The 72089-nt window shown below is 37.2% G+C and overlaps 2 protein-coding genes across 4 annotated transcripts; one reads left to right on the forward strand and one right to left on the reverse strand.

Moving 5' to 3' along the window:
- The first annotated feature begins 25812 nt into the window (after window positions 1–25812).
- On the forward strand, window positions 25813–52710 carry LOC130934319 (probable polyribonucleotide nucleotidyltransferase 1, chloroplastic). The gene is made up of 25 exons (XM_057863901.1): window positions 25813–26269; window positions 27442–27510; window positions 28101–28207; window positions 28297–28339; window positions 28637–28720; window positions 29364–29428; window positions 29792–29948; window positions 31226–31282; window positions 32346–32459; window positions 33583–33849; window positions 34539–34610; window positions 35646–35759; window positions 40412–40504; window positions 41634–41812; window positions 47361–47544; window positions 47760–47807; window positions 48052–48124; window positions 49021–49094; window positions 49217–49324; window positions 49420–49514; window positions 49989–50052; window positions 50562–50615; window positions 50720–50761; window positions 51421–51949; window positions 52300–52710. The coding sequence occupies exons 1-24, from the start codon at window positions 25973–25975 to the stop codon at window positions 51826–51828; spliced, it is 2868 nt and encodes a 955-aa protein (XP_057719884.1). The 5' UTR covers window positions 25813–25972; the 3' UTR covers window positions 51829–51949; window positions 52300–52710.
- Window positions 52711–53465: 755 nt separating this feature from the next.
- LOC130936655 (protein NETWORKED 3A-like) lies at window positions 53466–55423 on the reverse strand. 3 transcript variants are annotated; one of them, XM_057866767.1, is made up of 3 exons: window positions 55118–55423; window positions 54191–54370; window positions 53466–54055 (listed from the first exon to the last, which is right to left on the reverse strand). In XM_057866767.1, exons 1-3 carry the CDS (start codon window positions 55191–55193, stop codon window positions 53604–53606), a joined length of 708 nt encoding a protein of 235 aa, XP_057722750.1. In that variant the 5' UTR covers window positions 55194–55423; the 3' UTR covers window positions 53466–53603. The 3 variants fall into 3 exon arrangements, with proteins under 3 accessions (XP_057722750.1, XP_057722747.1, XP_057722748.1); XM_057866764.1 differs by having other exon boundaries at window positions 53466–54370; XM_057866765.1 differs by lacking the exon at window positions 55118–55423 and adding an exon at window positions 54463–54872 and having other exon boundaries at window positions 53466–54370.
- Window positions 55424–72089: the final 16666 nt, after the last annotated feature.

The following is a 72089-nucleotide window of genomic DNA, read 5'->3' on the forward strand; positions in this document are numbered from 1 at the left end:
TAGGCTAAAAAATTTTTTCGTCCCCATCCTTTTTTTATATATAAAATGGTCCTTAAGGTTTAACTTGGTTTAAAAATCGTCCTAAAGGTTTAACTTGGTTTTAAATTTTTGGTTGTGGAAGTGATAAGCCCCATTTTTAGGGTTTATCTTGTGATGAATTTAGAGAGTTTTGTCAACTTTTCTCCCAGTTATTCACTAAAATAGTATGATTTTGTAAATTCTCCTTTAATTGTGCTTAAGAGTGAAAAACATGCTTTTTAGGTCTTAAAATAGTTAAATTTAATTCACCTTGATTCCATTAGATGCCTTGATATGTTTGTTAAGTGATTTCAGGTTCAGGAGGCAAAGATTGAAATTGAGGGGATGAAAAAGAAAGCATGTAGAATTGGAGAACTCATGAAGAAATGAAGGAATCGCAAAGCTATCAATCCTGACCTCTTCGCACTTAATCGATCATAACTTGAGCTACATAGGTCTAAATGAGGCAGTTTCAGTTGCGTTGGAAAGCTAACATCCGGGGCTTCAAAATGATATAAAATTTTTCATAGTTGCCTAGCGTTTAGGGATGCGTACATGTGATGTATGCATAGGTGTGGAAAGCTGCACGTGACTCACTAAAGGCAACTCGTGGTCAGCGATTTCTGAAGCATTTTCTTCCCAATTCAACTCATTTCTGATGCTATTTAACCCAAGGATTGAAGAGGGATGAATCAATTAGTTAGTTAATTAGTTTTAGTTTAGTTTTCATGAGGCTTTAGTTAGTTTCTAAAGAGAGAAGTTCTCTCTTCTCTCTAGAATTAGGATTAGGTTTAGATCTAGATCTACTTCTTCTTCTCTTGCTTAATTTCCTTTTTCATCTTTAATTGTTTCCTTGTAGTTGTAGCATTCTACTTCTCTTGTAATTTCTTTGTATTGTTAGTTGTAGTTTATGAATTCTTTTGTAGATCTACATTTCTTCTTCAATGAAATTGGTAAGTTCTTTGTTATTTCATAATTGTTTCGCCTTTCTATTGTAAATCTCTTGTTTTTGTAGATGTAGATTCCTTTAATTCTTGCAATTAGTAATGTTTGCCTTTATTGCCATCTATGTGTTTGTTAAAATATTTCTTCTAGTTATGAGGTAGATTTTGTTCCTCTTGGCTTTGGTTGAGTAATTGGTGACTCTTGAGTTATCAAATTTCTTTGTTGATTGATAATTGAAAGTTGCTAATTGACTAGAACGTCACTAAAGCTAGTCTTTCATCTAGATTTGGCTAGGACTTGTGATATCAAGTTAATTCCTCCACTTGACTTTCCTTCATAGTTAGAGGTTAACTAAGTGGGAGCAATATACAATTCTCATCTCAATTGATGATGATAATGAGGATAGGACTTTCACTTCTCATTCCTTACCAAGTGCTCTCTTAGTTGTTAGTTTATTTCTTTTGCCATTTACATTTCTTGTCTCTTATCTCAAAACCCCCAAAGATACTTCATAGCCAATAACAAGAACACTTTATTGCAATTCCTAGGGAGAACGACTTGAGGTTTGAATACTTTGGTTATTTTTATTGGGGTTTGTTACTTGTGACAACCAAATTTTTGTATGAAAGGATTCTTTGTTGATTTAGAAACTATACTTGCAACGAGATTTCATTTGTGAAATTCTAAACCATCAATTTTTCCTTCATCAGGAAATGAAGACAGAAGTGGATTATGGACAGCTTCTTCTTCTTCTTTCCTTCTCCCTTCTTCTTCTTCTTCCCTTTTCCCTTGCAGAAGCAGAAACACTCTCCTTCTCTTATTTTTCTTTTTTTATTTTATAATTATTTTTTTGTTAAGGATAATTTGATCCAAAATTTTAAGATTTAAGTAAAAATGACGATTTTAAAACTTGGTTTTAAACCTTAGGGACGATTTTATATACAAAAAAGGTTCGAAATAAAAAAATTTTCGATTTATACCTTAAGGACCAAAATCGTACTTAACCCTAAAATTAATCCAACACTGAACTTGCCTGTGTTTTCTCTTTTACATTCTTAGTATGCTTTTTCATATCTTATTCAACATTTTTTTCTACAATAGATTGAAGCATTTTCTTACGCCTTTGGCTTTTTTGTGATACTTGTTAGGCTGGATCTCCAAATAATTTGTATTTTTATTTACCTCATTTAAATGTTGATTATATACATTATCTATTTTAGAGGCCTTTGGTTCCAACAACTAAATCCAAACCGAGTCAAGTACACGACGCACGGTTTCAATGAGCTCCTCGGATGTAGCAACTACTTCAGCAATGTTGTAAAATTGCTTGCACATCTCATCATATCATTTCTTTATGGGCTCTAAACCACTTGGATCATGGATAGACTTTATGCTACTATGTTTGCGCTTTAAAATTTTCTTCCACCCATTAAGGATGCACTTGTCTTACAATTTTTTCACTTTTTCAAGACCAAGGACAAAAAAACTATGGCGGCATAACATTCTCTTTGACTAAAAAAGATGGCATTGATAACAAATATCTGAAGTTGAAGAATCAAACAACACTTCATACATAGAATCAAACATCTTATCATCATACTCAATCTCTTCTATAACCTTGTAAGTGACAATATATTCTTTCTCGTACTTTTTTATTGTAATGCAATTAGCCTTTGTCCTAAACTCCTTTTGAAGCCCACTAAACATTCCATGAATATATTCCTTTTCAAATTGTTTCTCAATAGGATAAATAGTAGCACAAGAAATAATGATATTGAAGGTAATAACATCCAATTCATATTTTTTTTTTGGGTTTTATTTGCAAAACAAGTGTCATATTGCATTATAAATTGTTACAAATTGCACTTTCAGGTTGGGTAGTTCCTCATAAATGCATGCATGCTTTTACTTTTTTGAATGCTACTCATGCTTACTCAAAAATTATGGTCGGACCTACTTGTTACGTTCTTCATACAAACCTGAAAATATAAAATGCGCATAATCAAACTTGTAAGACATATTGATTAATAAAAGATAAATAATCAAACAACAGATATATGATAATCAAACTTATAAAATACCCGCTAATCAATTATTATCATGCAAATTGAATCTATTGAAAAAATCAATCCAAGAACTCTCAAATATCTCAATAGACCTAGACTCCCACACAATATGTCTTCTCTCAACACTAATATCTTTAGATTGGTTGTATGCTCCTAATTTTTTTGGAACTTTCTTCAAGATATGCCAAATACACCATCGATACTGTGTCATCAACAAAGATTTTTCAATCGCATTTCGGATAGTTTTGCATTGATATGTCAATATACCAATAAGCGGCTTGCCACCCATACATTACATCCAACAATCAAATAATTAAATAAAAAAGCTCTCTTCTTCGCATGAAAGAAGAGCACAATCAAGTAGTATTGATTGACCATGGTGGTTAATCCCAAAGAATGAGGCAAAAGGCATATTATACCTATAATCAAAATTGAGAATCCAATTATAGTAGTAGCAAATGCATTCTATTCTACCTAACCCTATACATCAAACACCTACACAAATAAGAGTGCATATAATTAACTTGAAATATATAATTGTAATGTTGTACCTATTTGGTTGGTACGTCGTATCAAATCTCACAACATCACCAAAGTGCCCATAAGCAACAGGACTTCTAGTTTCGGCCCAAAAAATATGCTCTATGCTATGTTGCTCATCCAATTTAACTTCATAAAAGAAGTTGTAATTGTACTGCTGCATCTTATGAAAATACTGCGTTAATGATTGCACATTTTCCATCCTCTTGTATGACTCTGACACTTTTTGCTATATGATTTTGAAGACCTTTTTTTAGTAAAAGTCAATTTGTCATGGTCACCAGTAGCAGTTGCTAAACTCTGATAGCTATTTCTCATTGTAACACCAGCTTCATCATTGATCTCAGCTATCCATTTGGAATACAAGCTTAGTTTTCTATTCTTTTTCAAAGTCTTTGCCATGATAGGACTAACAACATGGTTATGCTGCATATTCACAGAGGTTAACACATATTCTAACTTCTTATCCCTTTTCTCAATTATCCTAACTTTATAATTTTGCTCGAAAGTTGGATTTGCCTTCTTTAGTGGATCAATTCCTGATCTTCGATAACCAGCTCTAGAACATACCAAAATTTAGTATGTAATCTGTCTATTTTGATCCCACTTAGTAGTTCTTTAATTCTATGAAAAGCCAACCCTCTTTGCATAATTAGTATAAAAAGCTTCATAATCTTCCATAGAGGAGAATAACGTTCCTATGCTTGAAACAACCTAAAACATGGATAATCAAACACTTAAAAACAAGTTGAAAGGTGTTTGATTACTGATAACAGTTTTAGGATGAAAAATCAAAATCCTCATAATTAACAAATCAGAAAAGTAACAAATAAAAAACACTTAAAATCAAATCAAGAATAAGAACTTAACAATGTATGAATTAAACACAGGACAAATCTCATCATTCGAGCTTGTGAATTTCATTGAATTCTGACTTTACTTCAATAAACAGCAACTTTCCTAATCTGGCCAATAAAAATAGAATTAAAATTCTAAGATAAGAAAAATTAAAATAAATCCATGTAATGCATTCAAAATAACTCACTGAGAAGAGAAAAGTCAGTAGCGCTGAGAAGAGTAAAGTAAAGCACTGCGTGAAAAAGAGAAGAAAGTGAGGAATAAGGAGCAATGTGGCAATCGAAGAACAAAGTGAAGCACTTTGTGGAAAGGAGAAGAAAATGAGAAATGAGGTGTAGTGGTGCGATCGAAAAGGAGGAGAGTGAACCGCTGCACCGAGAAGAGAAGAAATCACGCGATCGAAGAAGAGGAGAGAAGTGGTGTGATGAAAAAACTGAGTGAGTTCTATTTTTTAGGCGAGTCACGTTATTCACCGTATTCATATCCGTATGCACTATTTTATTATATTTTCACATGGTAGTTGGAATTGGTAGTTAAAATTAGTGTACAAATAATATTTTTTATCTCACATAGTCACGGTATAAGGCTGATTTGATGGTTTTTTTGTTTTTGGTCAAGGTCGTAGTTATGTTTTGGGGTAATGAATAGGAATTGAGTTGGATAATCACTCTAACGTTTTTTTTGTCATGACCATGGGCCAGAAAACTGACCCGGCCAGACAACCAGAACAAGAAAAACCCCATGACCCAACCCGATAGTGCCCGACCCGACGCCGCTAATACCCGACTCTGAGGAGAGAACTCATCTTGTTCAAACGCTCTCTGATTGAGGTTGCCATTGTCGCCGGAATCTCCATTACGGGTTGAACAACTTGATGCATGGATCTAAAGCCTGTAGCGTTCCTTCATTGTTGTTGTTCTCAACCTGAATCTGCCCGGAATCATCATGGGTTCTCCGTTACTGCTACCCGTTGCCGACCCCAGATGCTGACGCCCCTGGTGATGGATCCGCCGCGAAGAGCTTCATTCATCATTCGCGTTCACCGTGCCGCTAATCCTCTGCCTCGAAATCGATTGCCCAGCTATGGTTTCGTCAGCGTTCCCTCTACAGACTACTCTCCATGAATCAAGTTTGTGGTTGCTGTTTTCTGAGGTTGGCTGATGCACCACGGTGGCTCTCAACTGCATCCCCTCTTCAGCTTGTTGCTTGTCCTGAATCTCCGTTTCCACCCTCTCAGGTAACCCATTCTCTAATTGGTGCCCTTGATGGTTGGTAGGACCTGGGACCCCTTTGACTTGTTTATGCATCCGTTGATTGTGCTGAAGAATTGCGAATCCAGCTTCTGTTCTGATTGTGTTCCTGATTTGATTAGGAGGATCAAATATCAAGTGCCTCCGGAGTTCATTCCCAGCTGCCATTGTTGCCAGTTGGTGAGCTACTTTATTGCCTTCCCTTGGAGCCTAAGTAGCTCCCACATCCAGAGCCTCGTCCAGCAGTTGGAGAATGTCTCTGATGATTTCATCCGCTTCTGCTATGGGCATTCTAGCCTTGATGGCTTAAACCAAAGGTAAACAATCAGTTTCAATTATGCAATTGACAATTTATAAATTCTTAATTAGAATGAGTGCCTCTCTGTATGCTTGAGCCTCTGCTACTATTGCTAATGTTGTGGTGAACCTTGATGCTGTTCCCGTAATGATCTTTTCCTGCCAGTCTCTGACGACTACTGCTGCGGCTGCGGTGCCAGATTCCTTATGGAAAGCCCCGTCAGTATTTATCTTCAACCTGTTTTGTGGCGGGGCCGCCAGGTAATCCTCTTCCTCTTGCCACTCCTGTCTGCTCTTGGTATGTTGTCTGTGCTACGACCCCTTGTTGTATTGTGGTATTCTGTTGCTAGCTGCTCTGCGTTGATAATTACCTGTTTTGGATTGATTTTTGTTTGCTGGTAAATGTGCTGATTCCTTGCCTTCCATATGCACCAACAAACACTTCCCAGATTACACAAAATTTTGTCATATTCCTTCCCTGTCCCACTTTTTATCTTCCGAATTGTATCCATCATCCATTTTTCGAAAGATGACTCATTATTGGTCGTAGGCGCAATTTAAAGGCTAGAATCGAACCAAACTGCTCTAACCCACGGACACAATAGTAATGCATGTTCAACTGTTTCGTTCTCAACCCGACATATGCTACATGATGGTTTAACTGCGCATCTATGCTGATACAAATTGACGTTCACTGGCAAGATTCTATGCACTGCTTTCCATAAGAATATTTTGACATTTTGTGGCATTGGTAATCTGCAAATAGTTTCCCACGCCTCCCTAAAATTCTGACTTGTTGAGGCTTTACTTAGTTTTATCTCATCCTTTGTATATTTCTCCACCTTCGCAGAGTGGTATCTAGATTTCACTGAATATTGTCCATCCAATCTGTCTGGTCATACAAAATGATCCTTCTTGTTAATCAGACTGATGGGTGTTCTGTTAATCAATTCAGCTATGTTCTCCGGAAACAACTCCTGAATTCTGTTCGCGTCCCATCCCTCGCCCTCTTTTATCAACTCGCTAACCCTTCTGGTTTGCCCTTCACCATGTCTCTCCAGCTTGTCTATTCCTACTACCCAATTGGCTTTTCAAATGTCAATCTCTGTTCCACTCCCTACACTCCATCTACCTCTCCTTCTAAGGAAGTCTCTTCCCTCCAACAAGCTCTTCCATATCCATGACGCATTCTTTCCTTCTCCAGCCTTCCAAAGGCTGCAATTTGGATAATAAATGGCCTTTAGTGTCCTAGCCCAGATTGCATCCTCCTCCTTTAGTAATCTCCATGCTTGTTTTGCCAAGTGCGCAATGTTTTGGCATTCTACATCCTTAAACCCCAATCCTCCATTTAATTTACACTTTGTCAATTTTGTCCACCTTTTCCAATGAATGCTCCTTTCCTTTCCATTATTTGTCCACTAGAATCTCGCAATTGCTGCTTCGATGCTTTTGCAAAAAGACTTAGGGAATTTGATGACATTCATAACATAGGTAGGAATCGGTTGTAATAACGCTTTTATCAAAACCTCCTTTCTTGCTTGATTTAATAGTTTCTCTTTCCATCTTTGCATCTTATCTAGTATCTTCTCCTTTATCCATTCCAAAGTCCTATTTTTGGACCTGCCCCAATCTCGCTGGTTACCCTAGGTATCTTCCAGGATCCTCTCATGTTGCCATTCCAGTGATATCCTCTATATTAACCCTCATTTGAATAGATACTTGACTACCAAAAATGAGCCCGTACTTCTCAGTGTTGATTCTTTGACCTGATGTTTCGGTGTATTTATTTAGAATATGAATGAGTTGATAAATCTCTTCTTCCTGCGCACCTGCAAAAATTATACAATCATCAGCGAATAACAAATGAGTAATAACCAGTGTAGATGGAGCTAGCTTAATTCCAGAAATAAGGTTATCCCTCATCGCCTTTTCCATGAGAACATTGAAGCTTTCGGCTACCAAGATAAATAAGTAGGGTGATAGAGGATCTCCCTGCCTGAGACCTCTTTGTTGGAAGATCTTGGTTGACAGGTTTCCATTTATTTTAAATCTGTAAGTAGCACTTTTCATGCAGCTCATCACCAACCTCACCCAATCATTACTAAAACCGAACTCTTCCATGACCCTTTGCAAGAAGCTCCATTTCAATCTATCGTAGGCCTTATTCATGTCCAATTTTATGGCTAGATCTTGACTTCCCAAGCTTCCTTTTCTGTTTAGCTTATGGAAAGCTTCCTGCTGACAAATGAATTTTTGTCGGTATAGAATTTATCAAGTGATCAATCGTAGTATAGTCTAAACCAACAAAAAATCCATCATCAAACAAATCTAAAATCTATAACCGAGAGTATTAATCTCCCGAGTCGTTCTCCCTTGGAATTGCCAAAGTATGCATCTTATTGATTTGGTAAGCTTTGTTGAGTTCTTGAAGGTCTTAGCAAGTAATGGGAAACAAACAATCAATTATCAAAAGGACTTGACTTAGGGTTGGCATTAGAAATCTTTATCATTATAGTTCACTCAATGTTAACAATAATTGGAACTTGCTTCATTTAGTCATCCCCTAAGTATAGAAGAAAGTCAAATGAAACAATTAACTTGAGTCACAAGTTCTAGCTTCACCTCATGGGAATCTAGTTTTAGTGTACTCCAAGGCAATTGGCAAGCTCTAATTCCCGAATCAACCCTTGATAACTATTCAATTCATTCCAATGACCAAACCCTATGCCAAGTATAAAAGATCTACTCCATAGCTAGCATTGACATTTTATCAAACATGTGAGAGCAAAAAGGAAAGTCATAGTGAAATGAGAAAAAAAAGTAGAATTAAAAAATTGCAACACAAGGAATTAGCAACAAGTATCAAGGAGCAACAATGATGATTAAAACCTCAAACATCAATGAAATCCAAAATTCATAGAGTTGAATCCTAGATCCAAGGAATGTCAACAATTACAACTACAACTTGAAATTGGAAGAGAAAACCTATTACATGAACAAAGTGAAATAAAAGTTGCAATGGATCTCACCAAGAAATGAGGAAAAATCCAGAATTTTGATGAGGAAAAACCCTAGTGAAAGCTTGAGAGAAGTTGATGATCCTAGAGAGAAGTTGGAGTTTCTCTCTCTAACTAAGTAACTAACCCCCAAAAATATCTCAAAAACTAGAAAATGAACTAGGTGTCCCCAACCCTTGCCCCCTTGGTCCTCTTAAGTCTTTTCCCGCCAAAGCACTCCTCAAAAGTTGGGATCTTTAACCAACTCCACGCCTAAGTCACGTGACTTTTTAAAAAATCTTTTTCGAACATCGGCGCGCACGCGCAAGGTACGCGTGCGCGCCCTGGATGCGGCTCTGGAGTGCGCGGAAGCGGAGTGTACGCGTATGCGTCCATGAGGATCTTGGCTTAGCCGCTACTCTAATCGGCTCGTGGCTTGGCTTCGTATTGCTCTCATCCGCGCGGACGCGTCAGGTGCGCGCACGCGCCCATGCGGAAATTCCCAAAGCTTAATTTTCATGCTTTCTTCCTTTGCACCCCTTCTTCCTTGTCTTTTCCTGTCCATTCCCAGTCTATGTCCTGAAACCACTTAGCACACGAGTCACGGCATCGAATGGCATCAAGGAGAGATTAGAAATGTGTCTATTTTAGTGCAAAATAAGCATGTTTTCCTTTATGAGGCAAAACTAGGAAAAGAATGCAAATCCTTATACTTCATGCAGAAAATGTGTGAAATCATTGATAAACCCTTTGAAATTAGCACAAGACAAACCCTCAAAATGGGGTTTGTCAACCTCCCCACACTTAGATTCTAGCATGTCCTCGTGCTTAGGGGAATGCAAAGAAACATAGGAGACTGAGGGTCACAAACGCATAGGATTTATGAAATGCAACCTACTTATATGCATGCAACTACAACTAATGCCGTTATCTACTTGGTCGGGAACAAATCAGCTTCCTTATGACATGTGCAAGCTCATGGGGTACAATGGTGGCCAATGCATGGATCTTGTCAAATTCTAGGCATCAAATGCAATTTATGCAACCTTGCATGAGGAATGCTCGCAAGAGCCGGGAATCAAAGGATTGAGCGTCGAACCCTCACCGGAAGTATTTGTACTCTGGTCGCTCAAGTGTTTAGGGTTAACTCTCTCAATTCTCCCCTAATCATGCTTTCTAAGGTTTGTTCTTCTTCTAACAATCAACATGTATTTCATGCATGCATACATCTATCATGAGGTCTTCTCCTTAGGTTGTAATGGGGTTAGGGTCAAGGTAGGATCATATATGGCCAGTGGGCTTAAAACTTGGATCTTTGATGAACTCAAACCTTCCCACCTAACCTACATAATGACCTATGCAATTAAGTGCTAATCTAACTACCCATTCCTCACTTTTTCACATACTCATGTCTTTCCCATTCATTTACCAACATTTATGCATTAACCTTCTTTATTGCTTCGCTTTGGGGCATTTTCTTTTTTTTTTTTCCTTTTATTGCATTTCTTTTCCTTACTTTTTCTTTTTTCTTTTTTTTTTTCATCTTCTCTCTTTTTTTTTTCATATTATTTTGTCATATTTTTTTCCGTTTCTTCCTTTTTCTTATGCACAAGAACATCAATGCATGGGGTCTATACATTTAATCAAGACATGAGCATGTGCCCAATTCATTAATATTTTCAGTAACAAAGCAAAACTACCCTTTTATCCACCCACTGTCCTAAAGTTCCCACACTTGAATGATACTCACATATACTAGCCTAAGCCGATCAAAGATCCAAATTAAGGACTTTCATTGTTTTCCGCTTTAGGGCTTGTAATGTGCTAAATTAAAGAACAAGTGGGTTAGTCGTAGGCTCAAAATTGGTTAACAATGGAAGACAAAAGGTAGGCTATTTGGGTAAGTGGCTAATGAAACGATGGCCTCAATCACATAAATGCATGATTACACAAAATAATGGACATAAAGAATGAAACAAAACAAAGATTACAATCATGGGGGAGAATAGTGCACACAAGAAGGAAACTAAGTGGTTATAAGATGTAACCACACCTTTAAGCTCAAAACTCACTTGCTTGTGTTCTTTAGCTCAAACCATGTTCCAAAATACAATTCTTCATGCAATTTTGGCATTAAAGCATCTAAAAATTCTGCAGTGCCCCATAATTGTCCCCAGAGTGTTGGTTTCTTTAAGAAAGGATTCATTGTTCCAACCAAGTAAATTTATCATGCAGATGGTGTCAACTAAAACCTACTCATGCAACCTATCCTAATGTGTTCAAACTTATTCAGATGTTACCTATGGAGATCGGTCGGCCGACCTCCCCACACTTAAAACTTAGCACGGTCCTCCGTGCTATCGGTTAGGCGTAGTGGTTGGTCGAACTCCGAGTGGTCCCCATCTCCGCTCTCAAAGCTCTCGCCGCTTGAAGTTGCGGTGGATGTGGAGATATTGGGTTCCTCCATAGGTGGGATGACTACGCTTAGGAGTTTCTTCACATGATCATAGCGGCGTTGGTTACGCCGCTCATAACGGTCCAATTTCTTGTGAAGGTCCTCAAGGCGTTGGGCGGTCGATTTCTGAGAAGTAGATGAGGAGGTAGTGTTGCGAGTCGGTGGGAGTGGTTGAAAGTCCTTGGTAGCTTCCGGAGGCTTGAGGCATCTCTTGGTCGGGATGGTATCGCCGTCGACCGGAATTGAGGTTCTTCTATCCTTAACCTCTCGGTTGACGCCCGCTTTTGCAACCAAATCGGTCACCAAAGCGGGGAATGGGAGATTGCCTTTGGCATGAATGCGCCCCATGGATTGGCGGATGACATGCGAAATGTTGACCGGCTTCTCGGTTAGGATGCACCATATCAATAAGGCCAACTCGGCGGTGATGGATGACCCATGTGTACTTGGGAGCACATAATGAGCTAGAATTTGTGCCCATGCCGTGGCTTCTTGAGTGAGGTGGCGGACATCTAAACCCTTGGGTCTTTGCTTGATGGTCCCCCGAATCCAATATGCGTCGGGTAGAGCAATGACGCCGAGGATTGCGGTCCAATCAAATGTGCGGTCGTCGCATGTAACCAAAGCTTCTTCGTAGGCGTCATAGTCATCCATTAATGGTTCAAGTCCAAGGACTTCTTGGATGGTTTCCTCCGTGACCGACACTTGCTTTCGGCGCACAAAAATTGATTTGAGAAGGGGGGAGTGGTAGTTGGAGTAGAATTCCACCACCCATGAGAGGTTTGCCTCCTTTGGTTGCCGCAAGAGGAACTTCCATTGTCTCCGGTCAATGCGTGGCATCACAATCGGACGAAGGTGAGCCGGTAGGACTAGAAGGGGTTCCGGATGATAGTTCCTTTCGATCATTCTTGCGTAAACCAATTCGCAGTAGCGGTTGGGAAACTTGTTCGGATCCTTAGGAGGATTGTCCTTCTCAAGAGTATCAATGGGACCCTTAGTCTTGCGTAAGAGTGGCTTGGCCCCTAGGTTGTGGTGCGCTTTATCGGAAGTTGGCTTCTTGGGAGCTTTTCCTTTGTTCTTCTTGATGACCATCCTATGAAAACAGAGAACGGGAAAAATATTAGCCCCAAATAAGCGAAATTAGGCGATTATGTAAGGGAGATTGATGCCATAGAATGTGGGTATCATTGTCACATGACAGCTGCAACATGTAACTAAGATAATCATGAGAAGAGCAAGGCAAATCATATTCATATGGTCTAAGGATGATTTAAGCATGCAAGTAGGGAGCATGAGAAGCATATACCCTTAGGAACCACAAATAGAAAGCAAGTGAGGAAAATGGGGATGTGCCTAAAAGTGATAAATTGAGAGGCAAATTAGGCAAAGTGGGCTCAAAAGTCAAGTATGCCTTTCATCGAACACTTGGTGTGCATCCTGTTGTAGTGTGTGATTACAAGATGTTGAAAGCAATGTAGTAGCTCATAATCCACTATGAATGATTACAGTGCACAGTAATAGTAGAAAGAAAACAAGCAACACAACTCATCTACCAATGCAAGTGAAGTAGAGACCTAAATGCCCATGAACAATGAAGTTGAGGGATAGAGAGAAGAGGAAAAGAGGGGAAAATGAAAACAAAAAAATCTCCTAAAGAAGTAACTAAATATAAGAAGAAAGAGCTAACTAAAAGAGGTTGAAACTAAATGAGTGAGAGCCACAAGATAATATGGCTTAGTGTAGTACCTTGTGAGATGATGAGGAAAATGGGAGATGAGTTTGTGGTGTGGGTTGATGGGGGGTGGTGAAGAAGGTAGAGGGTGGTAGTATGAAGTGTAGAAGAGGGAATGGAGAGATTAGGGTGAGAAATGGGTGTTCCTCTTCTTTAAGTTGGATGTGTAGTAGAGGGTATGAGAAAGGGAGGGAGATGTGAAGTGAAAGTGGAAGGAGTGAGTGTGCCCCTTTTTGTTTTCATTTGCGCCGAACATCTGCGCGTGCGCGCACAGTGCGCGCTCGCGCAGTGCGACCAGGTGAAGAGGGACGCGCGCGCGTGCTTTGCGCGAGCGCGCCCATGTGTCTGGGCTGGGGGCATAAAGGAGGCACAGGGTTGGCACAACTCTCTGGTATATGTACCAGAAGTTGCTGTAGGTCCTTCGGCGCGCGCGCGCACAGGGCGCGCACGCGTCAGCGTGGTTGTGCCCCAGGCATGGTAGGGGCCTGGAGGGGGCTCAACTCTCTGTGAAATGGCCCAGAGAGGAGTGCAGGATGAAAGGGCGCGTACGCGGCTACGGGGCGCGCGCGCACTCTGTGCTTGCAGTGTAAGGACGCGTACGCGCCAAGTGCGCGTGCGCGGCGGATGTCTTGGGCCTGTGGCGTGGTGTAGGCCTGAGAGAGGCCTAACTCTCGGGAGCATGTACCAAGAGTGCAGCCGGTCAATCGGCGCGGACGCGCATAGCATGCTTGCGCGTCAAGTGGCAGACTTTGCTCAGGGGCGCGGACGCGCCATATGCGCGTGCGCGCGAGATTCTTGTGCTTCAGGCATGGTCGTAGCATGGTGTGGGCATAACTCTCGGGTAAATGTATGGGGGCTATGTTTTGCGATCCACGCGTCCGCGCACGGTGCGCGTCTGCGTGGGTGACCTTTGGGTGCCTTAGGGGCGCGCACGCGCCAGGCGCGCGCACGCGCAGAGGGGGTTGTTTTTCTTAATTATGCATATGTCTATACCACTTTTGACATTACAACCTCCCCTTTCCACACAGCTGCCTAAGCACTATATCAGGGCATTTGACTTGGCACATCAGCAATGAATTGTACAAATGATGGAGAATTGACAATAAAATCTATCTAACAAACATAAAGTCAAATGTCTATGTACAAAGCTCAAAGGAAGATCTTACCATGGTGGGGTGTCTCCCACCTAGCACTTTTGTTTAACGTCCTTAAGTTGGACTTTCGGTATCTCATTGTACTTGTTCAAGAGTTGCGTCCCTCAAGAGGAACACTTCAATCTCCTTGGAGTTCCTTCTTTGCTCACCATGATACAATTTGAGACGGTGTCCGTTTACCTTGAAGATGTCCGGGCTTGTTGGGTGGCGCAAGTGGTAGACCCCATAAGGTTCTACCTTCTCCACTTGGTATGGTCCGTCCCACCTTGATCTTAGCTTTCCGGGTAGTAGTCTCAACCTTGAATTGTAGAGAAGCACTAAGTCACCGGATTGGAACTCCTTTCTTCTAATGTTTTTGTCATGGATGGCTTTTAACTTTTCCTTGTAGAGCCTAGCATTGTCGTAGGCTTCTTGTCTCAAACACTCCAATTCCGCCAATTGAAGCTTTCTTTCTATGCCGGCCCCACCCAAGTTCATATTACACTCCTTTACCGCCCAATACGCTTTGTGCTCAATCTCCACCGGTAAGTGGCATGCTTTACCATATACAAGCCGGAAGGGGCTCATGCCGATCGGTGTCTTGTAGGCCGTCCGATACGCCCAAAGTGCATCGGAGAGTTTAGTGCTCCAATCTTTCCTATTTGGCTTCACAACCCTTTCCAAAACATGCTTAATTTCCCGGTTTGAGACTTCGGCTTGGCCGTTTGTTTGAGGGTGGTAGGCCGTGGCCACTTTGTGGATGATGCCATATTTCCTCATGAGGCCGTCTATTTTCTTGTTGCAAAAGTGTGATCCTTGGTCACTTATGATTGCTCTTGGGGCTCCAAAACGGCAAATGATATTATTCCTCACAAAAGAATGCACCACATTAGCGTCATCGGTTCGGGTGGGGATTGCCTCCACCCACTTTGACACATAATCGACGGCTAACAAGATGTAAAGAAAGCCATTGGAGTTTGGAAATGGTCCCATGAAGTCGATTCCCCATACATCAAAGATTTCACAAAAAAGCATATTTTGTTGGGGGATTTCGTCCTTCTTGGAAATGTCTCCAAACCTCATGCATTGAGGGCAAGATTTGCAATAGAGAGAAGCATCCTTAAGAAGAGTTGGCCACCAAAATCCGCAATCAAGGACTTTTCTTGCCGTTCTTTGGGGTCCATAGTGGCCACCCCCTTCGGAAGCATGGCAAGCGTCCAAGATTGCTTGGAATTCGGTTTGGGGTATGCATCGTCGCACTATTTGGTCCGCTCCACATCTCCACAAATAGGGATCATCCCAAATATAGTATTTGGATTCGCTTTTTAGCTTATCCTTTTTGTGTTTGTCAAGATTAGGGGGGAAGGTGCGTGAAACCAAATAGTTTGCGATTGGGGCATACCAAGGAACCACTTCCGAGATTGTGTGCAAGGTATCTAAAGGAAAGGAATCATTGATAGGAGTGGTGTCGCCTTTTGTGTGTTCAAGGCGGCTTAAATGGTCCGCTACTAGGTTTTGGGAACCACTCCTATCTTTGATCTCCAAATCAAATTCTTGTAGCAAAAGTACCCAACGAATTAATCTCGGTTTTGATTCCTTCTTGGCCAACAAGTACTTTAGTGCCGCATGATCCGAGTACACTACTACCTTGGAACCAAGAAGATAAGCTCGAAACTTGTCCAAAGCGAAAACAATAGCTAGTAGTTCCTTTTCGGTAGTAGTGTAGTTAGATTGGGCTCCATCTAATGTTTTGGAAGCATAAGCTATGACATAGGGGATCTTACCCTCGCGTTGTGCTAATGCGGCTCCAATCGCATAGTTTGAAGCGTCACACATGATTTCAAAAGGTTGAGTCCAATCGGGGCCTCGCACTATAGGAGCTTGTGTCAATGCTACTTTGAGTTTGTCATATGCTTCCATGCATTCCTTGCTTAGCTCAAATTCGACATCTTTTTGTAGTAATCGAGAGAGAGGTAGGGCTACCTTGCTAAAGTCCTTGATGAATCTCCGGTAAAATCCTGCATGTCCAAGAAAAGAACGGACTTCCCTCTCGGAGGAGGGGTAAGGTAAACTAGATATGACATTTATTTTAGCCGGATCTACGGAAATGCCTTCCTTTGATACTATGTGTCCCAAAACAATTCCTTGTTTGACCATGAAATGACATTTTTCAAAATTTAAAACAAGGTTTGTTTTGGTGCATCTCTCCAAGACTTTTTCAAGGTTACCTAGACAATGCTCAAATGAATCACCATACACACTAAAATCATCCATGAAAACTTCCATTGATTGCTCTAGAAAATCCGCAAATAGGCTCATCATGCATCTTTGGAACGTTGCCGGTGCATTGCATAGGCCAAATAGCATACGCTTGTAAGCATACGTTCCGAAGGGGCAAGTGAATGTGGTTTTTTCTTGGTCTTCTAGAGCAATATGGATTTGGAAGTATCCGGAGTAGCCATCAAGAAAACAATAATATGATTTACCGGCTAATCGATCAAGCATTTGATCAATAAATGGTAGTGGAAAATGATCTTTCCTTGTGGCCGCATTCAATCTCCGGTAATCTATGCATACTCTCCAAGAATTTTGTACTCTTGTTGCTATGAGTTCACCACTTTCATTTTTGATTGTTGTCACTCCGGACTTTTTGGGCACTACTTGGACCGGGCTTACCCATTCGCTATCCGAGATAGGGTAGATGATGTCCGCTTCAAGTAGCTTAGTGACTTCTTTCTTTACTACCTCAAGGATGGTTGGATTAAGTCTCCTTTGAGGTTGCCGGACCGGTCTTGCTCCTTCTTCAAGGAATATGCGGTGTTCGCATACTTTGGGGCTTATTCCTACTAGGTCCGCCAAACTCCATCCGATTGCCTTTTTGTTTTTCCTCAATACATTTAGCAATTTCTCTTCTTGTTGAGGGGTTAGCTCTTGGGCAATTATCACGGGTAGCTCTTGGGCTTCATCAAGGTATGAGTACCTTAAGTGAGGTGGTAGTGGCTTCAATTCCATCTTCTTTTCACTCCTTGAGGCTTGAGTTTGTGTGGTGTTTAGTTCGCTTGGCTTTTCATTTACTTCTTCAACCATACACTTCTCATCTAGCTTTGCTAGATGTACTTCGGCCACTATGTTATCAATCGGGTCACACCGAAACAAAGAATGGTTCTCCGGTGGATGCCTCATTGCTTCCTCTAGGCTAAAGCTTACAATTCTCCCATCTATTTCAAATGAGTAGTTCCCCGAGTAAGCATCAAGTTTAAATCTAGAAGTTCTCAAGAATGGTCTTCCTAGTAGGATAGATGACGCTCTCTCGGTTTCGCTTGATGGCATTTCAAGAACATAGAAGTCAATGGGGAATATCAACCCTTTTATATCCACCAATACATCTTCCGCAACGCCCGCTACGGTTATTATACTCTTATTCGCTAAGACAAATCTTGCCGTCGACCTTTTTAGTTGTGGCAAGTTCAATAACCGGTAGACGGATAGTGGCATGATGCTAACACATGCTCCAAGGTCACACATGCAATCTTTAAAATGGACTCCATTGATTGTGCAAGTAACCATACAAGGACCCGGATCATCACACTTCTCGGGTAGTGTTCCCATTAAAGCGGAAATAGAGCTCCCCAATGGAATGGTTTCCAATTCAAGAATTCTATCCTTATGTATGCATAAGTCTTTGAGGAATTTAGCATATCTAGGAACTTGATGGATGGCATCAAAGAGGGGGATGGTTACCTCAACTTTCTTGAATACTTCCACCATTTTGGGGTCAAGTTCTATGCGCTTTTTAGCTCTCTTTGCAAGTGTTGGGAATGGGAGTGGTTGAGCAACTTCCTCTTCCAAGGTTCTTTTGGCCTTGGGTGTCTCTCTTGTTGGTTGGACCTCATCCTCAACTATGGCTTGTGGTGCCTCCTCTTCCACTTCTTCTATATTTATTCTCTCCTCTTCTTGAGCGGTTGTGATAGGGCTTGAATCCTTTGCTTTCTTCCCTTTTAGTTGTGTACCGGATCTAAGGGTGATGGCGTTAATGCCTCCCTTTGGATTTGGTTGAGGTTGAGAAGGAATGGCACTTTGGATTGGGGGTTGAGGAGTGGAAGTTGATGGTGGATCCATGCGTGCAAGAAGAGCTTGTAGTGTAGAGGTGAGACCGGTGAGACCGGAAGCAAGTGTGTTTTGTAGTTCCTTTTGGCCTTGGATAATGGTTCGGAGTGTTTCATCTTGGTTGGAGGGAGTGGTTGCATATGTGAGTTGAGGAGCTTGTGATTGATTGGGTGGTGGTCTTTGATGTGGTGGTTGGTATGTTTGGTAGTTTCTTTGTGAGTTTTGTTGATTGTATGATTGATTTTGTGAGTTGTATGGTCGGTTTTGTGGGAAGCTTTGTGAATTGTTACCCCATCTTTGACCTCCTCCATTGTTGTTGTTGTCCCTATTCCCTTGTTGATGGTTGTCTCTCTAATTTTGATTATTGTGTCCACTTCCTTGGTTATGGCTTCCTCCTCCTTGATAAGAGTACCCTTGGTTAGGATTACCGCCTTGGTAGTATCCTTGATTGGGGTGATCATAGAAATTGTGGGTAGCCGCCAAGGTATTGTCTTCTTGAAGGCTTGGGCACTCATCCGTGTAGTGAGAATAGCAAGAGCAAATACCACATACTCTTTGAGGGACCAATTGTTGGTTATGTTGTTGAGGTGGTGGATGGTGTTGTTGTTGGTATGATTGGGTTTGTGGTTGTTGTTGGTTCAATTGGAGTTGCTTCAAGATGGATGTCATCTCATTCAAGGATTGAGTTAGAGCAGTGGTTTCACTACTAGTTGATACCTCATTCACGGTTCTTGGACGGTTGACTCTTCGCCTCATATGTTGATTGGATTCGGCCAAGTCAATAATAAGTTGCCATGCCTCCTCCGCGGTTTTATATTTGGACAAAGAACCATTGCTAGAAGTGTCCAAGAGGGTTCTATCTTGCTCTCGCATCCCTTGACATATGTATCCAAGCAATACTTGAGTGTCAATCATGTGATTTGGGCATGCATCTAGTAGTTTGCGAAACCGTTCCCAATACTCATAGAGTGGTTCCGTTTCACCTTGCACAATACAAGACATTTCCTTCCTTAACCTATCCATCTTTTCCGGAGGTAGGAATTTATCCAAGAATCCCCTTCTAAGTAAGTCCCAATCGGAGGTAACTTCACTAGAGAGGGTATAGAACCATTCTTTAGCCTTGTCCTCAAGAGAGAAAGGGAAAGCAAACAACCATATGGCAACTTCATCGGACCCTTCCCGTCTAGTAGTTGAACATATGCGATGGAAGTCCTTGAGATGTCGAATAGGATATTGTGCGGGAAGTCCATGAAACTTAGGTAGGAGGTTGATCAAAGCGGTCTTCAATTCAAAGTTAGCATTCAAGTTGGGATGAGTTACGTGAAGGGGTTGGAGGACATAATCCGGTGCACCCGCTTCCTTGATAGTAACTCTCCTTGGAGCATCCATGGTATTAGTACCTAAAACAAAAGAAAATTCGTTAGTGAGATTGATGGGAGTAGAATTAGTGCCTTCTTTGAGTGACGGTTCAATGTTCACTTCTAGTGAGGTGGTTGAGGTGGTGGAAACCTCTTCCCCTTTTCCAAACTTAAGCCGCCTCCGAGCTTGTCTAATATGAAGCAAAGTTCGTTCTATTTCCGGATCAGAAGGGACTAAGCTCGGATTTGGTTGTGAACGCGTCATGCAATGAAGGGAAAATGGAATTCATGGTGATGATGAGGAATTAGTCACTTGAAGTATTCACAATGAGGTGCAACCATATACATCTATACATGCTCACTCCAAACAACAACATGGCACACTAAGCATAGTGGTAAGTATTTCCGCCTGTCACGCGGATGACCCGGGTTCGATCCCCGGCAACGGCGCCATTTTGACAAATGAATTTTTGTCGGTATAGAATTTATCAAGTGATCAATCGTAGTATAGTCTAAACCAACAAAAAATCCATCATCAAACAAATCTAAAATCTATAACCGAGAGTATTAATCTCCCGAGTCGTTCTCCCTTGGAATTGCCAAAGTATGCATCTTATTGATTTGGTAAGCTTTGTTGAGTTCTTGAAGGTCTTAGCAAGTAATGGGAAACAAACAATCAATTATCAAAAGGACTTGACTTAGGGTTGGCATTAGAAATCTTTATCATTATAGTTCACTCAATGTTAACAATAATTGGAACTTGCTTCATTTAGTCATCCCCTAAGTATAGAAGAAAGTCAAATGAAAACAATTAACTTGAGTCACAAGTTCTAGCTTCACCTCATGGGAATCTAGTTTTAGTGTACTCCAAGGCAATTGGCAAGCTCTAATTCCCGAATCAACCCTTGATATAACTATTCAATTCATTCCAATGACCAAACCCTATGCCAAGTATAAAAGATCTACTCCATAGCTAGCATTGACATTTTATCAAACATGTGATGAGCAAAAAGGAAAGTCATAGTGAAATGAGGAAAAAAGAAGTAGAATTAAGAAAAGATTGCAACACAAGGAATTAGCAACAAGTATCAAGGAGCAACAATGATGATTAAAACCTCAAACATCAATGAAATCCAAAATTCATAGAGTTGAATCCTAGATCCAAGGAATGTCAACAATTACAACTACAACTTGAAATTGGAAGAGAAAACCTATTACATGAACAAAGTGAAATGAAAGTTGCAATGGATCTCACCAAGAAATGAGGAAAAATCCAGGATTTTGATGAGGAAAAACCCTAGTGAAAGCTTGAGAGAAGTTGATGATCCTAGAGAGAAGTTGGAGTTTCTCTCTCTAACTAAGTAACTAACCCCCAAAAATATCTCAAAAACTAGAAAATGAACTAGGTGTCCCCAACCCTTGCCCCCTTGGTCCTCTTAAGTCTTTTCCCGCCAAAGCACTCCTCAAAAGTTGGGATCTCTAACCAACTCCACGCCTAAGTCACGTGACTTTTTAAAAAATCTTTTTCGAACATCGGCGCGCACGCGCAAGGTACGCGTGCGCGCCCTGGATGCGGCTCTGGAGTGCGCGGAAGCGGAGTGTACGCGTACGCGTCCATGAGGATCTTGGCTTAGCCGCTACTCTAATCGGCTCGTGGCTTGGCTTCGTATTGCTCTCATCCGCGCGGACGCGTCAGGTGCGCGCACGCGCCCATGCGGAAATTCCCAAAGCTTAATTTTCATGCTTTCTTCCTTTGCACCCCTTCTTCCTTGTCTTTTCCTGTCCATTCCCAGTCTATGTCCTGAAACCACTTAGCACACGAGTCACGGCATCGAATGGCATCAAGGAGAGATTAGAAATGTGTCTATTTTAGTGCAAAATAAGCATGTTTTCCTTTATGAGGCAAAACTAGGAAAAGAATGCAAATCCTTATACTTCATGCAGAAAATGTGTGAAATCATTGATAAACCCTTTGAAATTAGCACAAGACAAACCCTCAAAATGGGGTTTGTCACCTGCACTATAACTATATTATCTTGTATGAGTCTTCCTTTAACAAAAGCGCTCTGGACTGGGAAAATGATGAGATAAAGCACTTTTATTAGTCTCCCCACCAAAACTCTTGTTACAATCTTATATACAAAGTTACAACAACTAATAGGTCTGAGCTGATTGAGGCTTTTCGGTCGACTTACTTTGGGTATCAAAACAACCGTTGTTTCCCCTAAGTCCTCAAGTATAACACCGTCTTCAAAAATTTGCTTCACTAGTGCACAAATATCTTTGCTTAGAATATCTCAGTGTTGTTGAAAAAATAACCCATTTAAACCATCTGGCCCCGGAGCCTTTAACCCTCCCATACTAAAAACTGCCTCCTTTATTTCCTCATCATTAATATCTGCCATGAGCTCCTCATTCATCTCTCCAGTGACTCTCCTTGGAATGTCTTTTACGCACTCTTCCAAGTTCCTATCCCCTTCTGAAGCAAACAACTCGGTATAATGCCTTTCTACTAACCTCATTATGTTTGCTTCCCCTTGTATCCACTAACCCGTTCTATCTTTCACTCTGTCAATTCTGTTCCTAATTCTTCTCTGGATGGTCGATGCATGAAAAAAGGCTGTGTTTTTATCACCCCATTTTAGCCATTTCAGCCTTGATCTGAGATCCCAATATTTTTTTTTGTTTCCAAAGTTCTGAAATTTGGGTCTTTAATTCTCTCTCTCTTCTTTGGTCTCTTCCCATCAAATCAGCTTCTTGGATATGATGTAACTCTATTTTCTTTCTTTTTATTTCTTTGTCTGCTCTCTTGAATTTTCGTCTACTCTATTCTATTAACTCCCTTTTGCATCTGTTTCTTTTCCTTATGAATTGACTCCAACGATTCCTGTTTTCCTCATCCTGTTGCCAACTATTCTTGATCACCTATTTGCATTCCTCATGATCTGCCCAAAATGCCTCAAATTTGAACTCTTTTTTTATTTGTCCTTGCGGCTGTGTTTCCAAAATAAGCGTACAGTGGTCCGAACTTATAGCTGGAGCAACCTTAAGAATAACATTCTGGTACATCTGCAGCCATTTCCAATTCACTAACACCCTATCTAGTCTTTTCCTAGTAACAAAATTATTTCTTGGATTACTAAATCAAGTATATCTACTTCCTTTAAGGTCAACATCCATTAAGCCATTATCATCTACAAACTTTCTAAAAGTTTCTAAACAGGTTTTTGGTTGAGGATGGACACCTACCTTCTCATCTTGACTTAAAATATCATTGAAGTCACCCATGTAAGCTTGAGGTTCCTCCTTGCTCATGTTACTTACCGTGAGCTCTTGCCATAGTTTCCTTCGCTTTTGAAAAATTGGATTCCCGTACACAAAAATACTCTGCCATTTCAAATCATTATTGATGTTAATATTGGCTTTAATATAGTTATCACACTACTCGTAAATATTAATACTAATATTAGAAATCCAAAGCAGACATAGACCGCCGGACAAGTCTCGGGATTCTACACAAAATATATTGTCAAAATACAACTTCCTTCTTATCCTATTTATTTTTTCTTTACTGGCCCTAGTTTTCATTAAAAATACTATGAGCGGCTTTACTTTTTTACAGAGGTTATATAGCTCAGAGATTGTCGGGGCTACCGTTATTCCCCGATAATTCCAGCTAATTATACTCATGGCTGGGGTTGGAGCATGTTAAGGCCCGCCTCCTTAGCAATTTGTCCTCCTTTAAAGAGTTCAGAAACATGCATTGCTAGCTGATGCTCTCCTAAGTTCAGAAAAGCATTGTTGTTCTTCAATTTCTTAGTCTCCTTGTCATCACGCTCCTCCTTCCATTCCTTTTGTGTTAGTAGTGGCACCTGTATGAGTTCCCGTTTCCTTTTTAAATTCAGTTTCATTTCCAACTTTTTAGCTAGTTGTGTTTCCCAATTTACATGTGCTTCCATTCCTACGTGTTGATCTTCATCACTTGCTAACTCCACATAGTAAAAATTCTCACCCTGGAGCGCATGCTGACCCCCCGATTCATGGTTTTCATTCTGTGTTTCTTCATGCTTCTTTAGTATGTCTCCATTCACTTCACTCTTTGACAAGGGTTGTATTTCCTTCCCCTCTACTCTGCCATCCTGCACTTGTATGTCCTTATTTTTTGCCAGCATAAGCCTTTTTAATTCTTGACCTATGGTCTCTTTTCCTCCTTTCTTTTTCAGGCCCAATGTCCCCTCAGCAATTCTATAGCTATTCACCTCCCCCTCCTCTATTCTATAATGTTTTAGTCCACTTCCCACCCATTCCTTGCTTGTACAGGATTTACCCCTTCGTTAGCCTCAATCTCCTTTATTGGGCTCATCCCCTTGTCCTTTGTACCTCTATAATTTCTTTTTCTTTTTGGGCCTTATTTTTATTAGCCCATTCATTTTTCCTTTCCCTTATCTCCTCAATGAGATTTTTCAATTTATAGGCAGCTCCTAAATTTGGCTCCGTATCCCTAACTCCCTAAAAATCAGAGATTTTTGGTACATTCTCTACTTGCTCCTCTGGTTCAGCTATCTCTTCCTCTCTCCTAATTTGGTTTTTCCAGACACTCTCCTTCCTGATTTTCTGCTGCTGTGCCTGCTCATCCCTTATCCTGCTCTCCTCAGAGTTTTACTTCTCGTCACTCTCCCTATCCATGTTTCGTTGCTCATGCGCCCACTCCTCTCCTTTCTCACTCCATCCTTGTTGTCTTGAGCTGCCTCCTCCTATGGTTGAAACTGGTCTACCTTGATCCACACCCAAACCTGGTGAATACTTTCTTTTGGTGGTATCCCAGCATGCCATGGCTGTTGGGTTCTTGTATGTCTTCTTCTCATGCCCTAGTATTCCACAATTGAAGCAGTAGCTGTCCGGCAACCTCTCATACCTGAAGAAGACCCACAACGGTGGTAACTCCTCTCTGTCTAACCAGAACCCTGTAGGTAGAGCCTTGGTGATGTCGATGCTAACCCTGATCCTCAGATATGGTCTCCTCAGCACTCCGTCCATTTTTGGATCTTCAGCCTCAGCCAACACTCTCAACATTTCTCCAATGAGTATACCTGTCTCTTTATCCATGAAATCGTGTGGGATGCCATGTATCTGAATCCGAAACTCCATGAAATCGTGATCTAATTCGAACACTGATTCGTCCTCCCTCCATAATCTAAGGTTGACCATATTTTCTCTGACATTTCATGGCCGTTCTGCATGATCTGCAGCCCTCTCCTTCTATCTTTGAAGCTAAACAACATTTTCTTCGAACCTATATCAGTGACTGCTACACCTTGTGGGTTTTCCCACATTCCCAGAAGAGCGTTTTTACATGTTTTAAAATTTATCTCCTTGTCACTTATTATCTTACCCACCATATTTAAGCACTCTTTTTTATATCCCAGCTCTCCAGGCTTATTGAGCTTGATTACTTTTTCTTCAATGCTGCTCATAATGTAGTCTGCTCAATATACTTGTTGTGTTTTGCAGATTTTTCCGAGATTTGAGAGAGGACAGAATAAGAAAATATTTGTGGATATTGATACTGGATGAAAAGATTCTTTTTTTTTGTTGGTAAATTGGACAACCCCAATCTTAGGTACCTCAATGGATTGGACAATCTCTAATCCTAAGTACACAATACACACCCACACATTCTTCATATATTTATTAATTTTTTTCTCAGTTGCAATTAATAGAACTCAAACCCTGAAATTTTTGGGAAGAGTTTAAGAGTAGTCTTAAACGGGACTGCCCCTCTATTTAAGCAGTTCCTTGTTTTGTTTGTTTTGTTTTTCTTTGTTTAATTTATTTCAGTCACAAAAAAAAACCCTAAAACTTTTGAAATGGGGAGGAGGCGAAATGCTGTGTGAGCTATGCCTGATTAGTCTACCCACTTAATCACTCTAACGTTTACACACGCATTTTCTTAATACTGTACCGGCCCAAATAAGGCCAAGATCGGTGAGTATGGACTCGGAATATACGTAAAAACCCACATCGTAGCGTGCGTCCTCAGTACCAAAAAAAAAAAAAAGAAAAACCGGATAATGGTTGCTCGTCTTCCCTCTATTCTCTTCTCTCCCACACTCACCACTCACCCGCTCTTCTGAAACCAGAAGAAGAAGAAGCTCCAACTTGCTAGCAAATTCGAGAAGTGTAAATCCTGCGAGGAAGAAAAAGAAGAGGCAGGAGGATGTTAGCATGCCCTAGCACTAACACCTTCCATGGTGGAGCCACGCTCCACCACCACCACCACCACCGCCGTTCTCAACCTCCTTGCTTATTCCTCCCTTTCCGACCTCACTTTGGCTTTGCTAAGGAAGGAAAATGCCGCTCCCGCTCTCTCTCCCTCCTGTTCTCCGGCAACAACAACCGTAACGGCTTTGCTGTCAGAGCTTCCACGGAACCGTCGGACGATAAGAACAGCGATGGCGCCACACACATTGCGCCCCAACCGTACTCCGTGAAGATTCCTGTTGGCGATAGACATGTGAGTTTGGATATTATTATTAATTTACTGTTATTCTTATTCTTATTCTTATTTTTTTTTGTTTCAATTTTTTTGATAGTGCGTGAAGTTTGGTGTTATTATAGCCTGGTTGAAAATTTCATGAACTATTTATTATGATTGAAAGTGGCAAAATTTAAGAAGGATCGTGTTAGAGTGTAGTTGAGTTCTGCTATAGTGTCCCTACTAAGTTGGTATGTGGAGTAATACAGCAAAGAGAAGTTGGTTCATACAAACATAAATCTATGCTAATAGAATCATGCTGTAATTAAGCACTCTTAAGGATTTTTCTCATTTTCCACTCTTCTTGTGATCCTGAGAACCGAGAAGGAGGACGCGCCTTAGGTTTGGCAATTGTTTTAGTGAATACATGATCCTTCTAGCGAAATTTTATCACTGGTTTACTTGGAGGTTTGTTCACTATGGCATAGAGTGATCAAAGTAAAAATGTTTGTTTCGTCAGATTAATTGGGATGCAATTATAAAGGCTAATGTACTCATGCACGGTGCATGCCATTTGAATTCTCTTTTTGGTCTATGTCTAACCTTTGTTTTGAGTGGAGAGTGACTCTTAAATTTGGTTGGGAGGATTTATGCATTGGTCTCATTCTTTGTTGAACATTTTTCAATGTTTTTGTTGGCTGGCTCTCTGCTTCATGTGATTTCCCTCCCTAATCCAATTCTCACCATATCTTGAATTCTTCAATCACTGCGCAACTACTGATTTGGTTAATATGCTTTATATATTCTTAAATATTTTAATCTTAGTTACTGAATTTTAAATTGTTTGTTTTGCTTTTGCATAGAGGAACTCTCTTATCCTCTATCTTGTATTATCCTTCTCATCTTAATGAAATTCTTCTTTTATCAAATGAATAAAAAAGAAAAGAAAGGGAAACAAAGGTCTTAAATTGTTATTTTTTTTAATTTTAATATTTTGGTGGCAAAGTATTTTTTATTCTTTTTGACACTTTAAGCCTGTGGTATGAGATTCAGAGATTCCTTTTATTCTATCCCCCAAATTATAACTTTTCATAACTTTTTTATTTTACACTATTGTTGTATCTGTGTATTGTGGTTGTGGCAAAAGTATCTTTGTTGAGTTAAAGAGGTATACTCAGTACTAGTTTTCATTGACATGTTAAGTTCTACAGATTTTGGTTGAGACTGGTCATATAGGAAGACAAGCCAGTGCGTCAGTTACAGTTACAGATGGCGAGACAGTAAGTTCCATATTTTGGCAGTTACTTTATTTGTCCATGATTGTGAACATTTTCATATGGATCAAAATTGTGTCTGCTCTTCTTTTGTAATAAAGAGTAGGTTTTCCACTGCAAGGTTTGTTGTTTTTTGAGGTTCCTAAACATTGTAAGATTTTCCATTTTTCTTTTGAAAAATAGAGGTTAGATTCTGCAAGTTGATTTTGTGCTTGCATTAGGAAAAAAAACTACTATTTGTGGAAAAAATAAATAATTTACTGGCATTTGTTGGTATGAAATATTTAGCCACAATTGGAACATTGAATATATTTATTTTGTTCTTCATTTTGAGATGGTGAGTATGGTAATTGTTAAAAATTGCTCATGATTCTGCTGTCAATATGTACCGAAATTCAACTGATAGATGAATGCCTGATGCCACTCATATACTGCAGCTTTTGCTTTCTTCGGTGTCTATTGTTAGCATTTTATTTATGGATGAAAAAACTTAAATTTTACCATGCTTTAGGATTAACACATGGTACATTATGTGTGAGAAATTGCAATTTACTCTTTTGCTTTGTGTTTGTTTTTTTTGTGGCTGGGTTCTGCAGATTGTGTATACTTCTATATGTTTGGATGATGCTGCTAGTGAGCCATCTGATTTTTTTCCTCTTTCTGTGAATTATCAAGAGCGTTTTTCAGCAGCTGGTCGCACTAGGTATGTCAGAGATTTCCATTGTATTACTATTCGCTTGATTCCTTGCTGCTTCATGCATGTAATGGTTTTTTGGTGGTTAATTGTTTCAGTGGAGGGTTTTTCAAGCGAGAAGGAAAGGCAAAAGATCATGAGGTGCTACTTTACTGATCGTTAACTTTGTAGTGGCCAATTATTAACCTCGGTTTTGGGTGCTTATTTATGATTGTGACACGTGACTTGTTTTGCCAATTTTGTTTCGGCCTCTGATCTTGATATTCACCCTTGCTTATGATAATCTCTCCGCCAAGTTTCAGACTTTCAGTCATTTGGCCAAAGCTTAAGTTTCTGGACAAAAGAAGAACACCTTATTTAAATGTTTTCTCTGCAATTTTTTCCCCTTTTCTTTTAAATTATGTTACTTATTTTTAGATGATCACTTTTTGCCTTCAGGTTCTTACTTGTAGATTGATAGATAGGCCTCTTCGTCCTACAATGCCTAAGGGCTTCTACCATGAAACTCAAATACTGTCTTGGGTATGGGCCTTTCCCTTCATCAGCAATTATGTCTCCGTTTCGGTTCTTTGCCTAATTTTAGTTCATGACATGATAGTTCAATTTCATTGAATCGGATAATTAATTTAATCATGATTTAAACACAAATATTTTAGTTTTCAAACAAAAATATCTAAAGAGATGCAGAATTTAAAGGAACAACGTTAATACCTCATTTCTTTTAGAAGTAGATATAATATTATAATTGCAAGACATGATATTTTATAATAATTATATAATTTTTGTAACATTTGTTCATTGTAATTGGCTGTACCTTGTGAAAAAATGCTTTGCTGTCATTGATGTTCTATATTTGTAAAACGATACAGTATTTGTCTATCACCTTCCTTGGCTTTCCTTGTTTATGCTACTGAATATTATAAGTTGCAAATAATAAAAACTATTTAGTTACTACTAATGCAATGGCTGGTGCTGTGAATATTATAAACCCTAGCCAGCACCCTGTTGGTTTACATTTTAACATGGTTTATTTTGTTCCTCTGCTGTACTAATTTAAATGATTGAGGTATTGTACTTTGGTTAATGTGGATAAAGTGGCAGTCTGTATGTTCCTTACTTGTGGAAATTTTCACATGCTATTGTCTAATGCAATTTATGCTTCTAGGTTTTAAGCTATGACGGATTGCATTCCCCTGATTCCTTGGCGGTCACTGCTGCTGGTATAGCAGTGTAAGTTTAGCATTTTATTTGCTGCCAACCTAAGGCATCTAAGCCACATGCATGATGCTATTCTTGTCATTCTAAAATATTAAAGAAGAATGCCCTCACCCTTGACATTTGTTATCCCAAAATAGAAACGATAATTCATTAAAAAGAGGAAACAAGTCCAAGTGGAAGGAGGACAAGATGATAAGATATCTGATGAAGGATGTCAAAATGAAGCACATGTGCATGCCTGCATGGTGCTCTGTATAGAAACACATGTGCAGACACATATCTATTAGATTTGAGTTATTTTAGCAACATGCATGATACTGTCTGAAATATGCCCTTAAGCATTCATCATTAATCATAATAATTTAATTTCTGCAGTGCACTTTCAGAAGTTCCAGTATCAGAAGTAGTTGCTGGAGTTCGAGTTGGCCTTGTTGGTGATAAGTATATAGTAAATCCTACAACCGAGGAGATGGAAAAGTCTGAGTTGGACCTTGTGCTGGCTGGAACAGATAGTGCAATATTGATGATTGAGGTATGAAATCATTACCATTTTCCTTGTAAAAGTTACATATTAGGGACATGACAACAGTGCATGCGCTGTTGTAAGAAGAAATATAAATGACCACTTTTTTCGGGAAGAAGCTAGAAGATTTCCATGTTCCATTTTCCCCTTTTTAGGGAGTTACTTTAATAAATAAATACCAGTGTCACTGTTAACTTCAAAGAGACAATTACCAAATAAATATAAGAAATTGGCTTGTTGACCAGTGTTTTTAAATTGCGGCCATGGTGTGGTGGTTTCTGGATTCTGGGCTAACCACCAACTTAAGCGCGTAGTGTTGTGGAAATGCCCTTGGGCAAATGGTGGCTGCATTGGCAGTTGCTCCATGGCGGTCCGATACATGTAAGGCAGAAATGGTGGCTCTTTTTGTTTTCTTTTTCGTTTTTTAATAAAAAAAAAATTAGAGGGTCTTTTGATCATTTTAATAAGCCTAAACCTAACATGTATAAGGCAATCCTTCTCTGGCTCTTGTTCTGCCTCTTCACACCCTCTCTACTCTCTGTTGTTTACTCTCCCTCTCTGCTGCTCGGGGAGACAAAGACTTGCGCTGCTGACAGCATCACCACTGACAGCATCCCTGCTGTTCTGCAGAGGAAGGACATGACGACGAAGCAATGGAGGCACCGAACATTGATGACAATGGCACCATCACTTGCAGAGGAAGACGACAACATTGAACGTTGTTCATGAATCTGCTTCTCTAAGCAGCTTCCTTTTCTTCTGTATATTTGAACCCTTAAGTTTTTTTCCACCCCCCATTTTAATCCTCCTCTTTTTTTTCCTATTCCCGCCCCCAATTTTTTGTTTCCATTCTAAACCTTCGATTTGCTTCTGCTGCTGCTTAGTTTATATTAATATTATTATTTATGTCAATTTGATATTAGTTTTAATCTTTAATATTGGTTGTTATAATATGGATAGATAGTTTCATATTAGTTTATTATATTTTGTAGATTATTTTATTATTTTTATTTGTATACAATTTATACTTTTTTTAATATATCCGCCATTTGTTGCAACGCCATCCGCTATAACCTCAATAGTTTTTCATTTTTTTTTCTCTTCAAAAAATAACTAATGGTCATAATTTCAGACATGTTAAGGAAAATATGGACGATTCTGCATTAGTGTCTAAGTAAGAATGATGCTCAATTAATCAAACTATTCAGAATGTAATATTTGTGAGTCTTGAAACTCTTTTGGTTGTACTTTTATGTTTGCTGAACTGGTATGGATTTTTATTGCAGGGCTATAGCAATTTGCTTCCAGAAGAGAAGTTACTTAAAGCTGTAGAAGTTGGTCAGGTTGTTTAACTTCCATTAGTATGTAGAGATGCTCATTGATCATTAGAATATTTGATAAATTTTCTTCTTCCCCTGTGGTCATATGAGTGTGATGCATAACATATTGCCTGTGCTTCATAGAGCATATGTCAATTTAGCTTCCTAAGAGATCATGGAAGATTAATTGTCTTCACATAAAGTTTTGGTCTGTAAAAATATTCTGTTTCATTAATGTACCAATGTTAGTTACATTATTATCTTAGGCTGTGTTTGGATACTACATCTGAGACAAAAATACAGAGATAGTAGACACAAATACTTGGTTGGTTGTGGAGACCAGGACAAAGACACAATTTTTCTGTCTCAAAGGCAGAAAATTCATGTATTTTTTGTACTTCCTAAAATAGAAAATATCCGTCTCTATGTCTCTGTATTTCTATCTTAGAGAAGGAATAGAAATTAAATCTACCTTTCTTTTCTGGATTGACCTGTTTATATCATGATGACATTCAATCCATTTTTTCCTTGGCTAATCATGCTGTTTTGCATTTGAAATGGACACTGATAAGGGAAATTCATTATAAGATGGAGGAAGTTCCCCCAAGGCATTTAGTTTTTGTTATAGCGGGATTAATATGCTTTCATTTTGATGATGTTGTCATCTATATTGTCCTTTGCCTTCTTTGAGGAGTGTGGTTGGAATGGATGATTGCATCTTAATTGATGGCACATGACTGGAAAATTTGTTATATGATCCAGCCATTTTTTATTATCTCTACGGTGATCACTGCATGGCCTATTTATGAGCTAAAGGTTTCATACATGCAAAGGGAGTGGACAGCTATTTCAATAATGGCCAGTTTTATTGAAGTTTCTGTACCTTTTTTATTCCCCTCTCCTGCTTTCTGTTTTCCTTTGTTGAGGCTCTCATATACTCCAATCTTTTTTGTACATCTTTCCTCAGCTATATCTTTTAATTTTTTTCTTTAAAACAATATAAAAAATAAAAAAAAAACAAACGAAACATGTCTATTTTGTAGTTACCAGTCCCTATTGCCTAATTTGTCTTTTTGTCTAATATCAGGATGCAGTGCGAGCAATCTGTAAGGAAGTAGAAGCTTTGGTTAAGAAGTGTGGGAAACCAAAGATGTTTGACGCAATCAAGCTACCTCCTCCTGAGCTTTATAAATATGTTGAAGTATGCCCTTTGCAATGCTGAGTCAGTTTCTTTTGTTTCTTTAATAACAAATATTTTAATTAGCTCCAATTGGTAAATACATAAACTTGTGTAAGGTGCTATTCGCTCCTAATCTTTTCCCATGTTACTTGCAGTATGTTTCTATTGTTCGAACAAGGTGGTAATAGGACTTAAAGTTTGATACTCTTTGGTCATGTGATGAACATGGTCTGACTAAGATAATCCAAGTAGACAATTAAAACAAAGACAAACAGAAACCAAAGAGTAGCAAGCCAAAGGAAATAAATCCGAGCTACAAAGAATGCCGAGAGAAAACAGATTGATCTCAGCTAAACCTAGAAACTACAAGGGCTAAAAGGAGCATAATGAAATTATAGGATTTAGGTGGGGATGGGATTAGATAGGAGGCCCTTTCAACAACTATATGATTAGCATTAATTTTATATATAAAGCACTAATACGTAGCAAAACTGGTATCTATTTCAAGACCAATGGAGTATGGCATATGCATATGGCACTCTTAAGGTGCCAAGGGCCTTTTAATACATTTAGGTGAGAAGTGCCAAAATGTGCATGCATTATTGAAGATAGATGCTACAACAACAAAGTCTTTTCCCAATAGGAGGAGTCAGCCACATGGATCTAACGATGTCTAAAGTAAGCCAATGTAGGCTCCCTTGACCACTGCGCTGAGAGTTTTCTTAGGTCTCCTTTTGTCTCTTTCCACTGGTCTTCTCCCAACATGTCAAAACCGCCTAAGACAAGATTATGTCATCTTTTCAACAGTAGATGCCACTCCGACTTTTTTTTCATGTTGTCGTTCTTTATTCTGTATATTCAAGTATGGCCAATTATCCCCCCGAAGCATCCTCATCTGGACACACTAAGCTTGTATTCTTGTTCACCTTTTACTGTCCAATAATCCGTTTCATAAAACATTTCTGGTTTGATGGTATTTCGATCATTTACCCTTAAATTTTGAAGGGTTTTTTATTTTTTGGGCATATTAAAATAGATGGTAATATTTGAAACATAGAACAAAGTTCTTGATACTCATTATTTGACATTTGAATGTTTTTAATTGATGATCAGGATAGAAACATAAGATTTTGGTAATGTGTAGGAAATTGCTGGTGATGAGTTGCTAAAAGTTCTTCAAATTAGAAACAAAATACCAAGAAGGAAAGCCATTTCAGCATTAGAAGACAAGGTTCTGAAGATACTTACAGAAAATGGGTTTGTCAGTAATGACCCAACATTAAGGAGTAATGCTGAAACTATCGCGGAGATTCTTGAGGAGGAGGATGAAGATGAGGAAGTGATTGTTGATGGTGAAGTTGATGAAGGTGATGTTCATATAAAGCCAACTTCACCCAGACCAACTCAATTGGTAAGTACTACTGTTATACTTCTTACGTTAGCAGTTTTTTGGACTATTGAGATCTTAGGCTCAGTGCTCTTTCTGCATATGTTTATATTCTGTGTACTCTCTCTCTCTCTCTCTCTCTCTCTGCTTTCTTTTGGCTATTGGAGGATTACTGTTCTGCATAATCTTTCTCAGTGAAATCTTTTACTTTGTTTTCTAAGGAATGGAAAGACCAGAACATGATGTCTGGTTTGTGGGTGACGAGAAAGGATATCTACTTTTATTTTGTTGAGAACCAGTTGACTTGTCATGCATTATGGTAAAGTCTCTTCTAGGAGGATGCACAAGCATACCCTTCATACGGATGCACTTGATTCTGTGCAATTGTAATTTTCTCAGAGAAATGAGCCAGTCTTAATTCTTGGTCTGTCAGTATTCTGCTAGCAATATTTAGATGTCTTCTTCTGGTTCTCTTCAAATGGTTGTTTTGATCTATACATTCTTCTCTTGCTAACATCTCGTATTCCCCTACCATCACCCAACAACCGAATTAAGCAAAAAATGTTCTTAAACTGGTAGCTCATATTTTCTACTTCCCTTGCAGCGGAAGTTTTTATCTTTTGGATTCATCACAATGCCCTGTCATCTTGTATTGATATTTTGATGAATTAATTTCTTTTCTTTTTAACATATATCTATTTTTTCTGTTACAGTTTGCTGAGGTAGATGTAAAGTTGGTATTTAAAGAAGTTTCATCCAAGTTTTTGAGGAAGCGCATTGTAGAGGTATGAACAATTCTAATAAAATAGTTAAGATGACTACATACCCAAGAAAGGATAAAAATAAAAGATAATATAATATCTAAACATTGTTAGGTAAGTGCATTTATTTTCTGTCTTGGTAATACTGTCTAATCATCAATGTTTAGGGGAAAAAAAAAGAAACAAATAATAGCGGGAGATCTTTTAACTGGAAAGTGGGTAATTTTAAACCAAACAAAATGTAGGGATAGTTGAGTAGAAGTGTATAACACATTCAGTTAAGCGTTTGTGAAAGCTCAAATAGAACAACTATTATCCCAAGAGTCTTCAGGCAGTTACTGTTCTCAACAACTGGTGAACGTTGAACTCCTTGCATGGTTATTCCATTCTACACTGTTAATTATTTAGATGTGCTATCCTTTTTTAGTTTTAGTTGGAGAAGACCTACATAGGCACTGATAGTGTCTTAATACTTGTTCATCATTGTTACTATCCAACTGGGAAACAAAGTGACAGAAACCTGGAGGAAGTGAAAGAAAGTAAGAGAGAATCTGGGGGCATATCCGAATTTTATTCCTGGATTGTGTGCTGAAGCTTTGCCTCTGAGTTAACATAATCCAAGATTAACTGTTCATCTGACCACCTTTTCATCATAGTCGAAAAGCCAGATTGACTTAAGTATACATGTGCTTTGGACTTCCATAGCTCACTACCAACCATTGATCTGATTCAATTGAGATACAATCATACAAGTAGTTCCTATGATAGTACACAAAAAAAAAAAGAAAAAATTTTAGCAACTAATTTTGGGCTAATTAGCTTTTTCTTTATTTCTGAAGTGTTGTAACACCCTTCATGTGCCTCCTTTTGGTAGCTTAATCTTTTGAGTTGAGTGAGTCCGTGACAAATTGATATAACTATTTTTGTTAATTAAGTTTATGTTGACTGTCTAGAATTTTTGGATAAATTTGCTAGACTCATTAGTTTGCATTTTGCAATGCTGGGTTAGCAAACAGAAGGTATCCATCTTTGGTGATTTATTTTCTGTGCATGTGACAGGGGGGAAGACGGAGTGATGGGCGAACACCAAATGGAATACGTCCAATCAATGCAAGATGTGGGCTACTACCTAGAGCACATGGAAGTGCTCTTTTTACAAGAGGCGAAACACAGGTTTGAGAGTCGAGACATCAGTTTTATATACAAAATTTTGCTTTGTCAGTCATGTGTCCCATTCTATCCTGTTTTTTTTTTCCATTGTTTTTCTTGTTTGTCTTATGTGCAATTTTTGACTAGTTATCATTTTATCTTGGACTAAAATTTTGAGGTTGTATATATATCCAAATGTATTTTGGATATAAGAAAATGATTGGACCATATAACTGCGTTCCTTTGTTTACATTATGTCAGATCGTCTGTGACATTTTCTTCCTTGGATGGTGCAAATTAGTAACCCTTGTCGGCAAGGGTAAAATGGGCTGCCTCACATGACCAACAAGGGCAATGAAGGAAGAGAATAACACTTCTTATTGGGAATGAGAGAAGTCAATGGTTATGGTATGCTTGATTAAGGAAAATGGGATACCTGAATGAGAACAGGATTGATCGATAAGGCTGTGTTTGGTTAATGGGTGGAAGCACATGAGACATAGGCACAAATACATAGAGAGACATAGACATAACAGTACCCAAAATTTTCAATTGCGTTCGGTAACTAATACACAATAGAACACACTAATCACAATTAAACTAAGATGTCAATATTGCAGCAACAACACCACCACATCCACCACCACCATCTCTGCCTTATTGATCTCTCCCTTCAAAGTTGGCACAAACCAATGCCAATACCTTCAACAATCTAAATATAGAAGCAACAAAACCCAAATCTAAATTTTTATTAAAAAATAATGAAAATGAAAACAAAGAAAAAGGAGGAAGTTATGGAAGAGGTGGTGTCTCCTCCGCGAGGAATGATGGTGGTGACATCTTCCACATGGAGAAAGACCAGATCTGCAAGTGAGGGTGAAGTGAGAAGCACCAAGTTGAAGGTGTAAAGAGAGAGAGAGAGAGAGAGTAACAAGTAGCAAGTAGTGGGAGTAATTAAAAGTGAAGAAGAGGCAGCATATTTGTAAGAACAAGGGAGTAGTGTTGAGAGAGAAGAGGATTTGTGAAAGTGAAGAAGAAAGGAGTGATGTTGAGAGAGAGAGAGAGAGAGGGGGGGGGGGTAAATTTGGAGATATCACAAGATAATGTGTAAAAATGTCCAAAAATCTGTGTCCACCATGAAATATGTGTCTGCGCATTTTAGAAACACACAAAATACATGTTTATTGTGTGTCACTGTGTACTACCTTGTCCTTCAATAATTTATGTCTCAACAATCAAACGGTGGGCGTGTGTCACTGTGTCTGTGTATTGGGTGGACACACCCACTAACCAAACGGTGCCTAAAGTTCTAGTGTTATTTTAAAGAGAACGAAATCTATTAACAATGTTGTGGTTAGGATCAGGACATATGAGCATAATTGTATTGTAGGGTGTAGAAATTGTCATTTGTTGTCCACAAGCAGTCTTTTTGGAATATATATATATATATATATATATATATATATATATATATATATATATATATATATATATATATATATCCTCTTTACCAACTTTTATCGAAATCGAACATCAATAAGCATGTAATTGAAGAACCTTTTGTCCATGTATATTTTGAACAAGTATATTACGCCTATTTTCATGTATGTAAAGGTATAATAAACGATTTGGATTGATATGAAGTTTGCTTGAGATGGATCTATAAGATATAAGGTAAGGATAAAGGCAACAAAAGGTTGCAGTTTGAGACATGGAATGTAGGCACATTTATAGGAAAATCTATGAAAGTGGTGGATACCATGATAAGGAGAATGATTAACATAATGTGCCTGCAAGAAACGAATTGGGCGGGGTGAAGGAAAAGAAGTTGGCTAAACCTGGGTTTAAACTTTGGTATACAGGAAAGGTGAAGAATAGAATTGGGGTAGGTATTATGGTGGATAAGCAGTGGAAGAAGGATATAGTAGATGTTGAAAGGGTGGACGATTAGATCATCGCAATAAAACTTGTGGAAGGAGTGGCTTTTTATGTGATTAGCGTCTATGCACTACAAGTGGGGTTCGGAAGAACACCAAAAGGCTTTTGGAAGATCTAGAATGTTTAATCCAGGACCTACCATTGGGAGATAAGGTTTTTTTGGGTGGAGACTTCAACGGATATGTCGTGGATACAAAGGAATCCATGGGCATCTTGGTTTTTGGGTTGTCAATACCGACGGTAAAACCATCTTGGACTTATCTTTAACTTCTTATCGCAAATACTTGCTTTAAGAAGCGAGACTAACACTCTATAACTTGCAAGAGTGGTGTAACAAGCTCTCAAATCGATCTCTTTTTCTGTTAAGGAGAGTTGAATGGAAATTTCACACTAACAGCAAAATCATTTTGGAGGAGAGTTTTTGACCACATAACATGGGATGATTGTTATGGATTTTCGCATTGAGGGAAAGGTGAGGAGAAGGCATCAGGACTGGAACTCGAGGGTCAGGTGGTGGTGGATGAAAGGTGACAAACAAAAAAACTTTCCAAGCCGAGTAGAAGAAGCAAGGTCGGACGAAAATAAAAGTGCAGATGAGATGTGCAGTGATATGACAGAAGTTTTCAAAAGGGTGACAAGAAAGTTTTGGTGAAACTAAAGGTATCAAGCAAGAGACAAGTCATGATGGTGGGATACAACCATATAAGAGAAGGCAAATATAATGAGGGAATGCTTTAAATAGTGGTTTTTATGCCGTAATGGAAAAATTTAGGAAAAATATAAGACGACTAAGAATAAGGCAAATGTGGCAATAAGCGAAGCGAGAATGATAGTATATGATGGTCTTTATTCGTCTTTGGGTGCAAAGGAAGGGGAAAGAAACATATAATTTAGCGAAGAGTCAAGAAAGAAGGACGAAATATTTAGATCAAGTTAAGGTGTTAAGGACAAAAATGGTGAGGTTTTGGGCAGAGACGAGCATTGACGAAAGATGGAATAGTTACTTTCACTAGTTATTTAATGAGGGACAGAAGATTCTTTCTTATTCTGGATGGTTATACACAAAGGAAGACCAAAACTTCAATTATTATTGAAGAATTTGAGATTTTGAAGTAAACAAGGTTCTAAAGCGGATGAAGAATGACATGGTAGTAGGCCCAATAAATATTCTGATGGAGGTTTGGAAAGGTTTAGGAGGAAAATGTGCTGGTTGGTTAACCAAACTTTTCAATGACTAAGAAGATGCCAAATGAGTGGAGGAATAATATCTTAGTTCCTATCTACAAAAATAAGAGGGATAGACAAAATTATGGAAACTACAAAGGGATCAAGCTCATTAGTAATACCATTAAGTTATGAGAGAGGGTGATAGTATGGAGGTTGAAACAGGAGACATAGGTTTCAAAGAATCAGCTTGGTTTTATGATGGGCAGATCCATCATTGAGACTATATACTTGTTAAGAAGAATGATGGAGAGGTACTAAATAACAAGAAAGATCTACATATGGTGTTTATTGTTTTGGAAAAAAAGACATGATAGGGTACCAATAGTGGTCTTGTGGAAAGTTTTGAAAAATGATTTTTCATATATCCATGCGATTAAAGACATGTATGATAAGATTTCAACTAGTGTGAAGACTCAAGGTGGTATGATAGAGGAATTTTCCACTGTAGGACTACACCAAGTGTCATCTCTAAACCCATATCTTATTAGATTGGTTTTGGAAGTGCTTACTGAGCATATCCAAGAAACCGTACAATGGTGCATGCTTTTTGTTAATATGTCCTTGTAGGAAAATCAAGGGAAGATATAAATGAGAAGCTAGATTTGTAGAGAGAAGCTTTAGAGGTGAATGGTTTACGCATTAACCATAGTAAGATGGAATATATGAAATGTAAGTTTGGCACGAAGAGGGAAAACACTAATATAGAAGTGAAAATTGGAGAAAGCACCCTACAACAAGAAAAGAGATTTAAGTATCTTGGGTGTATTACATAGGATAATGGAGAAATCGAGGAGGATGTAAACCATAATATTCAAGTGGACTGGTCGAGTGGCGGAGTGTTGGGTGGCAAAAGATGAGTATGAAGGCACAATGATGTCGTTTGATCTATGTAGCTGACTCCACCTAGTGGATAAGGCTTTGTTGTTGTTGTAGGATCTATAACATATAAGCTTCTAATCCAACAGTTGGTTTTTTAAAACATTACACGAATAAAAATTATTTTTCGGTGACACACACACACAATACACACAATACACACACACACACACGATATATATATATATATAGACACACTTTGCTTTCTTCCCGTGAGATTACTAAAGACGGTTTTATTGAAACAAAAACAGCTACATCAGGAAGAAATTTAGTTATCCAGTTTGTTCTTCAATGGGTGTTATGCACACTTATCATGACTTTGTTTCCATAAGAAGCTTATATTTAGTAGAAATACACCTTTTCCATTTAATTTTATTCTCAATCATGTCAACATATATAATCTTTTGGATGCCCTATTTTGTCAAATTGTTGTGCTATTCATATCTCATTATTATGACAAATTGACAACAGTTTCTTGTTAGGTTACTTTATTGAGTTTCTTGATATGTATAATTGTATATTTGCATCTTATCATTTGAGTGATATGGCATCTTGTATCCCCCCTATGCCAAAAATATATATATATTCTTATTCTTTGCTGCTACTTTCTAACTTATTCGTTGTCTGTTGGACAGTCAGTCGCTGTTGTTACTCTTGGAGATAAGCAAATGGCGCAAAGAATAGACAATCTTATAGATGTTGAAGAATACAAGAGGTTCTATCTTCAGGTCTCTCCATAACATGAATATTTTTATCTTCTCTTGCAATTTTGTGGTTTTCATCTACTGTGAGAAATTTTGAAGTACTCAAATGTAGTATATGGCTGGCTGGCATGGTGAATTGGAACTAGAGATGCCAAGAGCCAAGATAAAATCACATAAGTCCAAAGGAGAGGAAGGAAATACGAGAATAATGCCTAGAATAATAATGGTCAGTGCTTGGTTGTTAATCTTACACTAGATGAAAGGAGAGGAAGAAAGTAAGAAAAATATAGGGAAAATATTATAGAACAATTAATGCTATACTATGGTATTATATTAGGATGTTCGTCTAGTACAGTAACTTATTGTGCCCTTAGTAATTAGGTCAAGTACTACTACTAAAGCCCCTAACAAACAGTTAGGACCCCAAATATTAGTATTACTTCCACTCGTTTCCTGAGTAAGGTTTGAAAGTAGACTGGTATCAAAGGGGCTTAATTGTAATTAGGTGTAGTTTGGGATGGGTTTTGTAACTAATAGGGTGGGAGAATGTCTAGGTTTGGGAGGGAAGTGGATGGCTATAGAAGGAAGGGGAGAGATATCAAGGGCAATATCTTATCTCAGTTTTGGAATTGGAACTTGGTAGAGCAGCTGGGTCTCTAATACCTGGCAACTTTTATTCTCCTTCTGAGTAATACAGATAGATGATTCCACTTTCTTCTTCATCTGATACTAGATTCCTATCACATACTTTATCAGAATTCATTGCTTCTATTAATGAGATTTTAATCTTTGGTAAATTTCTTTGATTAAGGAAAAATAATTATTTTTATGTTTGTTTTACATGTAATGAAATTTTGTTACTGTCAGTTCAATATTGTTTGACATTTTTCATTTGATTTATGTACTAAATGACTCACAAGATTATAATTTTGCTCAAAATCCAGTCTAAACTAATCCATATTTAGTTGGGTGATCATTGGGATAATTTGTTTTTAATACATGTTTTGCTTGCTTATTTATAAATATGTGAATGTGTGTGTGTGCGTGTTAAAGACAGTTTGGAATCTTAATCTTAAGTATATATATTGCTTTTAAAAGTTTTCAGAATGTTCAGAGTGCAATTTGGTCTTAGTACCTCGATTAAAATTTGCAGTATTCATTTCCTCCTTCAAGTGTTGGGGAAGTTGGCCGAATTGGTGCACCAAGTAGAAGAGAAATTGGACACGGGATGCTTGCAGAGAGATCACTTGAACCAATTTTGCCTCCAGAGGATGATTTCCCTTACACTATACGTGTTGAGAGTACTATCACAGAAAGCAATGGCTCATCGAGGTGAGATTTTATCTTTTCATTTTCTTTCTATTTTATTTTACTCTTTTGGGGGATAAAAGAACTCAATTAACATGGAGAAGAATAATTCAAGCAAATGAAGGATAAGATAACCTCCATACAAGAGCAAAAGACAACTAAAACAAAAGCTATCCGTAGAGTTAGCCTTCCAATCTCTCAATATGTTAGAGAGGAAAAAACTTTAAAATGGTCAAACAACAACAAAGCCTTCTCCCACCTAGTGGGGTTGGCTACATGATTCAAACGATGTCATTGAATTCTGTCATATGTCATGTCTATAGAGAGACCGTTTACATGTAGATCTCGTTTGACCACCTTATGGATGGTTTTTTTAGGTCTTTTTCTGCCTTTCACTCTTTGTCCATCTTCCATCTCATTCACGCTCTTGACTAGGTGTTCTGTCGGTTTTCTTCTCACATGTCCAAACCACCTGAGACGCGATTCTACCATCTTTTCTACAATGGGTGCTACTCCAACTCTCTCCCTTATATTTTCGTTCCTTATTTTATCCAATCACGTATGACCACTCATTCATCTCAACATCTTCATCTTTGGCACACTTAGCTTATATGTTTGTGCTCTCATTTGCCGCCCAACACTCCGTACTATAAAGTATAGCTGGTCTTATAGCAGTGCGATAGAATTTACCTTTAAGTTTTAAAGACACTTTGTTGTCACATATAAAATCAGATACACTCTGCCATTTTGACCAACCTTCTTGGATCCTATGATTTACATTCTGTTCAATCTCTCAATTATCCTGTATGATACATCCCAGATACTTAAAACTTTTAATTTTTCGTAGGATGTTTTCTCCAATCTTCACTTTATTAAGGTTTTCCCTTCTCAGACCGAATTTATATTCCATATATTCCGTCTTGTTACGGCTTATGCGCAGACCATACACTTCTAGAACTTCTCTCCATAAGTTCAACTTCTTATTTAGGTCTTCCCTTGACTTTCCCATAATGACGATATCATCGGCAAAAAGAATGCACCATGGCACAGGCTCTTGGATATGCTCTGTGAATATTTTCAAGACGAATGTGAAAAGGTATGAATTTAAGAATGATCCCTGATGTAATTCTATACCAATAGGAAATTCCTCTGTTACACCACCTTGAGACTTCACATTAGTTGTGGCCTCATAATACATGTCTTTAATTACATGAATATATACGATCTTTACTCTCTTCTTTTCTAAAACCTTCCATAAGACTTCCCTTGGCACTCTATCGTACGCTTTTTACAAAACAATAAACATATGTAGATCGCTTTTATTACTACGATATCTCTCCATCATCCTTCTTAACAGATATATCGCTTCGGTGGTGGATTTGCTTGGCATAAATCCAAATTGGTTCTCTGTTACTTGTGTCTTTTTTCTCAACCTCCGTTCTATCAATCTTTTCCATAACTTCATGGTATGGCTCATGAGTTTGATCCTTTTATAGTTTTCGCAACTTTGTATATCCTCTTTATTCTTGTAGATAGGTACTAAGGTGCTCTTTCTCCACTCATCAGACATTTTTTTTTACCTTAAAATCTCATTAAAAAGCTTGGTTAACCAATTGATACATTTTCTTTCAAGGCCCTTTCAAACCTCAGTTGGGATATTATCAGTTCCTACTACCCTGCTATTTTTCATTTGTTTTAGAGCCTCTTTTACCTGGAAGTCTCGAATCCTTCAATAGTAGTCAAAGTTTTGATCTTCTTCCATTGTGCATAACCGACCAAGGCTCGGAAGAGTCTTATGTCCTTCGTTAAATAACTCGTAGAAGTAGCTCTTCCACTTTTCATTAATTTTCTCTTCTTGAGCCAGCACCTCTCCGTCTTTATCCTTTATGCACTTAACGTAATCCAAATTTCTCGTTCTTCTTTCACGGCTCTTTGCGATTCTATATATACCTTTTTCTCATTTCGTGCCCAAAGACTGGTAGAGACCCTCGTATGTTTTTGTTCCTGCTTCACTTACAGCCACTTTTGTTTCTTTCTTAGCCGCCTTATATTTTTCCTAATTATCTGCATTGCGGCATAAAGACTACTTTTACTCTTTTTATCTTTTCTTGTAAACTCGCATTCTACTAATAGGACTCCTTGTCTATTGGTCTTATTCCTTTAGATTCACCAAAATTTTCTTTTGCTGTTTTTCTAATAACTTTTGCCATCTCCCTCCACATTTCTTCCGCGCTTCCATTCCTATCCCACTTTGCCTTTTCTCTTACCCGTCTGACGAAGCTTCTTTGTTCCTTACCTTTGATTCGCCACCACCTCGTACTTGGGTTATTCGTATGATATCTTTTCTCTTGCTCAACGCGAAAATCCATGACGAGCATCCTATGTTGTGTTGTTAAACGCTCTCTTGGGATAATTTTACAATAAATGTAAAATTTTCGGTCGACTCTCCTCAACAAGAAGTTGATTTGAGAGTTTGTCATGCTACTCTTATAGGTTATAAGATATTCGTCTCTCTTTTTAAAACATGTATTTGCGATGAGGTCAAAGATGGAAGAAAAGTCCAAAATAGTTTTACCCTCGACATTGATCACCCCGAAACCATGGCCTCCGTGAATACTTCCATACCCAGTCCCTTCTCTTTCAACATGGCCATTTAAATCTCCTCCTAAAAAAATCTTATCTCCCGAAGGTATGTCTTGGACCAATCTCTCTAGGTCCTCCCAAAACCTAACCTTATGTTTTCGTCCGAACCCACTTGCGATGCATAGGCGCTAATCACATGAAAAACACCTCCCTCCACCACAAGTTTGATAGAGATGATCCGATCTCTCACACTCTTGACATCCGCTACGTTCTTCTTCCATTGCTTATCTACAATAATATCAACCCCATTCCTATTCTTCACCTTTCCTGTATATCAAAGTTTGAATCTGGAAGTATCCAACTCCCTAACCTTCACACCAATCCATTTTGTTTCTTGTAGGCACATAATGTTAATCTTTCTCCTTGTCATGGTGTCCACCACCTTCATGGATTTTCTTGTTAAGAGTGCCTATGTTCCATGTCCCAAATTTCAACTTTCTGTCACTCCGACCTTTACCTTTTACTTTGTGAACTAGCTTATTTACCCTCGTCCGTTCACGAAAACGCGGAAACCCTTGCTCATTTAACACTACATCCGGGCACCGATGCAGCGGCTCTTGCTCATTTGACACCGTACTCGAACCATACAGTGCGTTGCTTCCGGGCAACGACCTAGTTTTAGCGCAATAACGTTTTTGATTCATGTCATGAAGATTCGACTAAGTTTTTATGTTGGTTGTCGACGACCTAACACAACCCTCCTCCTTTATCTGGGCTTGGGACCGGCTATGTACCGCAAGTATAACATAGACGGAGTTAAAAAACTTTAAAATGCTCATGAGAAAAAAACTGGATTCATGCTTTTGAACTTTTTAAGCACTGGGTACCATAATAGAGAAAGGAAAGTTCAGAGAGTTCAGAGAATTTGGAGTGATAACTCTGAATTTAGAATTTGATTTCATTACTAAATCACAGTAGCAGAACTGTGTTTATATAGAGAGATTGTTGCTTGTTGTGCAAGCTAGTACAAAGTCATAACAGCCTTTTCACATGAGTTAGTTGTGAATGCTGTAACCTGTAACTAGCTGCAGCTGTCCTATCTTTAGCTGGCAGAGGATTCTAACTAACTGACTCTTCTAAACTCTTCTTGATTATACTTGCTTATTCTATTACCAAAGAGGCTAAATGCCTAATTCTATCTTATCAAGCTTGCTTGCCTAAATGTTTGTCGTTGAATGTATGAGAATTGTGCTCCAGCCAAATCCTCTAGATAGTGGCATATACAACACAACGCCACAACAATTTTGCCTCTTTCTTGCTCCCAAAACTAGTCAAGGAAACTGATCCAAAGTCTCGGGCCATGCCCAAGAATAACCAAAGATACTGAAAATAGGAATTTCATTAGCCAGTGTACAGTGCAAAAACAGATGTGAAATTGATTCTGAATTCTCCCCAAACATAACACGCACATGAGGGGAAATAACCTTATGTGGCCTTTGAATCTCTCTGTCATTGGTGTTAATTCTGTTGAGTGTTGAGCACAATTTGACTTTAGAGGGAGCTTTAGACTTCCAAATAGGTTTATCAACGTGGAAAGATATTGTATAGGTCGGTATGATTTAGGATTTGGAAATAATATTAGCAGTTGAACAAAACCAGATAGAGAGACCATAACCTTTTATTGGGGTTTGTAGAGAAAGAAGCATTATCAAGGGGACCCAAAAGGCCAAAACTTTCCCTAATTCAGGGGACTCTTTAGGTTACAAAAATGTGGAAATCCCAAGAAAAGGAAGAATCTTGTACAACAAAAAACATGGATACGGTAATTATGCAAAGAAAATACAAGGAAACACTAAAGAGATATATCTCCTACCAAAAAGTTTAATTGCATGTTATGGCATTCAAATATAAATTATAATAAATTAGAATGCATAATTTTTATGCTTATAAGATTCAGTTTTTCATGGAGTATGCACTTTATCGGTAATTTGGGATACTAGGTCTGCATGAAGGATTCTATTCATGTTATTTTTTTTCTAAATTCTCTGCGCTAAATATCAAAGGGAAAGGTTAGTGGTGGGCTTTGTTTACATATGGTCCAAATCACCCTAGGTTGCATTCTATTTTGTGGAGGAGTTATGCTATTTTTTTGTGGGTTTTGTGGTTTGCATTAATGCTTTTAGGTCCCATCTTGTCCCGTGGCAAGATATCTGTTGAATAATCTTTTTGGTATCTTTGAGGAATTGTTGGTTTGCTCTATGACTTGTATCAGTTTCTTCTCAAGTTCAGAGGTTTTATCTCATGTAAAAGAACAAAGATTCTATGAGAAGTCTGCAGTTTTTGCAGTGCTCTAGTGCACCTGGTTGGAAAAGAATTCTAGTACTTGCAATGATTCTTTTTGAGTATTGATTTCATTTTGGATATGGTTTTCTTTTATGGCTTCTTTTTGGTGCTAACTGCTCAGTACATGTTCTGTTTAATGGGATTCCTTTAGCTGATATTTAAAAGGATTGGCATGCATTCTTACATAGCTAGGCATTTTATGTCCTAACTATGCCTTTTGCACCTATACAAGGATGGCTTATCTTCTTTTATATAGTCTCTTCTGTTCTAATAATTTTCTTTTATTATGTGAAAAACAAAATATATAAAATCAGTAACCTATGGCCACCAGTTAAAAACACAATATTGTCGGGATTTATGTACAAAAAGAGAATACCAAAAATCTAAATCTTTGGTGTAAAGTTCATGATCTTTTTGTATGACTTTTCCTCCCACACGTGTTGATAGATTCAAAAGCTATGCTGCATTGGTTGCAAACTCTTCCCTTGTTAGTTTTGGCTTTTGTACGTAGCATCTCATTTCCTCCAAACTTGTACCATTTTTCTTTCATATTTAAAGAAAAAGGTCACATGGGTTTTAAAGTAACCTATTAAAAACATGGATTCTTTATAGTTTTTACATTTAATTTCAATTTGTATTTCTGTAGCATGGCTTCTGTCTGTGGGGGTTGCTTAGCATTGCAAGATGCTGGGGTTCCTATTAAGTGCTCTATTGCTGGCATTGCCATGGGTTTGGTACTGGACACCAAGGAATTTGGTGGTGATGGAACTCCACTGATTCTGTCTGACATAACTGGATCTGAAGATGCTTCCGGAGATATGGATTTCAAGGTTTCAAGTCACAGAGTTGAATTTTTTATGCTTATTTTCTCTTTTTTACTTGGATGAATAGGTGCTTCTTAAGAGTTCTGGGGGTTTATCTATTTCCGGTTCCATTTTTGTTACAATTATACTTCTATCTCAGTCAATGAAGTCTTTCTATAAAAAAAGGAATCTAATCAACATGATACATAAGCTAAAAATGTATTGACTATTACATAATGCAGGTTGCTGGAAACGAAGATGGTATAACTGCATTTCAGATGGACATTAAGGTGGAATACTATGAAAATTTTAATTTTAACATCTTGATAGTTATTTCATTTTCCCCCTCATTTGGGATTTAAAGTTTTTTTATTCATATTTTTGGGGTTTAAGGTATTTTTTTCCCTAGAAAATAAACCTGCAGCATTTATTATTCAATGTACATCTAGTCGTGTTTTATGTTTGTTTTCCCATCCTATTTCTAGATAGGTACATAAATACATTAATTTAGTTGTTAATCTGTCAATGTCACAGGTAGGAGGAATTACTTTGCCCATCATGAGAGAGGCACTCCTACAGGCTAGAGAGGGCAGGAAGCATATACTTGGTAAAACCTAAAAAAAACTAAGACTTCGCTGTCAGTGAATAAAGTCGTTTTAATTATGATTTGTTAAACTTCGGGTGCCACTTTATTGTGTAACATTGATTTGTTAAAATGTTTGGTGCAACTGTTAATAAGGTCATTTTAATAATGGCAGTCTTTTACTGTCTGTATAGTCCATGTTGAGTGGTTTAGCATTTTGTAAGAGCTAGATCTGAGTATGTTGAGAGAAATTAGAACTTGGATTTAGTTGTTAGAGGTAAAATAGTTCATTGGGTTCAATAATGCATTCATAATCCAAATGCAGCTAAAATGATGTGAGTGAGTACTACTCTCAAAATCCAAGAAAAAGAAACCATTAGGCGTATGTATGGTTGGGGGATAAAAATAGTGGACATTTTCATGGATGAGCTACATATGCAAATTTAGACATCAAACTCTATTAATGAAAGTTTCTACCTCATTCGTACTCCCCAAACTAACATACCCCTGGGGAAATTTATGTTGTATGCTAGTATGCTACTTTGCAACACGATATGTAAACTCTGTTGAGGATGATATCAGCTTAGGTTCCTTGGGCATTGAAATGCAGATTTCTTTTTTTCCCTTTCTTTTTCTTTTTGCTTTTTATGAAAAGACATTCAAAGGCATTTATCAATGGGAATTTGTCGGTGTTATGACTTACGAGAATGGCTTGCAAATAGGAGTTAGAAAATAATTGCATATATATATATATATATATATATATATATATATATATATATATATATATATATATATATATATATATATATGAGCTTCATTGTCATTTCCGTTACTTCTTTTCAAAAAGCAAATAGATTATCTTTTGGATTTTCAGATTACTTATCTCTCTTCTTTCTTTTGACTGTTTCCTAATCTAGGGGAAATGATGAAATGCTCACCCCCTCCAGCAAAAAGTCTTTCCAAGCACGCACCATTAATTCACATAATGAAGGTCTGTTTGCTCATTTTTCCCTGTGTTGCCCATCACTCAGTGTCCCATTTTACAGACCTTATCCTCAAATTAAGACCTGCAGCATACAACGTTCCTTTCTCACATCCTATATTGTTTTATAGGTCCAACCTGAGAGAATAAATCTAATAATTGGTTCTGGTGGAAAAAAAGTGAGGAGCCTTATTGAAGAATCTGGAGTAGAGGCTATTGATACAGAAGATGATGGCACTGTATGAGGATAATCAGCATATTTTCACACATCTATGTATTATATGGTTACTTTCTTGCTGGAATACTATGCATAACGCTTGTTTGGCTTCTGCAGGTGAAAATAACTGCAAAAGATTTGTCTAGTTTGGAGAGGTCTAAAGCGATGATTAGTAGTTTGACAATGGTTCCAACTATTGGTGATATATATAGGTAATTAGATATCTCTTCATTCTTCTGGTTATGTTGGCCTGCTGCTTGCATTGACTTACTAAAGATGTTTAATTTAGAAGTTAAAAAAAAAATATGCAACAGCTGGGAAGTAATCTATTCAAACATCTGCAAAGAACTAATATGGTTCAACTTCTTACATTACTTATTGGATACTTAATCCAACAAGCTATTTTTATTGTTTTGGGGTAAGCAAAGGGTGGTTCCTTCTCCCTTGTGCCATTCATGAAGCAGAGAATCGGCTTTGGAAAGTATTGTTCATATGGCTTTCTGGTGTTTACCCCATGGAGTTAGCATGATATATGTGTCATCTACAAATAATATAAAGGAGATGTATTCGTTATTATTCTTCTTTGTGCTCCTTTTTTTTCCTCAGAAAATATATTCTATCTATAATAAATTTTATATTGGCGAAAGTATTGATAAGAAAAAGTTATCTTTTCTTGTCTTCTTCAGGAACTGTGAAATTAAGTCCATAGTTCCATATGGAGCTTTTGTAGAGATAGCACCTGGACGAGAGGTACATACTTCCACCTGGTTGCCAAAAGCCTATCTTCTAGATAATTCAAGATTCTAAAAACTAGACCGGTCATTGAACTAGCAAAGCTAGATGTTTAAATGTTCAAAGATTTAACCAAAATTCAATCGATGTTGAGTCATATATATATACTAAAAATGATTTTTTTTTAATTTTACTTTTTTCAATAAAAGAAACTGGACTGGTTCATCAGTTTTTGACCGGTTTTAGTGGTTTTTTTACCTGGTTTTTGCAATCGGTTTTTTGTCTGAACCAGATTGGTCAGGGGACTGGGACCTGGTTAATCCCGTTGAATTGGTTAGTTTGGTCTGATTTTTAGAACCATGAAATAATTAGTAATGTCAGGTTGCAATAATAATAGTAGTACTAGTTAGTAGTAGTATGCTTTTTGTTCTTCAATATTTTCATTTAATTTAAGTTCTGAATGAAAAAGGTAATTCTTCTAAAGAATGGTTGAAATTCCAATCTTTATGTCTTCTCATTTTATGCAGGGACTGTGCCATGTTAGCGAACTTAGTTCAGGTTGGCTAGCCAAGCCAGAAGATGTAAATGTTTACTTTTTTTTTTTTTTTGTAAAATAAAATTATTTATTTAATATTATTACATGCTAAAAATAGCAGTGGGATGATATTGACATATTCTTCTCCAGGCTTTCCAAGTGGGAGACCGCATTGATGTAAAGCTTATAGAGGTGCGTTATTTTACATTTTGTAGCTCTAATGATCAAAATTATCTATAATTCAATTTGAATCTTCTGCCTTTTTATCTTGATGGTTTATCTATTCCTCTTTACAAGTGTGGTTCATGACCTTTTTTAGAATTATAAGGGTACTGAATGTAGTATTATTAGTTATTACCTATATCAGGGTAGTAAACATATATTCTTAGAGGATGAGCAGAGTTTGGTTGAATTTTACCACATCTAAAGCAAGGTAAGTGTATTTTTACCTATAAGTAATCAAATTTTTGTCAAATATTAACCATTTATTAATTGGATTTTTCATTACTATCCTGAGTTACTTAATATTTTTTCTATTTTCTCCATTCATCTTGCTTTGAATAAACACACAAATCCCAACATAGTGCAAAATTGTTTGCATTAGATCTCATAGAGTAAGGTTATGTCAAAACTTAGAAGCTGCTGCAATTAAAGTTGATGATATGTACCGACCATATGCATATGCAATAACAGATAATTTTAATGAAAGACATATTTTGGTTGCACTGAATAGAACTTTATTTATTCTCTCCCTTCTTTTCTGATTTAATATAGAAATGTCTCTTCTATAGAGATTTATTTCATCTTCAATTGTATTTATAATACCTAATGATTTTAAGCATGTGCTGTAGATAAATGATAAGGGACATCTGCGACTTAGCCACCGAGCAATGCTTCCTGCTACAGAATCAGAAAATTCAAATAGTCAGCCTACTAGTGAACTCCCCATAGATACTGCAGAATTACAAAAATCAACTGACAAGGGTTCGTCAAAAAAAGTTAATAGCCTGGCAAAAGATGGTTTAGCCGAAGGGAAGAGTAAGCAGCCTAGGGATAAGATTGGCAAAGTCAGAGTCTCATCTAAAAGGAGTTCAGAGGACGATTCTGTAATTCCCTCAAAAAAGTTTATCAGGAAATTGGTTAGCCCTTCCGAGGATAAGCCTTCCATGAACAAAGACGATGTAAAGAGGAGTAACAATGAAGCATTTGGTGGTGTCTCTGGCAAAGATGAAAATAGTTTGGTTAGTGGAGAGGCATGAATTTAATAGCTGCAATATTTGCAAGGAAAACACATAATAGTGATGCTTATGGGGAAAGCCATTGGTTTCATATGCACAGGCAAGCTGAGGCTCTAAGCTCTTAGAAATCAGCAGATGAATGGTATGTACAACCAATATAACTCTGCTAGTTGATTTATTAATATATTTTTGCAAATATCCAAATGATTTGTTTCAAGTAAATACTATCAATTTTGCAACGGAAAATTGCATTCTTTCCTCTTTTTCCCTTTTCTTTCTCTGTATATATATGGGTGTGCGTGGTTGTGGTGGTGTGGGAAGAAGGGGGGTAGGGAGTGGGGAGATAGGAAATTAGGTTTACAATGAGAATTGAACTCCTTTTTCTAAAAAAGGGAATATTATTAATCAATTGCTGTTATGATTGCAATTATCTAATCCAAAATTATGTTCAACCTTTATAAAAATGTTGAATACTTGTCACTGCTGATACAGATTCCGTTTGCACCGAAGACCTTTTGGCATATACTTTGAATGTTTGAACCTATGTGACCGAATCTCTTAACTCTACGTAAGCTGGTAGGGTGAAAGTCTGAAAAATCTTACTCTCCTATGCTTCTTTTGGTATTACCCTGTATCACTGCAATGCCTCAAGATTTTGTATTTTATTGTTGTTGTGTTATTATATGCATGCCATAGGAATTGTTTTCCTAGTGGTACATGTGTATTACATCTGTTCATAATTTAATTTGTTTTTTCCGTCACTTATTATTTTCTATGATGCTTCGCTTCTGTTATAGACTTGTCACTTATGCCTATAGCCGATTTTGGAAAGTTTCAGATGTAAATTGTAGCACATTATACAGTGTACAAGTGATTGGGGAGAAGTTATATTCTAGTGATTAAAGTGGGTTTTTTAATCTTTGCCTTAAGAACACTTTTTTAAGAAGTTAAAAGCAGAATATTTATTGAGAAAATAAAGATGTTTGAAGTTTATAATTATATTAATTTCACAAAAAATGTAAAATTTTCCACTAATATATACTTAAAGAGTACATGAAAAACACTCATTGGTAAAATTATTGGTAAAATTATATTCAAATGTAACCAAATTTGTGATTATTCTTATTGAAATGCGTTTTCAAAGTAATTAAGTTGATAGTTATGGTTTTTATGCGGACTTAATTGAAACTACTTTCTCTAGGATATTGTCTGTTTAGTTTTCTCTCTTTGGATTTTATGTACCGGTGTCTATAAAAAAAGTGATGTAAAATATAAAATTATTTTTACATTAAATTAAAATTGAGGTTATACTTATGGGCTTATGGCTAGATAAATAATTATTTATACGATTTATTTTTTTTTCATAGAAAACTCATTATTTGATATTCTTCACATAATTAGTAGTTATAATATAATTATTTATCTACATAATTAATGATAAATAAAATGAGCTTAAAACTAATTTGGGTTGATCGAGTGATCAGCTCACGTGTCCGTTTAAGCAAGTGTCGGACGTTCGAATTTCGCCTTTTGCATGCAGCAACAGATTAGTCCTTGACTTTGTCGGGTGTAAAATATTTTATACAGTTATATAAATGATACTGAATTGCATATGATATAGATGAAATCTTTACTTGTGAACATCATGAATAATTGAGATTGAAAAACAAAAATCATGCCCCTAAATTTATCCTCAGTTCCAGAGGTGCTTATTCGCTTATTATATGACTAAGTATATCTTTATAGTTATTCAAGATTTATGCACAAGAGTTTGTTTCATGAATTCTACAAAAACATCATGGAGAGCAACCTCTGAAGAGTTTGCCTATGTTACTTCCTCCTGGGTTTGATATCCACGGTTCATGGCGTTCTAAATTAGCATTGGAGTACCTTGAAGAAAACAGCAGGACCCTGTTCTTACGCTTCAAATCTTCCACCTCCAAGTGAAGCCTTCTTATGGTTTCTCTCTTTTCGTCATTTCTTCTGGCCAACTCTATAAATTGGTTTACATTATCTTTTGTAAGCTTCGCAATTTGAAACTCCATTGCCGACCACTTATTGTCGCATTTAAATTCCACCATTGATGGATCTTCGAGGTTTATTTCCGAATCACCAATCTTCATAGAATCATTTCTATTGATAGAGAGATCAGTCATTCCTTCTTCTGTTTCAGTGTCTCTACCTTCAAGCTCTGGTTTAAGTTTCATGCTGCATGAGTCAGCTGATAAAAACTCATGGTATTCACCTTCTTGCTTATTTGATACAGAATTTGTATTGGTACAACCAAAATTGATATCAGGACCCTTCAGGGGAGATTTTGATATACCAGAAGATAATAAAGATCTTGAATGAAAGACATCATTTTCAGAGGTTTTATAGGTACCATCAGATATTTTGCACTTGAGTTGGTTATGTGCTATGGCTAAAGCGCGGTAAGACTGGCCAAATTCTTCAAGCATGCACATGAAGTCTTCTCTCCATTTATAATCTCTGTGTTCGTCGTTTGGAGAGTTGCTGCCATCCTCTAAAATGGTCATCATGGCTTCCAATTTCTCATCCAAATCTGTAAATTGATCAAAATACACAGGGACTTTTGAGTAAAATGTGCAGCACAACTAATCTAGAGCACGAACATTTTGAATGATGTGTGCTTACCAGAAATCCTATGATTTAATCATACGAGGGACCTTCTCCATATACCCAGAGATGGATGCAGTTCTTAACTAAACTGAGGTATTTTATTAGTAGGATATAGATACTACATATATTTTTCCCTTATCATCTTATACTTTGACCCCACACTAATCTAGTATTTACATAAACTTCTTTACTATACACATATTTATTAAACCTGACCACGTTTGATTACTGTTTCTGGAGAGTGTTTTTTCAATACTAATCTAGTAGACTTCAAACATTTTGGTTGTGTTCTAATCCCTACCTTTTACTTAGTTATAGTGGCAAATAATTGGATCCTAGAAGAAGACATGTCTTGCTCCCTAAGACATCGGAAATAAGTCACATAACCAATTTTCTCCCCGACCCATCTTCCACAACCACTCTAATAATCTTGTTGCCCAACTTTATTGTACGGAAAATCCAAATCAAAGAAAGCTGACAAGTAATTATAAAGAACTATCCTAAATAAATTTAACTTTCCTTCATGTTGCATGCAAATCAAATGACCTTTTGCTTTGTCAAAACAATAACCTGACAACACAAAAGCTCATGCATTTTTTATTTAACATGTAAAATGAAGCAAAACTATGGAATTTTGGCATATATATATAGGAGAGAGAAAGAGAGAGACCTGATATGGTTGTTTGAAGCCATTGAGACTTGTAGATATGTGCAGAACTCCAAGATTCATGATCATTATTTTCCATGAACAAATTTGTTATCGGTTATTATCACAGAACAAGATAATTTATCAGAAGAGGACCAAAGAAGGAGCAACAGGGTAAAGTGTAAAGGATCAAGTAAAGAATATGAAAAGGTAGGTGCAGTTCCAGGATATGTGTGGCAGCAGCTAAACGTTAAGCAGATTCTTTTGTCAAATTGGAACGCATTCTCAAAGAACCAAATAAATATAGTTTTTCAAATGCGCCCATTATTTCTCATTAATCTCCTGATGGATTTTCTGGGAAGCAGTATAATTTGTGTTTCCTTATAATATACGTACTAATTAATGAGTTTAATTTCGAATATGCAGCTGTATTCAGAATACATTTCACAGTAGAATCAATTATTAATTTATTATTGATGGAAAAATACAACATAATTTATTGTACCGCGTATAGTAATATACACATGGTTGAAGAATTGAAGGCTTAGGTACAAGTACGATAAAAGTTTGAATCACATGGTCGTGATGGTCTTTTTTTAAAAAATAAATAAATAAAAATTTACGGAGGTATGGTCCTGATTGTCAGATTCATCTCAATGGACCATTTCGGACCAAAAAGGAAAAGAGGAAAAATGAAAAATTAAAGGAACTACTATTTTAATTTTCTAAATTTAATTTTTGACAACGATCTCTTCAAAAGTTGTCATTTTGGGCTTTTAACAATGGTTTTATACTTTTATTCGGACAAAATGATTTTTTTTAATTAAATTCATCTTTTAAAAATTTAAATTAGTTATCTTTTTGTCACTTTTTTTTGGTATTCTTAAGATTAATTTGGAATCCAAACCTTTACAATTTTATTATTATCTATGGTTAATTTTTTATTTAATTTATCTTTTTTAATAGAATTATAATCTATATTATATAAAATTATACTAAAAAATAGTATACGAGAATTATAATTATAAAAGATGATTTTTTTACATAATATATTTTTAGTATTTTTAGTATTTTTTTAGTATACTATAATTTATTATTATTATTATTATTATTATTATTATTATTATTATTTACAGTTAATTTTTTGTTTAATTTACTTTACCTAATAGTATCAATAAATCATATTATAAAAAAATAATAACAAACATAATACACAAAAATCACAATTATAAAAGTGTATAATATCAAACAAACGGTTAAAAAAAATAAAAATAATAAATAATAGAAAAATAAAGCTCATATCAATAGAAATAACAAGAATTTTATAAATAATACAATAACATACATAAAGAATAAAGTTAGTAAAAGATAAATAAATGGTTAATATCTATGATTAAAAAAGTTTGTTAAGAAAATCCAAAAACTAAAAATAGTTATTTCTTATAAATGTGATTTTAGTAGCAAAATCACTTCTGTATTTATGAAATAAAAAAAAATTACCAAACCAAACATTAAAACTAAAAAAAAAATCTACACATACTTCTTCCCTTTCAAACGAATTTTTCAAACACACAGTCGTTGAGTGGTTATTTGACTTGGAGATTGAGTTCAAACGATAAATGCAAGGTCATGTGAGGTAAATCGGGTCGTCGTTTTGTTGATGTGTAATGATGCTTACTCACTAAGTCGAGTGAGTCAGGCTTGAGTAGTTGAGTGAGTTATACTTACCGTATCTGACTTTTTTTTTTTCTGGTATTAAAAGGGGGCTAAGAGCCAAATAATCGTATCTGACTTTACTCGGTCAGGACTCAGGAGACATGCTTATTGGGTCAACGTTAGATTTCTGCGGCTTGAGGCCATATTAGGCCTTGCATTAAGCCTGTATTGGAACAACTATATATAACACGACCAAGGCAAACTTTCATATCTATATGACTATATCACTTTTTCAATTTTATTTTAATATTTTGTTATTCATATAAAAAGGTCCACTTCATATAAAATCACCAAATAAAAAAAAAAAAACAAAAGTATCTCATTTTTTCAAGTAAATCAGGAAAAAATTTGTGTCAAAATTTTATACATGAAACTTATTTATAATGTGATACTTTATCTTTAGTATTTTCTTCCATAGTTATCTACTCACTTATTCTCAACAAGAGATGTGAGAACTCATACGAATTAGAACTCAAAAACACAAACAAGCTTACATCAACAAATAGAACAAACAATCAAAAGAAAGCAAAACACCAAAGGCTATATATAATAAGATCAGCTACAAATGGCCCAATACCATGACAGGGGATACCAACAAATTTTGCAAAAATGGCTATCTAACTCCTTCCCATTAACACCTTCTATAAAATAAGCACTAATTAACAATATCTCTTACTCTAACAACAATCCAACCGAGGACGACAGTAGTCATAACCCAGAAAGACCAAGATGAGGCTCAGCCCTGATGAATGATGATAACACTTAACAAAATACAGTATAATCTCTTACTTTTGATTTTATAAGTGGGACCAGAAATAAATAAGAAAGAGTGTGATGAATGATTAGATTAAATACTGCACACTATCCAATTTTTTTTTCAATGAAAAATATCCACTCCCTCGACAAGCTATCTCCTAACAAAAATTGTTGAGGTGTACCGTTAGTCTTAAGCTTGTGACCGAATTAGTACTCAAATTGACTTTTAAAGTTACATCTATATTTTAATATAGTCTTCAAAGTTTTAATTTATTCAATTTTATCCTCTAACTTGTCATCTATGATTTACTATAGTCCCATCTTATTTCTATCACAAAACTATTAATAATGTACTGAGATAGATTGACGACGGTCATGTTAAATTTCTTAACAACTATTTGACATGGCAATTGAAATTTTTTATTTAAATTTACTCCCTTTAATCATAATAGAATAGAAGTTTTAAAAAATTTTTAGGAGATAGGGGAAGAAGGCCACTACATGCCCCTTTTAGATCCACCCTTGCACCTAAATGGTATTTTGCTGGAAAGGTAAACTACTAAAATAGTACTCGAAATATTTTGGCGCTAATAAAAAAAGACTCTGAAAGACGTAAAAGACAAAACAACCCTTGAAAAATTTTAAAATTTAACAAAAACACGCAAAAGTGAAAGCATGACATCATACGTGCTAAACGAAAAACGCTGATCTAGCAACCGAAAGAGTTCCAGTGATGGCAGTAGAGAGCTTCAATGGCATTTTCGTCGCATCCTTTTTCTTCCTCTTTTACTTCTTCTACCACCAAGGCCGCGACCACTTCTTTATCTCTAAGATCTACCTTTATACCTTCTTGTAACTGCAGATCTGCGACGGAATCACCTGTTTTCAATTGGGATCTCTCTCTCCACTGGTCTTAGATGGTGTATATAGGTCTACACAATAATGAATAAATGTATTTTCTGATTTTAAACTTAGTGATTTGGTTAGGGTTAGTGATTGTGAGGGTTTTCTCTTTAACCTCTTAGAAATACTCATATTTTTATGATTAAGTGGTGATGGGTTATTGATATGTGTTTTTAGGAGTTCAGTTTCTTTGTACATGAGACTACTTTGTGTGTTGATTCATGATTATTTTCTTTTAGGAAAAACATGGTGGATGCTTTCTAGACCTATATTATGCAAGCGAAGGAGTTCGATACTTGTCCTGTGAGGCAGATTGGTGGTAGAAGAAGTAGTCATGGCCTTGGTGGTAGAAGAAGTGAGAGAAGAAGAGAAAGGACGCGATAGAAACGCCGTTAAAGCTCTCTGCCACAATCACTGAAGCTCTTTCGATTGCCAAATCAGCGTTTTCCGTTTACTGTGACGTCATGCTTTTATGTTTGAGTATTTTTGTCAAATTTTAAAATCTTTTAGGGGTTATTTTGTCTTTTACGTCTTTCAAGATCCTTTTTATCAGTGCTAAAATCTTTTAGGTATCCTTTTAGTAGTTTACCCTTGTTGAAAAAATCTTGTACTTGATAAAGTGTAGTGCTGCAAGAGTGGAGCACCTTTAAGATGACCTAATGTGAAATGGTGATGGAGATAAAGTGACAAGGAAAAACAAAGGATTTTTTCTTTTGGCGGAAAATCGTTTATTAATGGTCGGGGACATACAAATGCGTGATTTGAAAGAGAGAAAAACGTAAATGACGTTATTTTACTCTAATCTTACCTAAATCCTCTAAAATGATGATGCATTTAACAGTGTTATGTGTTAGCATTCAACAGTCTAACTTAGGCTTGATTTGGTAAAGCTTTTTGAAGAAGTGTTTGTACTTTTTAAAAGCTCAAGCTCCTCATTTTGTGTTTGGTAAATAAAAAAGATAACGTGCTTGTGCTTACAACTTTTAAAAGATCGAAGTACTTTTGAAAGCACTTACGATATAGCTTTTCAAAATTGGATTGTGCTTTTCAAAATTTAAAAGTCTAATATAACCTCATATGTTAACTAATTTTTAAATTTAATGCTTGCATTTATGTTTATTATAGTATTTTTAAATTTTAAAAGCTATTTTACCAAACAAAATTGATGTTGCTTATGTTTGTTAAAAACTATTTTTGATTTGATTTACCAAACATAAATACTACAACTTTTAAAAAGCCATCTTTTAAAAGTTAACTTTTATAAGCTACTTTTGAAAAGTAAAAACTTTACCAAACTAAGCCTTAGCATTGCAGTAACAGAAATTGAATTAGGAATAAACAGAAATTTACAAAATTTAATTTGAGAGATTTATTTGAATATTTTTAAAAATAAGTGACTATTTTGTTTTTTCTATAAAAATTTGAGAATTATTTTAGATATTATCTCAATGCCGGTATGTTTTAATAATTGAATAAAGAATGAAGAATTATTTTTTATCATAAAAAATTTAATGTTGACAAATATAATATAAATTATCTTAATACATGTTAAATATTAAGTTACTTTGACAAAATTTTCCAACAAACTATTATGTTAAGTAATTTTGTCGAAGTAATTCAATATTTGATAGGTATCGAGATATTTTACATCTTTTATTATTAAAAGTATGAACGTTCGAATTTTTTATAGTTTGAAAGTATAATTTACTCTAAATAAAACTTAGTATTTTGTTGCTTTAAAAATGAGTTGAAAGTGCGCAACATCGTTAGTGTACTTAATAGCAATAAAAAGTTGTAATAATTTATTGGTTCATGGAGATTTTAGTATTAAAGAAGAAAATGTGCATGTCTCTATTACGTACGTTTAGGTATTTACTGAAAAATAAATATACTAGAAAATAGTTCTTGTTGTAAAATAAAAAAAAAATATAAAATAAAAAATGTAAATAAAAAATTTTAGTATTAATATTCACTAATATTATTATCTCATATATATATATATATATATATATATATATATATATATATATATATATATATATATATATATATATATATATATATATATATATATATATATATATATATATATATATATATATGAGGAGTGTTTTATACTAGTTGTGTGTTTTGTCTCCGGTCTTACTCTCTTATTTATACACGTACCAAATTTACATTTTCAAACTTCGTTGAATTAATTCATCTTGAGAATTTGAGCTTTTTTCATATTGAAAAACTTAGCGTCCCATATAAGAAGAAAAGTCATAGTTCTTAAATGAGTATCCATCCTTATCACAACATTTTTTCAGTTTTTTTTAGATGTCCATTTAGTATTATACCTCATTAAAATCATTAAAATCTTACTAAAGAAAAATCCAATAGAAAAAAATTTTAGTGAAAAAAAAAGTACAATATCTTTTGTGATGATTACTGCCTCGTTAAAAACCTTGTCAAGAAAAACTCAATAGGGACAAAAATCTGAAAAACAAAAAAGAATACAGTCTCCATCTCTTGTTGACATTATTTAATATCTCAAAGTCGGTGCATTCCAATTTGATATACCAATATTTCGAAGGAAGATTTTGGGACTTTGTAAAAAAAGTCAACCAGATTATTACTCGAGCAGATCTGTAGACATCAATTGTTCTTTGATTTTGAATGTCATGAGTGAAGAAGAATTTGGAAAAAATATGTTTTGTTTTATCACCTTTAATGTATCCATTCTTATGTTGAGCAATGCATATTGTATTATCTTCAAATAGAATAGTTGGAGCTATTTTCTAATCAATTAGTCTACATGATGATAGAATATATTGGATTAAACTCCTCATCCAAAACACTCAAAACTTGCTTCATATATCGCAAACATTTCAACATGATTAGAGAATGTTGCTGCTATCGTCTATTTCGTGGGTTTCCATGATATAGCTCTATCACCATATATGAATATGTATACCATTTGAGATCTTTTGTGTGGATCAAACAAAACATTCTACATCTGTATAGCCAACTAATTGTGACTTGGATTCATATGGATAAAACAGTCCTATATCAACTATTCCATGAAGATATCGAAAAATTTATTTAATTCCATTCCAATGTCTTCTTGTTGGAGAGGAACTATACCTTGCTAGTAAATTCATAGCAAATGATATGTTAGGTCGTGTATTCTTAGCAAGATACATTAGTGCTCCAATGGCACTGAGATATGGTACTTCAGGACCAAAGATATCTTCATTTTCTTCATAGACGGAATTGATCATTTTTCACATCTAAAGACCTTACGATCATTGGGGTACTTAATGGATGTGACTTATCTATGTAAAATTTTTTCAAGATCTTTTCTGTGTATGTTGTTTGATGAATAAAGATTCCATTGTTTGTATACTCGATCTGCAGGCTGAGATAAAATTTAGTATTTCCGAGATCTTTCATCTCAAACTCTTATTTTAGAGTTTTTATAATTGTTGAAATCTCTTCAGGGATTCCAATAATATTTAAATCATCAATGTACACATCAATTATAATGAATTCAAATGCAAATTTTTTTATAAAAATACATGGGCAGATATCATCATTTTTTAATATTTTTTTAGTCAGATACTCAGTAAAACGATTATACCTTATCCGTTCAGATTGCTTTAGACTATATAAATATCTCTGCAATTTGATTGAGTATAACCTCTGCGAATATTCATTGGATGGTTTATATATATTTAATCTTTCGGGGATTTTCATATAGATATCACAATCTAATGATCCGTATAAATAATTTGTCACCACATCCATTAAATGAATATGTAGTTTATTGTATGTGGATAAACTGACCAGATAACACAATGTTATTGCATCTACTATAGAAGAATATGTTTCTTCATAATCTATACCGAGCCTTTGTGAAAAAATTTGTGCCACAAGTCGAGCTTTGTATCATACAACTTCATTTTTTTCATTTTGTTTTCTCACAAATACCCATCTGTATCCAACAGGTTTTACATCTTCTAGTGTACGGACTACAGGTCCAAAGACTTATGTTTTACAAGTGAGTCTAACTCAGCCTTTATAGCTTTTTTCCATTTTGGCCAATTATTTCTTTGTCAACATTCTTTGATTGTTTTGGCTCAAGATCCTTACTTTCATGCATGATGTGTAATGCCACATTATATGCAAATATTTCATTGATGATTATTTTATTTTGGTTCTATTTTTATCCTGTAAAGATATAATTTATCGAGATATCATCATTTCACAATTTTCAGAATTTTCAGGTACCTAAACATTTTTTAGCGTCAAAATTATATCAGAATTTTGGACAACTGTAGGTGTCTTTATTATGTCTTTAACTTTTTCAACAGGAATAGAATTTACCTCTTTTCTTTTTTGAAGATTTTTGTCTTTAGAACTGACAGGTCTACCACGCTTCTAGCATGAATTTGTTTTAGTGGCCATTTGTCCAACTGGGACATCAATTTGAATTGGGGCATTTTCAGCTAGTATATAGGATTTAGTTATTCTTTTCATATCAGAAAATGCATCAGGCAATTTATTTACTATTCTTTGCAAATGTATGATCTTTTGAACTTCTAGTTCACATTATCCAGATCGAGGATCTAAATGTTTCAAGGATGATGCATTCCAATTAAGTTATTTTTCAAGAAGCTTATTCTCTCTCCTGTAATGTTAAAAATTTTGATTCATCAAAATGATAATATGTAAGCCGAGCTTTAAATACTCTCCAGTTTGTGTCTCATGATACCTCACTATAGAGGAAGAATTATATCCAACAGATATCCCCAATTTTTTAGGGTCCCATTTTGATGCGATAAGGCAGGACAATTGGAACATATATCGCACACCTGAATATTCTTATGTCTATTGGCCAAAAACTAACTGCAGAGGAGAGAATTGGTGGTAACTTATTGGCCTTAAGCGAATAAGTGCTGCGGCATGTAAAATAGCATGCTCCCATGCTGAGGTTGAGAGATTTGTTCTCATAAGTAAAGGTCTAGCAATCAACTGGAGTCGTATAATCAGTGACTCTGCTAGCCCATTTTGTGTATGAACATGAGCTACTGGATGTTCAACACTTGTACCATTGGCCATACAATAAGCATCGAAAGCTTGAGAGGTGAATTCACTAGTGTAAGACCTAGAACTTTTGAAAAATCTTATTATGAGCCAATTTCAAATTTATTTATTTATTAGAGATTTTATTTTCAGAAAATAATTAAATCAAGTTTTGATAATTAAAATAGAAATTTTACTTAATTTCATAATTATTGAATAATTATCTATATTTAAATTGTAAAGCTTAGCAGTTGTAAAAGAATAAGAATTTTATATGATTTAGTTTAAATAATTGAGATTTTAGAATTTAATACTTTGATTTTTATAAGCAAAGAAAATTAATTATATTATCCCTAATTTTAAATTAAAATACTTAACTAAAAGCCAATAAGCAAATTGATAATTAAATAATATTTTCAAAGTGATTTTAAGAGATTAAATTAGATTTCAAATTAATACTCTATATCCTAATTTTATTAAAATTACCCAAACCCAAATTAATCCCAAAATCCCCAATTTCATACACAAACCCTAACCCTAAAATACACACAATTTTTTCTTACCCAAAGAAACCCTAGCCGCCTCCTTCAAAAAGAAAGAAAGAAAGAAAAGGGGGAAAGAAGAAGGAAAAGAGAGCTGCGACCCCCAGGGGGAGAAGGAGAGGGGAAGAGGGAAGACGACGCTGGCGGGCATCACTAGCCCGTTGACGATTGGATTTTTGACGGTTTAGAATTTCACTAATGAAATCTCGTTGTAAAGTATAGTTTCTAAACCAAACAATAATCCTTTCATACAAAAAGTTGTTTGTCACTAGTACAAACCCCTAAAATTTATAAACCGAAGTATTGGACCTCGGGTCGTTCTCCCTAGGATTTACAATAAAGTGTCTTGTTATTGGTTGTGAGTTATGATTGGGGTTTTTTAAGATTTTGGACAAGAAATATAAATGGCAAGAAAATAAACTAACAACTAACAAAGTTCTTGGCAAGATATGAGAACTAGAAGTCCTATCCTAGTTACCTTTCTCAATTGTGATGAGAATTGTTCATTGCTACCACTTAGTTAATCTCAAACCATGGAGAAAAGTCAAGTAGATGAATCAATTTGATTCCTCAAGTCCTAATCAACTCCTAAAGGAATGACTAGCTTTAGAGGCATTCAAATCAATTAGCAACTTCTAATTATCAATCAACAAAGGAGTTGGATAACTCAAGGGTCACTAATCACTCTACCTAGGCCGAGAGGAACAAAACCTACACTAAAATCCAACCAAGCATTTCATCAAACACTTGGAAGGCATAAAAGGAAAACATAGTAAATCAACAACAAGAATGAAATCTAACAACTATTATTGAAAGGAATTAACAACAACAATCAAAAGAAACACATTTATTATGAATTACTTTTATTGAATTGAAAGAGAGTAAAAGAAACAATACTAGATCTATAACAAGATACAAGAACAACATAAAGGAAATTGCAATAAAAGAATGGAAGAAGAATGAATGTAACAACAAGGAATTGAGAAGATAGAAATAGAAGAAGATGAATCTAAATCTCAATCTAAGAACTAAACCTAATCCTAATCCTAATTCTAGAGAGAAGTGAGAGCTTCTCTCTCTCTAGAAACTAACTCTAACTAAAGCTATCTATCTAATGATCTAGAATTAGTCTATGGATGTGAATGTGTGTTAATCCCCTTCAATCCTTGGCTCTTATATGCATTTTGGCGCCAAAGTTGGTTGCTAAAACCTTCCAAAATCGCCAGGCACGTGTTGTAATAAAAGAATCACGTGCGGGCTACGACGCGTGCGCGCACGGTACGCGTGCGCGTCCTTGTCCTGTGTCGCAATGTGCGCGCGAGCGCCTTGTGCGCGTACGCGTGCTTGGCCGAAATCAATTCTTTGGCTTTTTGTGCTTCTCTCCACTTGCATGCTTCCTTCCTTGCTTTCTTTGATCCATGCCTAGCCTATTTCAATCCTGGAATTACTAGCAAACACATCAAGGCATCTTATGGAATCAAAGAGGAACTAGAATTCATCAAAATAAAGTTTAAAAAGCATGTTTTTACACTTAGGCACAAATACGGGAGAGATAACAAAACCATGCTAATTTATAGGCTAAATGTGACAAAAGGTTATCAAAATACTCTAAATTCAATACAAGACAAACCCTCAAATTGGGGTTTGTCAACCTCCCCACACTTAAGCCTTAGCATGTCCTCATGCTAAAATAAGAAGGTATAAAGGGTTATGACATTGAATGCAACTAAACTACATGAATCCTATCTAAAGGCAACTATCTAAAGCAATTGGAAATGCTTAGTTCAAACAAATCAATTCCGAAGAGAGCATGCATAAGCACAAGAGCTAGGCATATAGGAACTAAGTCCAAACCACAATTGTATTGAATTGTTATAAAGAGTTCAAACTTGCAAGAATATAAATAATATGGGTGAACACATGTGATTGAACTTTTGAACCCTCACCGGATGTGTATCCGCTCTATTCACTCAAGTGTTTAAGGGTTAATTCACTCAATTCACTTCTAATCATGTTTTCCAAAATTTGATTTTCTTCTAACAATCAACACTTATTTAATGCATGCATACATTCATCATGGGGTCTTTCATTTAGGTTGTAATGGGGTTAGGGTCAAGGTAGGATCATTTATGGTTAAGTGGACTAGGATTTGAATCTTTGATTAGCATAGACTTTCCCACCTAACCTATTTAATGACCTATACAAATGCAAGCTATCCTAACTACCCATTCTTCACTTTTTCTTATATACTCATGCATTCTTATTTGATTCATAACACCTATGCATTGATTCCTTTTTATTGACTTCATTTTGGGGCATTTTGTCCCCTCTTTACTACATATTTTTTTTCTTTTTCATCATCATATATATTTTTATTTTTTTTCTTTTTTTTTCTTCATTTTTTTTTCATTATATACTTTTTTTCTTTTTCTTCTTTCAAACTACATACAAGAACATCAATGCATAAGGTCTTTACATTTAATCAATACATGGATATGTACCCAATTCCTAAACATGAAAGTGTACTACCCCTTTTATCCTATCCAATGTTCCCAAGCCTCACCAACTTTGAATAATAAACACTCTCACTAGCCTAGGCTAATCAAAGATCCAAACAAGGACTTTTCATTGGTTTTCCGCCTTGGGCTTGTAATGAGCTAATTTGAGAATAAGTTGGCTAAGCGTAGGCTCAAAATTGGCTAACAATGGAGAGTAAAAGGTTGGCTATTTGGGTAAGTGGCTAATGAAATAATGGCCTCAATCATGTAAATGCATAAATATAAGAGATAAATGGACATATAGAATCAAGCAAATCAAGGATCACAATCATGGAAAGAGAACATTTTCACACAAGAATGGAAAATAAGTGGTTATAAAATGTAACCACATCAATAGGCTCAAGTCTCACAAGCTTGTGTTCTCAGTTCAATACATGCTTCACAAGGTATGAAATTCAAGCAAGTTTTCAAAAATTCTCTTTCAATCAATTGGGTCAATGCCCTATATTTAAACTTCTTGAAAAATCTCAATGTTTGACTAAGCATTGTTGTGATTGAAAAGTTCAAAAATTTCTTAGTTCACCCTTTCCTTTTTCACTTAAAACCAATATGTTATGCAACAAGGGTGACTAAATATTTGCAATCCAAAGTAAGATTTCTAATCACAACTACAAACTAAAAAAAACAAAGATAAACAAAATGTATAAAGAAGAATCCTACTAAAAGTACGAAATCTAGCATCAAAACATCTAAAAATATCCAAAAGCATCAAAATATCTAAAATCCAAAATAAGCAATAAAAATATCCAAAACAACTAGAAATGCATCAAAATATATACAAAATGTGCAAAGTAAGATAACTAGGCTGAAAAGTTCACCGGTTCCCAAATAATGCTACCGGTGCCCTCCCCACACTTAAAACCAAGCATCGTCCTCGATGCTAAACCGGAGGATCAGTGGGAGGTACAACGATAGGTGCTGGCTTTGACTGTGGCTGTGGGACCGGCGCCTCCTGAGTCTGTGGTTGCTCTGTAGTGTCAGGGGCATTCTGCTGAACCGGTGCCTCCGCATCCTCCTCCTGATGATCCTGCTCATCGGAGGCCGGAGAATCGGGAAGCGGAGGTAGCTCAGCACCCAAAGAAATAAGAGCATGGTCCATCCGATCTAATCGGCGTCTGACGTGGCGTCTCTCGCGCTCTAGGAATCGGAATAGACGCTGGACCAAGAGATAGGTAGGCTCAGGTGCTGCTGGAGGATCTGTAGATGATGAAGGAGCTGCTGTGGAGGATGATGGGGCAGCTGTAGGGGCTGATGGTGAAGGCGTCCCCACGACAGCTCTAGCCCGAGAGCGGCGTCTAGCAGGTGGCCTCTCGTGCACCCAACCACCCCAGGGGATAGTAACCTCCCTGTCATCAGCATCAGGGGGTGGTGGTCGCACATCATCGTCCAACCATGGGACCTCAGCTAGGGCCACCATACTCGTGATCAAGGTAGGAAATGGGAGTAGGCCACGAATATGCGCCCGCCACATGCACTGTCTAATAAGTCTAGGGAAGGAGACATCCTTCCCCTCCATAACACACCCGATCAGCAGAAGCATCTCCATGGGGATCTCAGAAAAGTGGGTGGTGGGCAGGACGTAGTGGGCGAAGATCATCTGCCAAGTCCTAGCCTCCCTAGTCAAATGGGTAAACAACATCCCCTTGGGCTTGGTGTTGCCCGCATCCATAACCCATGAAACATCCGGTATCCCAATCACGCGCCGAAGCGCCTCATAGTCAAAAGTCATGGTATGGATGGCTATCTCAGCCTGCTGATGGGCACACATGTCATCCGGAATATGTCGACACTGTAATGCCTCCTCAATGGCAGTCTCGGTGATCATGATCTCTCTACCCCGCACCTGAACCGAATCCAAGGTCGGACGGAAGAAGTTGCAGTAGAATTCCTTCACCCAAGATATATTGATGTCACCCAACTCTCGGTCAACAAAGTCAATACCTAAGTCAAGGATCCGACCAGTAATGGACCGTCTCACATCATTAGGTAGGAGCAACTTCTTCTCAGTATTCAGCTTAATTGTCCGATATCTAGAAAATCGAAGCTCACAGTAGAGGTTGGGGAATTTTTCTGGATTGGTAGAAGGCAACTGCTGATTTTCTTTTTCTTCCTCACTTAACGGATTCTTAGCATAATGCTTGTAGATGGAAGGAATGGAGGGGGTAGAGTGTTTTCTCTTCTTAGAGGCAGTGGCTATGGCTTTGCCTTTATCCGACATCCTGAAAAATATGATAGAGTATATAAAACATTTAGCATGTAACAAAGAAGGCATGTTCAGGATATAATGGACAAAAAACAATCATGATGTTGTAATGATTATGCAAGAGTGAACAAGTAAACCAGAAAAAATGCAAACTTCATTAAAGTCAACCACTCATGTTCAAAAGGCAATAATATCATCATATACTTGAAAGAATTGTTAAAGATGGTTAGAGGTGAGTGGAAGTTAGATGGTTAAAGAAATTAGTAAGTTAGAAAAGTAGGTTAGTGATATGATGATATATAGGCCTATTTGAACGAGAAGTTGCGGTTCATGTTCACAGTGAATGATGCAAATCCGGGAAGTCAAAAGGAAACGGAATTTTGCCCAATATTGAATTAAAGACCAAAAGGAAACTAATTTCCTTGAAAATCGGGCAGCATTCCGGCTTAAAATTGGACGTTCCCGGATAACAAATTAGCACAATTAGCATAAAAAAACATCAATTAGGTACAGCAGCAGTGGTATAGTATTTATGCAACAAGAAATGCATAAAAACAGTTCAAATCAGCATACCACTTCCAAATAAACAGACAGCAAGTAAGCACATACGGAGCATTTATCAGGCCTAGAATCCTCTATCCAGCCCTAGCTACCTAACCGCAAGTATATCTATCTACCCTAGCATACAAAATTTGAATTCAAACCAACTAACATGTAATTAGACTACTTAACAGAAATGAACAATAAAAGGAAAAGCAGAAAAGATACAGAATTGGAGCAGGAACCTGGGAGCAGGGGTATTAAGAATGGAAGGGAGAATGGGGGGGGCAATAGGGTCCGGAGCTGCGCCGCCGTGGACGGTGGCCGGAAAGGTGAGTGGCTGCGGTGATGGAGGTTCGGCTAAGAGAAAGAGGGGAGAGGGAGTGGATGAGAGATAGAGTGGGGCGGTGAGCAGTGGCGGCTGCGGTGGACGGCGGCGGCGGTGGCCGCGGACAAAGGTGAGGTTGAGAGCCGGAAGGGAGAGAGAAAGAGAGTGAGTGGCGGAGAGAGAGAGAACAAGGACGAGTGAGGTGACGGTGGGAGAGGGTGCGGCCGTGTGGTGGTGGTCGGAAGAATGAGGTGGTGGTTATGGGGGTTAGGAGGAGGAAGAAGAAGGTGAAATGGGGGGTTGGGAGGGATGTGCGCGACTGCGCAGCGTGTGTCGCGCATTAGGGTTATCCCTATTTTTGAATCGGCGCGCGCGCGTACCTTGCGCGTCCGCGTCCCTTGAGGAAACTTGGGATCTACGCGTGCGCGTACAGCGCGCTTAAGCGTGGATGAGCAAAATGGGAAGGGACGCGTGCGCGGACAGTGCGCGCACGCGTACATGGAGTTGGGCTAGGGGCTTAGAGTTGGCCCAACTCAGGCCTAACTCTCTGGAGAATGGCCTAGGAGTCTCGCCACCAGATCTGCGCGCACGCGGCATGTACGCGTCCGCGCGCAGTGAGAAAATTTGGAGGTCCACGCGTGAGCGTGCAGTGCGCTCTAGCGTGGGATGGCAGAATAGGTAAAGGCGCGTGCGCGTACAGTGCGCGCACGCGTACAAGAGATTGGGCCTGAGGCTTAGAATGGGCTTGAGGCACGCCCAACTCTCGGGTCCGTGGCTCAGTTTGGTGGCAGCACGCAAGGGCGCGCGCGCGGCAAGTGCGCGTCCGCGTAAGTTGATAATTTAGGACAAGGTGGCGCGCACGCGGCAAGTGCGCGTCCGCGCGAAGCAAGTTGGGCCAGGGGCTTGAGGTTGGCCCAGAACTGGCTCAACTCTCTGTGGATTGGCTCACTCGTTGCAGCAGCAAATCGGCGCGGGCGCGGCAAGTGCGCGTCCGCGTGAACGTCCATGTGATTTAAAGACGGCGCGCACGCACGTTGTGCGCGTCCGCGTGTATGGTGTTGGGCTCAAGGCATAATGTTTGCCCAAGGGAGGCCCCAACTCTCGGCTGAGTGGCTCATGGTGCGTCCATACAGGGGCGCGTGCGCGTACATGGTGCGCGCGCGTCCAACCTCCTTTCTCTCTCTTTTTTTTTTTTCAGAAAACAAATTGCTGGGTGCTCCCCTTAGTGTTCACAACTCTTATTCACTCAACCATCATACAATTCACAAAAATACAATTTTTGATAATATTCATCTACTACTAAACACAACATGCATGTGACTAAGCTAACAATTAAGTTGTACAAACAAATTTGTATGAAACATCTACCTACAATGGTAACTCAAATCACTTATTAAGTAAATTTAGAAGAGTGAAAAGAGTTTACCATGGTGGGGTGTCTCCCACCTAGCACTTTTAGTTTAAGTCCTTAAGTTGGACATTTTGAGAAGCTCCTTGTCATGGTGGCTTATGCTTGTACTCATCCTTGAATCTCCAAGGATCATTGTTCTTCAAATGGTTGACAGAAATTCCAACCAAATTCACCATCCTTGGGCAAAGTTCTACCCAAGAAATGAGCTCCCATAGTTGGTTGACATGCTTCGATCCGGGATCCCATATCTTATTCTCACACCCATCTTCTAGTTGATTGTCATGATTCTTCCATCCGGGTGGTTGAGACATAGAATTCTCTTGAGTATACCAAGTCTTCCTCCTAGACCAACACAAGGTAGCATGCATCCAATCATAGTTCCCACATTTTGAAGCTTTGACCTCAATGAGCTTAATTCCAAACTTCCAACCACTACACAACTCATTCTTGCTTTTAATTCCACAAAGAGCTCTAAGTTGTCCATCCGTTTCAATCAAACCATATTCAAGCGAGAAAACAAAGCTTATGGATAAGAATTTTACCCACTTGAATATTGTGTTGGATGGTAACTTGGGAAGGGAGGCTTCCCCACACTTAGACAATGCAAGGTCCACTTCCTTGTGCTCTTCTTTGTGTATTTCCACCTCTTTGCGAGCTTCCTCGATTTCAACCTTTCCCCTTTTATCACATGGCTTGGTGTTGTCTTCAAGAACTTTGATTTCTTGCCTAATGGGAGGTGACTCAATTTTGGATAGAAATTCATTGATGAATAAATCCATCTTTTGATCAACCTCTTCATATTCTTCAATCTCAACATACACCGTGCCAACGTTTTCCTCTTGGTAGCTCTCTTTCTCATTGCTCCCCAAGGGTATGGAAGGTTGTGCACACTCTTCTATAACTTCAACTTCATGTCCAATGGGAGAGGATTCCATTGTAGAGAGAAATTCATCCATGATTGAATCCATCTCT

Source organism: Arachis stenosperma, chromosome 6, assembly GCF_014773155.1.
Source record: "Arachis stenosperma cultivar V10309 chromosome 6, arast.V10309.gnm1.PFL2, whole genome shotgun sequence".
Taxonomy (NCBI): Eukaryota; Viridiplantae; Streptophyta; class Magnoliopsida; order Fabales; family Fabaceae; genus Arachis; species Arachis stenosperma.

Coding starts and splice junctions, on each gene's coding strand:
- LOC130936655 (XM_057866764.1), bottom strand. CDS start 55,193: ATGGAAAATAATGATCATGAATCTTGGAGTTCTGCACATATCTACAAG. Junction 54,371..55,117: donor GCTTCAAACAACCATATCAG/GTCTCTCTCTTT, acceptor ATCAATTTACAG/ATTTGGATGAGAAATTGGAA.
- LOC130934319 (XM_057863901.1), top strand. CDS start 25,973: ATGTTAGCATGCCCTAGCACTAACACCTTCCATGGTGGAGCCACGCTC. Junction 47,808..48,051: donor CATTTCAGATGGACATTAAG/GTGGAATACTAT, acceptor TCAATGTCACAG/GTAGGAGGAATTACTTTGCC. Junction 50,616..50,719: donor GGCTAGCCAAGCCAGAAGAT/GTAAATGTTTAC, acceptor ATTCTTCTCCAG/GCTTTCCAAGTGGGAGACCG.